The following is a 70,627-nucleotide window of genomic DNA, read 5'->3' as shown; positions in this document are numbered from 1 at the left end:
AGCTCCAATCATCAGTAATGTCTTGCACGTCATCTGTTGAAGGACTGGCTCCTGTACTTGCAGGCAGCTGGTGTCCAACATAAGAGTTCTCCAGCTTTAATCTTCATGGTCCTAATCTGTCATGGCCGCTTCTCGTGGGCACAAGCTCGTGAAGCTGTGCTAGCCTAGCACAATGTATCTGGTGTCAAAAGGGAAATGAACAACAATGGACAAAACCCACCAGTCCATATTGTTGGGACTATGCAGACCAGGGGCATGCTGGCTGGATTCCACTGAACTCAGAGGAGCTGCTTCAACATGCACCAGCTCTGTGTATGGACAGATGAGGTTAAGCTCCTCAGTGTAATCCCACCTCCATGTCTTTCTGCATTCTGCTCTCTCTCTCTGCCCCTTGCGAAGACCCTCTTGGTTCTTGTGTGATGAAACCATTCAATCATGATAAGGGCCATCAATGGAGCTTTGCCATTATCTTCAAAGGAGCCAGAATTTCACCCAGTAGCTACCGGATGAAAGATTGATTCTCCAAGTAGCCTAACCTCAGATTCATCCCAAAGCAGCATTCACACCTCTGAGACAAACATCCATCAAAGAGAATTCAACATATTCCTCAGATAACTGTGAAGACGTGCCACCAGCCTTGGCTTGATGAGAGGGAGAGAATGTGGAGGGGCCGCTTCACACAGCACATGGCGGGTTTGGAAAGAGAAATCTTTGTTTTTCACAAGCACTCGGGAGGCTCTGAAAAGCTTCCCACTCCGCATGCGTTCCATGTGAGCCGGAGCAGCGCGCTCTGGGTTTGCCCTGGCTCCTGTGTTCTCCACTGAGCCGCCACATGCTGGATCCCGGTGAAAACACCCTGCTGAGCATGCACCTCCCAAAAGAGTCTTCCCATCAGGGACATGCCATCACTGCATCCCCCAGGCCGTAGCTAATGACGGTGGTCGGCTGGCGTCACTGGCCAGGGGAGAAGGATGCCTCCCCTGGCGTAGTTCCCATTGCGTGCTGCGCAGTAGCTTCAGAGAGACATTGGCCTCGTGCCCACAGTTCCTCTGTTTATAGAGGCAAGGGGTGGGAGTATAGGGAACATTTCCTCGGAGCAGGGCCTCTGTTCCTCCCACAGGGCCAGACTGTCCCCACTGGCCCCCAGTCTCCTCCTCCTCCCCGCTCACCCAGTCACAGGGGCCGCTCCAGGCACCAGCGCAGCAAGCGCGTGCCTGGGGCAGCAAGCTGCAGGGGGTGCCTGCCGGTTGCTGTGAGGGCGGCAGTCAGGCAGCCTGCGGTGGCGTTTCTGCGGGAGGTCTGCCAGTCCCGCGGCTTCGGCGGCGAGTACGTCGAAGGCGCGGGACCAGCAGACCTCCCGCAGAACCACCGCCGAATCCGCGGGACCGGTGGACCTCCCGCAGAAACGCCGCTGAAGGCTGCCTGACGGCCGTGCTTGGGGCAGCAAAAAACATAGAGCTGCCCCTGCACAGTCAGGTTCCCCCCCCTCACTCCAGTGTATCGTCCTCTTCCCCCCCGGAATCCTCTTCCCACCCAACTCGCCCCATTCAGGCGTCTCCCCCAGTCCTCCTTCCCCAACTCCCTTTCCTCCAGTCGGGTTCCCTCCTTGGCGTTTCTCTGCCTGGCTCCTCCCACCCTGCCAGTACTGTGCCCTGCCCCTGCCCAGGCTGCCTCCCCACCCCACCCCACCCAGCCCCACATCCTCACCCATAGCCAAAGGGGAGACGATGGAAAATCCCCTCCCCGCTGGACACGAGCGTCTCCCCGTTTCACACACATTCCCCCCTGTGGGCACGGTGTCCCCCGCCCTGTGGAAGGGAGCGATTCTCTGTGTGAGGGAATGAAAGGACCGTGCCTGCAGAACACCCCTCCGCATACACACGCTCTCTCCTGGGAGCGTCCCTCAGTGGGGCAGGAGCTGTAGTTATTAGAAAATGAGACTTTCTGTTCCCCAGGGGCCTGTTAAAACCAGTCAATATTTATGAAGCTTTTAGTCTGAACTGATGCAATTTGTTCCTTCGCTACGTGCCTGTTGCTCAGCCCATAATGATTATAAAATTAGACACTCCGGGTTAACTGTCTCCTGGCAAGCTCTGCTAAGAGACGTGGAGGGGAGGGGTCCAGGCTGCCCCATGCTGTGGGTCTTGTTCTCCCCTCATTGCACCGAGGTAACTAACACCAAGTTGGAGCACTGAGGGAAGCTCCCCACAGGGGTGGGGCATACTGCAGAGGTGGGAATGAAAGGAGCTGGGTTCTCATCCTGGCTTTCTCCCTGACTCACTGTGCGTTCTTGGGCAAGCTACTTAACCTCTGCCTCTGCCTATAACGGGTATAGTGATGCACACGTATGCCCCGGAGGGTAATTACCATTGATTAAGTGCTTTGAGATCCTCAGCTGCAGGAGACCAGGCAGGTGCTGAGATATGAATACAATGACACAAATGCACTGGAATTTCAAGAAGGCCGCCCTGGTTAATGGCACAGCAGCTGTGCCAGCTACCCCATCAATGCCCTGACCTGGAGGCATCTCCTCTAGGGGGCAGAAGGGGCACGGGCATCTCTACTGAGACTGACAACAGGGAAACGACGGGTGTACCGCTCCCTCCCACTATGACATGGGTGGTGACACCCCCATCCCAGCCCATTTCACAGGGCACTGAACACAGCGGTCCCCAGTCAGGATGCAGAATGACCAACGTGGGGTCTAGGTAGCACTTCCATGAACCCCATCACTGTGCACTGGGCCCTGAGAAGGGGCCCTCTTCTGCTCTCATTTACACCAGTGTAAATCTGGAGTGACGCTGCTAAAGTCAGTGAAGCTATTTCCTACTGCCAGGCTGGTACCCACTTAGATCAATCTCCATTGTGACAAGATCCTATCTGCCTTGGGCCCAACCCCAGTCCATGGAGCAGCTGCCGTATCTGGCCTCTGAACACAGCCAATTATACCAGCAGGAAGCCATGGAAATCACGGGAGTGACACTAGATGTAACAAACGTACGTGCTGCTGGCACCAGAGACAGCATCGCTGGAAATCAGACCCCAGGAACATCCCCGCCACAGACGTAGGCACCAGCTGCGTGAGCCATGGGCGATCTCCCCTGAGCGATGGTAGATGTACGTCTCATCATCCTCTCTGAGGGCCGGGCACTTGCTCTGTCATGCATACGAAGCCTGTATGTCACATGGTGCTGTACCCAGTTTCCCATAGGGCAAGCTAACGGGGAGGCCAAGGGAAATAAAGGTATTTTAGGATCCTCATGGGCTTTCCAGCCCTCAGGATGTTGCTGGTTTCAGAGCAGTGTCCTCCTAAAAGCACCCTGTAGTTTTAAATCCTTTCCATCTAAACATGCATGCCCCCCACACCCTCTCCCTCTGCCCCTCCTGTTCCTCTCCCCACCCATCGCTCTGACCCTCGGGATTCTTGAGAGTTCTTAGCTGATTGGCTGAACATTATAGCATCAGCATCTGCGCCGAATGGACACTGAATAAACCAATTCTGGAGGCAAATCTGGGCCGCTCCCCTGTGTAAACGCTGCACGCTGCTTTCCCACTGTGTCCTCTGCAGCAAGGGAAGCTGGTTCGGGTTGCACTTCAGCTCCCTCAGCCCTTGGTGCTTTGTGGTTTCTGACAACGCTCTCCCCTTCTCTTCTGTTTGGGCTTTATGCCGCGTCTGTCGGGCAGCCAAGCCCCTGCACCGCTCCCTTTGGCCCACTGGCCCTTGGGAAGCTGTGTCTGTATCCCACGGCAGGGATGAGGTTTCCAGACTGCCCGATGTGATTCTTACTCCCCAGGTGTCGGGGCCAGCCCAGGGCATGGAGGGAAGCAGAGGGGTTCAGGACCTCAGGGCCTTCACAGACCCTGCAGCCTGTCGATGGTAAGATATATTTGTGTCCCTTGAAAGTGCGCCTGGCCCACATTACCTCCAAGTCCGTCCTGGAGCTGAGAGGATCATCAGTCTCAGCCTTCAAACCTCGAGGCCACATACAGCGTCACAAACCCTGCTGCATGTGCCCCCCTCCCCACGTCCCCGGCTCTGAACAGATACCGCAGCAGGGGCTCCCCGTCAGCCCTCCACACTGCAAGGGGAGGTTTCTCTCCCCAGTCAGCCTCACGCTGGAATCCCCCACACACAGGGGCACAGGATTTGGGCCTCCCATGGGACCTTGGAAATACACCCCAGCATTCAGCTTCTCAGCCCAACCTGCTCTCCGGCCTGAATATCTTTGCTGAGCTGTGGAGACAGGCCAGGCTGGAAGAGCAGAAAAGAAGTGGCTGCAGGTGAAATGCAAACCTGAGTGAAGTCTCACGCTGTATGACTGGGTTCCACTTGATTATTAATGCTGAGAGCAATGAACAGAGAGAGGCTCAGACCAAAACCCAGATCTGCGCACACTGAACTTTGGAAATGTGGATCTGGATCCAATGCCGAATGTGACGAAGGGCCACTGCTTCCATAATGGGATCAACCAGTCTCCTAGCTGGAGCTGGGTCTGTACTCGGAAATAACCCGCCTGCTGAAATAGCACTTCTCAAGCCGAGCTCACAGCACGTTACAAACCAGGATAGGTGGTGGTGGTGTCAGGGATGGGCCTTTTCCTGTTCCCGTGAAAAAAACACCACATTTGAGCAAGCTGTCAGAAAAGCCTCCAAAAAATCTCAGAGTGCACATGCTCAGTCGAGACTTACTAGAAGGGGGCGACTGAATTCTCCCCGGATTTTGTGCGCTGAACATGGGCTGCAGGAGCTGAGCAGAAGCTGCAATTGTTCCCTCCATGTGCTGTGGGTCATTCTGGTGCCAGGCACCAGGACTGAGAGCCGGGAGTCTCTCTCCTGTGCCCTCAAGGCTCCCTTTGAGAGGGAAGCCTGACTGGACTGCAATGGGAACAAGAGCTAGGGGGCGGAAGGAGTAGATTGACTCTAAGAGCCTGCGGAGGAGACTGGGAGTCAGGGTGGGGAGAATACTGGCACTCTCGTGGGGATCCTGGAGGGAGAGACTGGGCCTGGCGGAGCAAGCAGCCTGGTCCGGGGGGAGGAGGAGCTGTGATTGGGGGAAGGGAGAGGTCTGGGACAGGAACAAACTGGAGGGGCCAGGGCCAGGAGCCAGGGGTAGGAAGATGTGTTCCTCATTTTCTGGGTGCCTGACTTTAGATCCTGGGTTCTGATTTGCAGAAGTGCTGAGCACTCACAGCTGCAACTGACGTCAATGGGAGCTGGGAGCTGTGCTCTGAACATAGGAAGTGCTAGATCAAGGTAAGGACTCTGAAAAATCAGCTCCTAGGCATCTCACATTAGTGAGATTAGCGGACATGCTTAACCTTTCTCTCTTTGAGCCTCAGTTCTGCCCCTGTAAAGTGGGGATAATAGCACCCATTTATCTCAGGGTGTTGTGAGATAATGAATTAATGTTTGTGAAGCACTCAGCTCCTATAGCAGTGAGCAACATAGAAAAGCCAAATTAGTCGTCCTATATGCAGAGCAGGGTTTGATGCGCTAACATCCATCTGTGACACAGAGGCCCATTGGTGCTGATGGGCAAACTGGGTTGATTGTTCTTTACAAGCAAGTTTTGTTTGAGACCGGGCAAACTCAATACACCTAAAATACCACTTTCATGGTATTTATCTGTGAAGGGTAGCATGTGATCTCCTGAGGTCCCTTCCAACCCTAATAATCTATGATTCTATGATTCTATGTGAGGCCTCTACTGGAAGCTTGTAACTTACCAGTACTCATAATCATTGTGAGATATGTGTGTGGGTAACATTTTCAGTACAGTCACAAATTATGCCTTATGGCCTTGGAGTAAGTCACCAGGGAAGCATGTGTCTCGTGATGAACCATCCAAGTGGAAAGGAGTTGTCACCCCGCCCTGGTCAGCCGGTGATGTAATGCAAGGTTCAGTTGCCTTTCCCCATCCCAGAACAGACAATGGAAAACTGTCAAAAACAGTTGCAAACAATCAAAACCACTTGGAGGTAAAACGGAGCATTACAGGAGACAGGGATCCCCCCATGAGTGGATAAAGACGAAAGACGGGTTCAGTATGTCACAGGGTGGAGAAAGACTCTCTGCACCCATTCACTGAGAAGACATCTTATTCTGCGGGGATGTTTCGTGAAAGACTGATCCTGATTCCTGGGAAGCCAGCCAGCTCTGTAACAGACTGAACTCGGAGGGCGTGTGTATGGGGGGAAGATCTGCTTTATGAGATAGGAAAGGTCACTACTGATAAGTGTGGGCCCTAGTTCGCATTTTATGGTTCCATTTTGTATTGTAACCATTTGCTTCCATCCCTCTGGGGAGTAACTGCAGCACTTCACCCAGACGCAACTAAGGCCAGGTCTACACTACAGACTATGAGTAGAACCACATCGCTCGGGTCTGGATTTCCCACACGCCTGAGTAGGGTGACCAGACGTCCCAATTTTTAGGTGTTTGTCCCGCGTCCTGATTGATGTTTGGTCGGGATGCAATTTGTCCTGATATTTCGCACCCCTGTTTTTTGTTTTGTTTTGTTTTGTTTTGTTTTGTTCTGCTGGAGGGACTCTATTTTTTTCCCCTCTTTCTGCCAGCAGGACTCTGGTTTTTTTTTATTTCATTTTTTTTTCCTCTGCTGGTGGGACTCCGGGATTCTGTGGTTTTTTTTGTTTTTTTTTTTTAAATTTTGCTGTGCTGGCAGAACTCCGTTTTTTTGCTCCACTGGCGGGACTCCGTCCCCCCCACCATGTGTCCCGATATTTTCTTCATCCCATCTGGTCACCCTACTCCTGAGTGATGTAGTTATACCAACCTAACCCCCCGTGTAGACAGTGCTGTGTTGGCGGGAGGGCTACTGCCATCGACACAGCTACCACCGCTCGGGGAGGTGGATTAACTACGCCGACGGGAGAAGTACTCCTGTCAGCATAGGAGTGTCTTTGCTAAAGCATGACAGTAGCGCTGTCCATGAGGACAAACCCTAAGATTGAACAGGGGACCAGTGGTTCCAATATTTCGCTTGTAAGGTGCTTTGGGATCCTGCAGGATGAAAAGCACTACAGAGCCGTAAGTTGTTCTTACAATGCTGCTGGCAGTCTGTAGCAAACTCTGAACAGCGACCTGTTTCCTTGGTACTATTTAATTCATCCCCACCTGCAGGTCCTCTGGGGTCATGTTCTCTTCATTATCTCTTAGATTTCCTGTGCATTCCAGATGATTAGTTCCCTTTTCCTTTCTCAAAAGGTCTTATCTAAATATAAATTTCAGCATCCAGCACACATGGCTGCCCACAGGTCAGAAAGAGGCAGGACACTGATGGAGCAGCTGCAAAGGAAATGCTTTATTTTGCCTGCCGGATGTAGCCTAAGAGCGTATTATTTCCTGCTGTCCTTTGCGGTGCCTTGTGTCACCACAGCAGGTCTCTGGGGGTCTCTGCAGATGTTCTATCCTTGCTACAGCAAGACTTGTGGGATCAAAGCTGTTGAGAGTGGATGTAAAGAGCTGCCCCAAGGAAGCTAGGCCTAGTGCATAGATTATATGGGTTCTGCCCACCCCAGAACTATGCTACATAGCTTCATCTGCTGGCACTTTATCTATTACTTAGTTACATATATACAGGCACAGAGCACTCTTGTAACAGGCCTAAATCACTTCAGGGCCCAGTGGCACCAATATGGCAGCTGTTGACAACAGGTAAATTAGCTTTTGATTCTTTTATGTTTGATTCTTTTATGTTGGAATTTTGGGCCCTAATCCAGCAACTGGCTGGCCCCTTGGCCTCATGTGGCCCTAGGAAATCAGAGCAGACCACAGCAGGAGAGTGTCTCCATGGAACACGTGTCAGAATTGTGGACTTAAAACAGTGCTGTCAAAGTTCAGGGGCTGCGGGTGTTCCAGATGGCTGCAGGAGCTGATGGAGTCTGGCATGCTCTTTGATGCAATCTTGCTATTGACAAGGTATGTACTGAATTCTGCTTCTCTGAACACAGAAGGAACCAAGAACCACCAGAGCAGTTTCTTAGCTTACAACCCACAAGCTTCTTTATCTACCATCACACCCCAAAGCGCGCTCTCTAGCTTCTTCGAGGGTCACACTGTGCTTACAGCAGGGCCACCCAGAGTGGGGGGCATGTGGGGCAATTTGCCCCAGATCCCGGGCCCCGCAGGGGCCCTGCGACCCCTGGCCCGGCAGCAGTCAGGTCTTTGGTGGCATTTCAGCGGCGGGGGACCCTTCAGTGCTGCCGAAGACGCAGAGCGACTAAAGGGCCCCCTGCCGCCGAAGACCCCGGACTGCCGCTGGGTGAGTACAAGCGCCACAGCTCCCCTGCTAGGCCCCAGGCCCCCTGAATCCTCTGGGCGGCCCTGGCTTACAGGCTCCTGCTTGGTTGTCTTGCCTCTCCCTGTCCCTCTGTTCTTGTCTGGTCTGATCTTAGGCTTGGTCTGCGCTAGCAACTTATTTCAGTATAACTCTGTCATTCAGGCATGTGGAAAATCCAGGCCCCTGAGCGACACAGTTACACCGACCTAACTCCCAGTGTAGACAGCACTATGACTAATGCAGTATGTCGGCACTCTTGCCGGACATTGCTACTGCCTCTCAGGGCAGTGGATTACCGACGCCGACAGAAGCTCTCCCGTCAGCGTAGGTAGCGCAGCTGCACCGTTGCCACCTTTTGAGTGTAGACAAGCTCTTGGTTCTTGTGGGATCTCTCCTCCCACATACACCTACCCAAACCAATGCGTAGGCAAAAGCTCCTGGATGGGCTCACACAGAGGCTGCTCTAGCTATATGCAAGCTAGGAAGCTGCCTAGGGCTGCAGATTTCAGGGCAGCTGGTTAAGGCCACAGATTTGAGTGGCATTGTGATGACACCCGTGCGCCAGGTGACAACTCCACTCACTCAACTTTGGCCTGGTTCCCTGTCTGTCATGGCGAGTGGGCAGTTGAGCCAAACCTGAGTGGCGTGACAACCCACTGAAGTATTGCTTAGCACGGCAGATTGTCTTGAGTGGCCTCTGGGTTCACACGCCCATTGTCTTAGGTGAGAGTTTATGCGCAGTTATGTTAACTGAAGGGTGAGTTCACACCTTTCAGTCTCAATGGGGTTTTAACTCACCCCATAACAAGCTCATAACAATAGCAACAACCTAAGCACCATGTTTGCAGGTGTCATTAAATATAAATAGCCTTGGTAGAACTTGATTGTATTGATCATTTTGATGGATGCTATCAATGTTTATTTGTAGCAGTTTTTCTGATCTTTTCAATTTAAATTTTCAGTTGTGGAAAATTATGCAAGGGGGTCAGACAGTTATTTAATGTCAAAAGATGCTGAGATTTGAAAAGTTAAAAGCTTTATAAACTGCTCAAAACAAATTGGCAGCATCACAATGTCAAAATACACAAGGTAACTATCTTTAACCCAACAAATCACACCTGTTTTCACCATTGGTTCACTAGTCCATTTGTAACGAGCATTATTTCAGAAGTCTAAGTCACTAGATTTTGATTCTAATAAGTTCTCAAGCAGCATTTTGCTTCCTTTGCTTATCTGTACATTTTGATTCTTATCAGAATGGAAATGTTTTGTCATCACTTTGTGTGTGCATGTGTGTGTATGGTGAAACTGATGATTACCGACGTTTACCGATAAAAATCTAATCCTTCCAAGTTTAAATATAAACTTCAGGTTCTTTGCGTGAAAGCTGCTGTACAAATGCTAAAACCTTCAACTTCGTAGTTGTGCTGTGGTTCTGAATTAACTACATTATATTTAGACAGGTTGGGAACGAAAACACACTCAAACTTTGGGAGAGTTTGGATCAGATCTTTGTTGCCTCTTGTGTTCCTTATGGTTCTGATTTATCTTTCTGGTTGCTTGCCCCTCCTGTCTTTCCTCCTAGCCCTGTTCAAAAAAACCAAAAACAAACAAACACCTAATCTAAAGCCGCAAACCCAGAAAACCAGCCCATTCTAATGACTGCAAACCAGAAATAATGGTGCTGTCATTACCAGCCACCTCTGTACCCAAATGCTTATTTATAGGATCAAAAATCCAGGTCATTCACAGATAGGGTGACCAGACTGAGACAGTAAATGTGAAAAATCGGGACAGGGTGTGTGTGTGTGTGGGGGGGGGGTAATAGGAGCCTATATAAGCAAAAGACCCCCAAATCGGGGCTGCCCCGATGGTCACCCTATTCACAGCCCCATCTCCTGATCGCTTTCGCTTGTGCACCACTGGGCAGCGGGGTGGGGAGGGAACCACGTGCTGCGCTCCTGGGGCATTTAACTCGGAAGGGAAAAGGCGCCAGGCGCTTGGCTGCCAGCGGGTGAGCTCCATGCAGCTGCGGTTAGGAACCTGCCGCTCCCCCCGCGCTGCTTTCTGTCCCGTCTCTCGCTCCGTACAGAACGCACAGTGTCCGTTTCCTGGCTCCAGTTACATTGTAGCGATTCCAGGAGGAGGTGTTAATAGCGGTGGCGCGAAGGAGGCGGCGGCGGCGGCAGCGGCAGCTGGGCACTTTTCGGGGCGGGGGGGGGACAGATCAGTGGCTGTGAGTGTCTCCCCTGCCTCCCCCCCGGCTCCAGTCGCTGCAGCCAACGCTCAGCCCTAGCGAGAGCCCCCGGATCGACCCCCCCCCCCCGTGTGCAGATCGCTTCGCAGGGGCGGAGCCCCCCCGGCCCGCCGCCCGCCGCAGCTGGAGCAGGAGGAAGCGCAAGATCCCAACATGGCTGAAATCAGCATCGATCAGTCCAAGCTACCTGGCGTGAAGGAAGGTGAGGCGCTGCCCCCCCTCCCGAGCCCAGCTGGCGGGCGGGGTGGGGGTTCTCCCCGCCTAGGGGTCAGCGGGAGGTTTGAGTCCCCCACCCCCTGTGCCTGGAGTCGGACGTCCCTGGGAAGCGGTGGAGTTTCTCTCTCTCTGTGTACACACACAGAGGATTGCGGGGGGGTGTTAATATTTCTGCACGCTAAAAGAGGAGGAGTGGTCAGGGCGAGAGAGTGTGTGTGTGGGTCAGTGTGTGTCTTGTGCTGTCTGTGTTGTGAAATGTGACTCTGTCCCTCCTGGGGTTTGGCTGGCAGGCCTGGGAGCTGCCTGCTGGTCAGGAGGAAAACCCCAGCGCCGCCCCATCCAGGGCAGGCGTCCAGCACTGAGACCTGGTAGGCGCTGGGCAGAGGGGACGAGTCCCGGCCCTTGGGCCCCACGGAGTGGGGGGGATCTGATGGCTGAGCTCCTGCAGGGGGGCTGGGACATTCCCCACAGCGCGGGATGCTGAGAGCCAGTGAACCACACCTGTGATGGGAATCACTTCCCCCCCCCCCCGAGCTTGTGGCGCCGATCCTGCTGGGCACTGGCCACGAGCGCCTCTCCCCTAAGCTCCGAGCAGAAACCCAGCCCCAGCTCTGGCCGTGGGGCAGAAGGTGCTTTGCGGAAGGAACCACCTTGACCTGACAGTAAGATGGGGGGTTGCAGGCTGGGGAAGGTCAGATGGTCCGGAGATTGAGGGAGCCCGTGTGGAGATCCGGCTTTTTGTTCAGCCTGTATTGGCTTAAACTTATGCCGGGTGTTTTTTTACCGGCCCTACAACCGGGGAGGAAGGGGCCTGGGATTCAGCAAAGGCAAATCAGGCGACGCTTTCAGCTTCCCGGAGATCCGCCTGTCACTTGCAATTTCACCGTCCTGGATGTGCCCCCAGGGCCAGTGTCTGGCTGGAGACAAAAGCGGCCGCACTTCTCCTTTTGTAAACTCCGCAGAGCTGGGCAGGGAGGGCTGGAGCCTTTGTATCGATCCGGTGGAGTGGCTCAGGATTTATTGTCCCGGGGGTGGGGGGTATGGAGAGATGGGGGGGACGACACTCCAGCACATCTGTAAGCAGGGCAGACAATGAGCCTTGCTATGCCGTAGCTAGGAGCCTATTCATGCCATTGATATGCAAATCCGCTCCTCACAGCCCTTGCCCCTAGCAGGTTAGGGGCTGAGCCTTGGGAACAGAGGGGAAGGGCAGAACTGTGGAGGGGGAAGAGGTTAATTCATCTCTTGGGCCAATGTCTGTTGTCAGATGAATGGTGCCCAGGATCGGGTTAAACCACACTGTGGTCGCATGCATGCTGTAAGATTTAACTATGCTTTAATGGTGCCCCATGTGTCACGGTTCAAAGAGGTGGGTGAAACGTGGGTCAGTCCTGTAAATGTGTTTTTGACTGTGTCTGGACTAGCCATGTGGTAACCCAGTCCCCCAGCATCACAGAACTTATCTGTGCTCAGATGCAGTGGTTATGAGTGCAGGATAAATATCTAATTAGACTGCAGTGTAGCTGGGATTTTACCTCTCCTGGCTTTCTTGGGTTTGCATTGTTCTAGAAGGAAAACAACCATGTTTTTTGTTCTTTTTGTTGAGAATTACAGTTTAACCCCTACTCGGAGCGGGTGTGATCTAGTAACTGTAGCAAAGGCCTGGGAACTGGGAGTTCTGGGTTCGGTCCCCAGCTCAACCTGTCAGTGTCTCAATTTCTCCATCTGGAAAGCAGGGATAAGGATACCTGCCTACTTCAGAAGGGTGCTGTTGGGTATTAAAAGTGCTCTGAGGTCTTCAGATGAAAAGTATTATTTACGGGACAGCTTCCATTCTTGCTTACAACAGAGTAAATCTTTAGTAACTTCACCAGCCAAAGGAGTTACTCTGGATTTACACCAGTGTTACTGAGAGTGGTGGATGTTAGAATTACTTTGGACATCCATTCAAAACATCTTAGACGTGTTTCCAAGTCTGTAGCCAATAGTATTTTGTTCAAAGTTAATACAAAGTAGCAAGCATACACTTGAAGATCCAGTTTAGTCTTAAAAACTTGAGTAGATGGAGGGGAAACAGGCCAAACACTAAGAATTTTGTGTTAATGCTCCTGTTTGTTGCCAATGGAGAATGGTAGCATTCAGGTGCGGAAGATTTAGGGTGAAATCTTCGCCCACTTAAGTTAATGGCAAAACTCCCATTGATTTCAATGGAGCCAAGATTTCACCCTTAGTGCCAAATAACAATTTGACTAGGGGAGTGTTACAACGTGGCTAAAAGGTGCAGGGTGAGTGGAGCCTTTGTGTTCTGTAAAGTCTCAGTCCAGTACCTTTAATCTACTGGGAACATAATTCATCAGGTTTTATTCTGATGGAAAGTGTTGAACCCCGATTGTGCTTTGTTTAGAATAGATCGCTTCATTACTGACCTCCCTGTTTCTAGCATCTGCTTGTGACACCACACAAAGGGAAGAAACAGAGCAGCTCCCATAACCAGGGAAATATTTATTCCAGATGCAGAAAATCACTGTCCGTCCTTTCGGAGAAATGTCCACTCTGTTTATTTGGGACAAAGGTCAGTTTGGTGATTCATTAACGGGTTGGAAGATCATTTTACTACTCTCTTTGCTTCCGTTTCTTTATTTCTCATTAACTCTCCCTCAGATGAGAACTATCGCTGAGGGTCTAGTTATTGTGACAATAAGATGCCATGGTACTTCTTGGAAGAATAAGGGTCTCGTTGCTGTTTTAGTGCTGAGGTCATATAAAAGCTCATCTCAACTAAGAAATGTTAAGCTGATTCTGTCCTTGGATGGATAATCTAAGAAGTGTAGCTAGATGCTGCAGGAAGTGGTGCTGGTTATTCAGATCCACAGATGACTTCTTATTAAAGACAGAGCTACACTTAATCTTTTGCCAGTATTTTGCCAGTATTTTGCTGACACTTAAAGAGTAAATGAGATGATCTGGGTAATTAGAGACTTGTCTGTCTGACCTCGATCCTGAGCAAGATAAGGGAGTGGCTTAGATAGGGCAGAATAAAGGAGGCTAATATAATTAATACCAGTCAACATGGGTTTATGGAAAATAAGAAGCTAGTCTGACAGAACCCCCTACCCCATTTTTTTTTTAATGAGGCTACAGATTTGGTTGATAAAGGTAACAGTCTTGGTGCAATATACTTGGACTTCTGCAAGGCATTTTGACTTGGTACGCCACAACATTTTGATTTATAAAACCTATTTGGCACACATTTAAATGAATTAAAACTCTCTCAAAATGCAATTGTAAATGGGGAATTATCATTGAGGGGGTGTGTTTCTAGTGGGGTCCCGCAAGGATCTGTTCATGGCACTTATCCGTGACCTGAAAGAAAACAAAATCATCACTGATAATGTTTGCAAATGACACACGAATTGGATGAGTGGCAAATAACAAAGAGGACAAGTTGCTGATACAGAGTGATCTGGATTGCGCCTTAAGCTGGGAGCAAGTAAGCAATGTGCATTTTAACACAGCTAAAAGGAAATGTGTACATCTGGGAACAAAGGATGTAGGCCATGCGTACAGGATAGGTGGTGCTCTCCTGGGAAGCAGAGACTCTGAAAAAGATTTGGGAGTTCTGGATAATCAGCTGAACATGAGCTCCCAGTGTGATGTTGTGGCCAAAAGGGCTAATGTGCACCTGGGATACGTAAACTGGGGAATCTGGAGTAGGAGTAGATGGCACTGGTGAGCCTGTCCCTGGAATCCTGTGTCCCGTTCTGGTGCCCACAGTTCAAGAAGGATGCTCTAAATCAGAGCGGGTTCAGAGAAAAGCTGTGAGAATGATTAAAAAATTAGAAAACCTGCCTTATAGCGACAGACTGCGATCAAGTCACCCGTAACCTTCTCTTTGTAAAGCTAAATAGATTGAGCTCCTCGTGTCTAGCAGTACCTAGATGGGGAACAAGTATTTAGTAACATGCCCTTTGGTCTAGCAGACAGAGGTAGAACAAGATCCAGTGGCTGGAAGTTGAAGGTAGGATATGAGGAGTATGTTCTGAACAGTGATGGTAACTAACCACTGGAACAGTTCAAGGGTCATGGTGGATTCTCCATCACTGGCAATTTTAAAATCAAGATTGAATGTTTTTTCTACAAGACCCTGCTCTGGGAATAACGTTGCCGGTTCTCTCTGGCCTGTGCTCTGCAGGAGGTCAGACTAGATCGGAGTGGGCAAACTTTTTGGCCTAAGGGCCACATCGGGGTTCCGAAACTGTATGGAGGGCCAGGTAGGGAAGGCTGTGCCCCCCAAACAGCCTGGCCCCCGCCCCCATCTGACCCCTCCCACTTCCCACCCTCTGACTGCCCCCCTCTGAACCCCTGACCCATTCAACCCCCCTGCTCCTTGTCCGCTGACCACCACCTCCCGAGACCTCCCGCCCCTAACTGCCCCCCCAGGACCCTACCCCCTATCCAACTCTCCCTGCTCCCTGTCCCCTGACTGCCCCTTATCCAACCCCCCCGCTCCCTGCCCCCTTACCATGCCACTCAGAGCACCAGAACTGGCAGCCACGCCACCCAGCTGGAGCCAGCCATGCCACCGCGCTGCCCGTCAGGAGCGCACTGCCCCACCGCCCAGAGCGCTGGCGGCACAGTGAGCTGAGGCTGTGGGGCAGGGGCTAGCCTCCCCGTCCGGGAGCTCAAGAGCTGGGCAGGATGGTCCCGCAGGCCGTAGTTTGCCCATTTCTGGGCTAGATGATGACTATGGTCCCTTCTGGTCTTAGAATCTGTGAATCCGGGAAAGCATTATCTAAATTGTATCTGTTCTTATCAGTTAAGTTTTTTTTTAATTGATATTTTTATATCCGTAAAAGCCCTAAATGCAGCTATACCAGCAAAAGCACTTTTGTGGCAGTATAACTTACTTCTTTTGGGGAGCTGGTATAGGCTCCACCAGAACTCTTTGGCGGTAGAAGCTGCTTCTACCTACCTATCCTGGCAAACCTTTTCCAGTGTAGCCTAGGCCGCAGTGCTTCAGCCCAGTATTAGAAGCCACTTTGCTGTTGGAGTTGCCATCTTTGAGACAAGATGTAAAGAGAAGTTTCTGACCATTGTGGTCAATAAGGAAACCATACTAATATTTATCAGAAGTAGTCATGTTAGATGCGGTGCCTGGCCAAGTTTCGTCTTGAGCTATTTCCTGACTGGGTTCATATTTGCAGTTTTAAGAGGAAACAATCTTTTTCCTTCCCAGCCCTGAGCTTTTGGGCAGTGTTACTGTGTGCTGTTTGACCGCTGTCGTGTTCCATCCCAGAGGTGGCTGCACGGGGACAGTGAAAAGATCCATATGCCTATTTCATGAGGCCTTTTTGAGAGCCTTTGGGACAAAAGCATGCTGGCGATAGACAATTATTCCTAATCAGTTACTTATGAAACTGACTTGTGATGCAAGTAGTTGCACGCCAGACTGATCCCCATCCCCTGGCATAACACCGGAGGTTAAAGCAAGGGAATTGTGTGGAGGGAAAAACACAGCTCTCCCTCTTCTCCCTGGCTTAAGTAACCAGCCCTTCTCCACAGCACCCCACCCTGCTCCAATCTGCTTTAACCACTGCATATCACCTCATGGATGCAATACACACGTGTGTATCCTAGGGGGGGGCAGGTGGGCTGGAGTCAGGGTGGCACTGGGGGGTCCAAACTATTCTCTTAGGGTACATCTACATTGTAGCGTAAGCCCTGGGTTTGAGCTCAGGCTCAAACCTAACCCTCCTTCTGTCTACACACAAATCCACTTAGGTCAGGGATTGGACCAAGGGCTCCAGGACCCTATGGGAATGGAGACTCTGACCCTGAGTCAGTCTGGGATCCACAGTTCAAGCAGTGTAGACGCAGCCCTGTTGGATTTGTGCTCTAGGGGTCTGCCAAAAGTATCCCACGGACTGACTTTCTTTGTCCTCTCGACAGCCAAGCATGGTGGTTGCACCACGAACACAGGGCTAGAATGACCACATTTGGGGCGGGCGCTAGGAAGTCTGGGGTGGTTGGACTTAGGCCTGCATAGTGCAATGCAGATGCTGGAGCGCCGGGTTGGGACCCAGGGTTCAGCAATTCCTAACCTGGGGTTACAGATGAGTATAGACACTCAAGCCCTAGGCTAACAAACCCAGGGTCTGCTAACTCGAGTTCTAGTAACCTTGGGCTTATCTTGCAGTGTAGACAGACCCACAGGGATCCCCCAGACCTGCACAGATCCCACCTCTCTTTCCAGGATAGTTGAGTCCCCGTGGTCCATTTGGTTGCTGCTGCCTCTGCCAGGCTGAGAGTTATACCTCTGGCTTTGTGACGCAGACACCTGCCGTCTGGGACAGAGACACAACGAGAACATAGCATAGATCCGAAGGCACCACTGTGATCCTCTGGTCTGGCCCCCTGTACAACACAGGCCACAGAACTATCCTGGAATAATGCCTAGAGCAGATCTTTTAGAAGAACCTCCCAGCTTGGTTTAAAATGTTCATTCACTATCTGTGATGCCAAGTGGATCTGAACTGGTGAACAGCTCTGTAGCTGCGTATTTCCAGTCCCCTGTGCCAGTTCTGCTCATTTGTTTCCCCCTCCTGTTTCCAACAGGTACCTGCCCTCTGACACAAACCAACCTCTCTGGACCCTGGGCTTGCCGCCAGCTGTGTCCCCCAATTTGGAGCTGGGTTAAGCTGCACTGGGTCACATGACACTTCACACCCATGTAGCACATCTGTGCTCTGTCGCTAAGCCCCCAGTGTAGACAAGGCCTGACTGTTTCAGTGCGGCCCTGTGGGCGGGTGGCCGTGACAATGGCTGCATTAGGAATTCCGCTCTCATTGAAGCTCTAATTTGACTTTTTTTTACAAACACTGAGCTGTAGCTTCAAAAGCCACTCTTTGTGCCGATGCCAGCTTGACTGGCTTCTCTGCACGTGCCCGTGGCAGGCACAGCTGCTGCCTTGGGGGAACAGGAAAGGCTTATATGGATATGTTCTGTCTTGGCGAGGGCTTTCTCAGGGCAGGCAGGCTGCCTGGCTCCCAGTGTACAGCTCTCTTATATGATTGAATACAACTTTGTTCTAAGCATCAGCCTCTCTCTTCCCCTTTCTCCTCCCCCACCACCTGCCCTCTGACCGCTGCAGCTTCCCCTGACCTTCACTGAGACCCTCGCTAGTAGAGCCACGTGGCTGCTGACTCTGAAGCGGGCAGATGGCCGGGTCAGTGTTCTGTGTCTCTCAATCTCTCTTGGAATCTGCCCAGATTTACTGATGCTATTGGCTTATGTCAGGCTTTCCAGTGACTGCCTCTGGCCTGTGTTGTGTGTGTGCAAGTGAGGGTAGAGAGAAAACAACTTGGTGTCTTTCAGGATTGGAAATAGGTTCAGAATTGTAGATTATTGGTATGGGGAGCAGGGAATTGCCTTAGAATTTCTCAGAGGTGCCGTATGGAAGCCCAGGCAGGGCTCACCTTGCTCATTAAGGTGTCAGTCAGAGCAATCAGGCTTTGGCCTGTCAGTTTTAGTGTCATCAGGGCAGCAGTTGTTCAAGTGGTTGAAGATCGGCGAGGTGGTTGCTAAAGCACCGGCACTGTGCCGCTCTGGCCTGGGTGACTGACTTCTTGCCTTGTGCTGTGCAGGGTCGTGGTTTTCTGCTTCGTGGCTTCTTCTTGGAAATCACTCTAGGCTGGCGCATGGGAACTGGGTGGCTCGGGGGGATATGTCCTGGGTTATATAGGGTCTGGGTCACTGTTTCACAATCGGCCCTGGTGAACAGTAAGCGGTTTTCTGAAGTGCACAAATTCAGTAGGAGCTTGGCTGGGACTCATCATGCTTGTGACTAGAGCTGTGGGTAAGTTGCCATGTGAAGCTGTTCATCTGAGCATTGCTGGCCTGGTGTGAGATTCACATGAGCCTTTTAAAGAGTGTGGTCTGGGCTAGAAACACCTGGTTCCTTGCTCCAAAAACTTTCCCCTGAACAAACAGGCTTGAGTGCCTTCTCCCATCCCCCGTTTCACAAAGGACACTGCTGGGGATTGTGTCTGTAGCTAGCCGGGACATTGCCCTAGGAAGAACAGTGTTGGGCTGAGGGCTGTCTGTATGCTCCCCCCTGGCCCCAATGCTTTCTGCAGGCAGCCAGTTGATTCCTTTGCTTCTGCATGGTAGAGTTGGGGTAGGCCCCATCGTTTTCCGTTTAAACCGATTTCTACCCAAAAAATCCTGGGTTTTACACAAAATATTTGTTTTTGTTTTTCTAATTTTCACCCTACGTTTGTATTATTCAAATGTATAAAAATAACTTGTTTTATTATGAAAATACAATAAACTGCATGAGAGCTGTATTACGAAAACACACGAGTCTGTGTGTATATGCAGAGCTGCCATGTATTAGTCTAGACTCAGGATACGCACAATAAACAAACAGGGACGCGCACAAGCTCTGAAGTGTGTGAGCATCTGAAGCTACTGATGAATCTCACACCCACCACATACACATTTCAAGCTGTTAGCAGATAACGATTTAAAGATCTGACATATTACAATGAGAAGAAAATTAAAAATAACAAAAACGGGAGAAAAGGACGAAGATGAGTGTATGCGCTGCAAATGGTATGGCCCAATTATCAAATGTTAATATTTATAGCCTAATAGTTCTAAGTCTACAACAGTAAACTATTTATTTATTTTTTCAAATAAAACTTTTCATTTGGGGATTAGGGATATATTGTTTTCTTAAACTTTAGAGGTGGCATTGTGGTTTTCAGTTCTGTTTTAGTTCTGCAGCAAGCCACATTGAATTCCATTCATCAAAGCATTAATCTAATCAATACTCCCTCCCCCATCCTTCCCGCCACCAAAATAACCCAGATATTTACCTAGACAAATTCTCAATAGTTTTTTCCCACCGATTTTCATCTATTTTTGTTGTTGCAGGAATGAACACTGGTAAATTCCTGGGAAAAATAAAATAATAACCAAAACCGAAGGGCCCTAAGTATGAGGTACATGGGGCCTCGGCTTCAAGGAAGCAGTCTCTCTCCTGCCCTGATCCTGAAAGGAGAGCAGGGAAAACTCAGGTGCCCCCCCCCACCTCCTGGACTGTAATAGGCTGCTTGAGGAGAAGCAGGGCCCTGCCCATGGGGCCTGCGTGGAGGCGGGCGATGGTGATGCTTTTCAGTTTTGGAGGAAATGACCCTGTTTTGCAAGGCTTTGCCTCCTGTTTTCTCAGAGACTTCCAAGTTGAGCCTGTTTGTTCAGAGAAAAGTATCTGGAGTAAGGAACCAGGTGTTTCTAGCCCAGGTCAAATCCTCTGCAAGGCTCATGGGACTCTTTCACTGAGGCTGGCAATGCTCAGATGAACAGCTTCACACGGCATCTTCCCCACAGCGCTAGTCCCGAGCCCATGAACTTGACAATCTGTGTGCCAGGCAGCTGGCTAGTTTCACACCAGCCTACTGGCTTCCTCATCTACATTTAGCTCAAGCTCAAAATGTGAGAGTCTCTGGGGGAAGGGAGGCGGCTCTTATGCTTAAAACACTGAACTAGGATCTAGGAGATGTGGGTTCAGAGGCTCCCTGTGTGCCCTTGGATCGATTGCTCATCTCTTTGTGTCAGCTCCATGTCTGTCATCCCTTTTCTCTGGTGTGTCTGTTTAGATCACAGTAGAAAGTCGCAGTGGGTCCCCAGTACTGCTATCATGGTTGTAATAACTTACATTCTGATCTCAGCATCTGTGTCTCCCCCCCGACCCCGTGCGTGCGCGCACACACACTGTCTGACCTCACAGATTTCTCTGTGAATCAGTTACTCTGACTTTTAAATGCACCATGCCTCAGGCGGTATTATGGGATTAACTAGTTAGTGTTTATAATGAGCTTTGAGATCCTCCGAAGGCAGGTATCAAAGGAGCCTGATCCAAAGACCCACAGCGGTGTCCCACTGACCTCAGTGGACTTTGCATTGGGCCCTGACAATTATTTTATTTGTGCGCTAACCCACAGTGCAACCAATTAACCCAACAACTCTTTGCCGGCCAAATAAAATAGTCGAACTTGAACTTTTTTGGCTTGAGCTGGTGATGGTGGTGGATTTAGTCTGTGCACTGCTGACAACTTTCCCTGTGGTTGCCGCTGTGTGGGACAAAGCCGACGTGTGGTAGGAGTGAGTCACTTTCCATTAACTTCCGTTTTAAAGTCTGTTTTGAAAACCATGTGTGGTAAAGTGTGGAGCCCACGTGTACGTGGGTGAGTGTTTATCTCCTTCTTCCCCCCACTAACCAACCTCTTTGAACCAGGACTAACGCTGTCGGGGGAGGGATTGGCTTATGAGAAACTGTTGTGAGATAATTTGTGGAGTTCAGCTGAGCGATGACTCAGGGGGAAAGGGACATAAGTCTGCAGATATTTGAAGCATATTCACACCAATGAGAGATGGGAATTACTCAGTGTGCTACAAGGGGCTAGAACAAGAGTTAACGAGATACAATTGAGAAACAGCATTGGGACTGAATATTAAGAAGTTTCTTGATGGTGAGATGTGGTCTCCTGCAGAATCTACTCCTAAAGGATGCAGCGGATGTTGCTTTCACAGCTAGACTGGACAAGACACCAGAGCGTGTCCCTGATGGAAACGCTCCTAGAGAGATGGGCTGGGATGGCGACGTGTGACTTCTGTGAAGCACTCCATGGTTCTGCGGCAGCCTCTCCCACTGCTCTGAATGGAAACCTCTTCTACACTCCTCCGTTTTCCCCTTAACCCAGGGGTGGCCAACCTGAGCCTGAGGAGGAGCCAGAATTTACCAATGTACATTGCCAAAGAGCCACAGTAATATGTCAGCAGCGCCCCCCCCCCCACCTCCCACTCCCAGCGCCTCCCGCCCACCGGCAGCCCTGCCGATCAGCACCTCCCCCTCCCTCCCCGCACCTCCCAATCAGCTGTTTTGTGGCGTGCAGGAGGCTCTGGGTGGGAGGGGGAGGAGCGAGGGCACGGCAGGCTCAAGGGAGGGGGCGGGAAGGGGTGGAGTGGGGGCAGGGCCTGTGGCAGAGCCAGGGGTTGAGCAGTGAGGCCCCCCCACCCCGCCGCACACATTGGAAAGTTGGCGCCTGTAGCTCCTGCCCCGGAGTCGGTGCCTATACAAGGAGCCGCATATTAACTTCTGAGGAGCCGCATGTGGCTCCGGAGCACAGGTTGGCCACCCCTGCCTTAACCTCTCACTAGACGGTGGCTCTTTCCCCTCACAATACAAGAATGTCGTAGCCTCTCCCATCATAGAAAGCCCACGCACCCTCCCACGCACCCTTGACCCCGCTTGCTCTCCGCCTATTGTCCCATCTCCCTCCTATCTCTGAGCTGATTGGACGTGCTGGTTAGTCAGGGTCTGGCGTTTCTCTCCTCCAGTCCCATCCTAGACCCTCTGCGGTCTGACTGCTGCCCCTTGCACTCAGCTGAAACCGCTCTTGCCAAAGTCTCAAATGACCTCTTCCCGGCCAGATCTCAGGGCCAGCACTCCATCCTCGTCCTCTTGGGCCTGTCGGCTGCCTTCGATGCCATCAGCTGAGCTCTTCTTCCTGTAACCGCGTCTGGGCTTCTGTGACACTTTCCTCTCCTGTTTCTCTTCCTACCTCTCTCTTTGCTCCTGTGGCATGTCCTCTGGGGATCTCACCTATCCCCTCTCCAGATTTCTGTGCGGGCTCCTTACAGCTCTGTCCTTGGTCCTCTTCTCCTCTCTCGCTACATCTTATCTCTGGGTCATCTCATCTGCAAACACACATTCAGCTACCATCTCTCCCTCTCTGCTCCAGACCCGTCTCCTTCTGTCCAAAGTAAAATCTTTGCCTGTATCCCTGCCACCTCTTCCTTGTGACTGTCTAGCTGTCAGCTCAACCTCGGCGTGGCTAAACCCGAGCACCTAATTCTCCCTCTGCCCCAAGTCCTGCCTCCTACGTCCTTTCTCCAACTCTGTAGCCCAGGGGTGGGCAAACTTTTTGGCCTGAGGGCCACATTGGGGTTCCAAAACCACTATCCACATCCCCACACCCTGAAAGGCCCCCCAGGACTCCCACACCTATCCAACCGCCCCCGTTTCCCTTCCCCTGACTGCCCCCCCCAACCTCCGCCCCATCCAACCGCCCCCTGTCCCCTGACTGCCCCTTGGGACCTCCTGCCTTTTATCCAACACCTCTGGGCCCCCTGCTCCCTGTCCCCTTACCATGCCTCTCAGAGCACCAAGACTGGCAGCCGCACTGCCTGGCCAGAGCCAGCCACAATGTTGCACTGCCCAGCCGGAGCCAGCCATGCTGCCGCACTGCCCGGCAGGAGCTCACTGCCCTGCCACCCAGAGCGCTGGCAGCATGGCGAGCTGAGGCTGCAGGGGAAGGGGGACAGCCGGGGCCTAGCCTACCCAGCCGTGAGCTCAAGGGCCGGGCAGGATGGTCTCGTGGGCCATAGTTTGCCCACCTCCGCTGTAGACAATCGCACCGTTCTGCCTGTCACTCTGTCCCAGAACCTGGGTTTCATCTTCGACTCTGGCCTCGCGCTAGGCCCTCACTCCAGGGTATGTCTAAATCTTGCCAATTCTGGCTGCATAATGTCTCTAACATATGGGCTTTCGTATCCATCCACACAGCTAAAACTCTCGTCCGTACTCACAAGAGCGGGGTCTGTATAATCTGTAATGACGTTACTGAAGTCAGTGAAGAAGCGCTCAGCATGGAGTCTGTAAGCTTTCCCAGAGGAGCGTAGAGAGCTCTCTCTCATTCATTTAGTCTTGTCCTCCTTATATTTTTTTCTAAGTTTTATCTCTAAGGATTGAGCCAGTGGTGATGTGTTGGGAGAGCTGACACTTCACGTTATCCAGCGAACTCTTTACCAGCCCCCTTTACATCTGTCCATGCATCTCTCTCCTGAGTGGCCATATGAGCCCCTTCACCGTGCTGAACGGTCGAGGGCTTAAAAATGCCAGCGAAGCATCCAAGATGCACGGCCCTGTCTCTTCAGAGCACTGCCGAGCGTTGCACTGGAGCCACTGCGGGAAACTGGCAGATTTGAAGAGAGGAATTTATTTTTGGATTTAGCAGAAATGAGAAGCGCAGCCTGTCAGGGAAATCCAGTGTGTCCCTTGCGTGGCGCAACATCACTTGAAATGCTGAAGAGAAAGTGAGTTAATGTAGGAAAGCAAATGCACCAGAATACAACAGGAAATAAATGCCCCCAAAGAGTGCAAATATTTAGTGAGATATTCGCTCTGTGGCTGTCAAATCTTCAGGGCGTGCAGCTGTTCCTAGTGCTGTGTGTAATATAGCCTGGGGTGCATACAGAAGTGCCCGGATTCTCTTTGTGAAGGGCCTGATTCTGCACTCACTCGGTTTAAACGAAAGTCGAAAGGTAGGCAGCAGGCACCAAGTCCTGCAGAGCTAATCCACGGAAGGATAAAAGGCTGCTTAATCCTGTCCACGGGACGGTTTTGAAGGACCGTTTTGTACGTGTAATGAGCCACAGGCTATTTGGTGTTCAGCATCTTCTGCTCCTGTAGCTCTCCGTAGGAACTGCGTGGCTCTTGGGTTTCCTAGGGCTGGGGTCTGCCCAATTCACTCCTCCCTGCTCCTCGCGCAGTGCAGAGGGGATGTAAAATGTTACCAATTCTGATGTGCCCTGGAGCGCGGGGCAACGGTAACCTGGTCTCCTCGGCGAACGTCTCTGTGCTCTGCTGTATCACGGATGGGTTTAGTATAATGCATTGGGGGCCTGATCCTGAGTCGCTGACGTGAATGGGAGTGTGGGCATTGAGTTCTGTGTGGGCTGGATCAGGCCCTAGTGAGAATGTAATACCAAAAAATCCAACCTTGCAAAAGGCCTGCCGCAGTTAGTGATGGGGGCAGCTTTCTTCCGGTATAATCCAAAATGATGACGACTCAAAAACTGTCTCCTGGGTGGCTGCCTGGGGTCTCCCACCTCATCATGCAGGAGGTATCAGCGTTTCCTGAGTAATTATAATCTTGTTCCTGTATCCTCCTCCCCCACCCATCTGTGTTCTTGTACCCCCCCCATTGCATCTTGGGTGAAGTTAAGTTGTAAGCTCTTGGGGGTTGGAACCATTTCCCACTTCAGCGCTAAGAGACGCTATTCAGGATTTTCAAGAGGGTCTGGTGACTTTGGCAGCCCAATTGGACTGTCCTTAGGGAGGACTGATTTTCGGCAAGCCCTGAGCCCTGGAGTTCTGTCTCCTTTTAAGGTGCCTCCGATTGGGCATCCCAGAACAGAAGTACCCCACATCACTAGTCACTTTTGAAAACCTGAGCAGCTAGGGTCTTTAAATTCCATGGCCCTGGGCCGGAAGGGAAAGAAGGAAAAGTATTAAGGTCTCATGCACAACCCTGCTTTCCACACTGTACCTGGCTCCTCCCAAAGCCGAATTCCTCTCTGCAGCAGTTTCCTGATTTCATGCCCCTGCATGGACTGCGAGAAACAAAAAAGGTCTTAACGTCATCAGTAGAACCCAAGTTCAAGCTGTCTAGGGTTGTTATGGGCAACGGAAAGCGGTGCTTGTTCGGACCATGCATTAGCGTGCCAGCCCTAGGACCTTAGCTGTGCAACGGGGAGGGAGGGAGGATGTGAGATCAGTGCAAGTGCCTTGCAGAGCAGTTTCACTCATTGTTTGGGGGTGAATGTCAGTGAGTCGCATGTTTCCTCTGGAAACTGCCATCTGGCTCTTTCTCGGTTATCTCTGATCAGTGTCATCTGAGTCACATTTAGCTCCGTGATTCAAGGAAGCAATTTGCAGCCTTCAGAGAAGTTACCCAAATTGGAAAAGAGACTTTCAGGAGAGTTTTTGAATAACTCAGCATCCTTCCAAACCCGTTGGGCTGGAGCTGAGTGCACCTGCCGCTCTCAGCCTAACTTGTCCACGATCTGACAGTTCTGTGGGGTTTTTTAGCGGACTAAACTGCTTTACCTTGTCCCTTCTCTACCCCTGCTCAGGCTTTGAGAGTGTAGAAATGCAGAGGTTCCACACCAAGCGGGACTCTGACTTACTAGCAGCTCCCGTGTTTCGTAAACAGAGTTGGTTTTGTGAATGGAACAGCTGAGGGAAAATGGTAGGAAAAATCTAGATTTTGGTACATGCAAAAAGAAACGTCTGGGGGGAGGCTGACCAACCCCTTGGCTGTAGAAATGGGCAATAACTCGGAACACAGCAGAAAGGCCACGTCAGCTACTGGACTCTGTCAGATGGACGTAGCTGTAGGGTTTGAGACTTCAGGGCACGTGTGTGGCATGTGAAGCTGTGTGTAACACGGGGGGCTGCTCTTGTTGTCAGTGTATTAAGGCAGCTGCCGTTTGGTGCAGCATGGTACAGCGGGGACACACACACAGTGTGCTCTCCCCCGCACTTTACTTCTGCTCTTTCTTTGTTGTGTTGATATAAATAAATAAATAATCGGTAGACCTCAATTTGCCGGTGCCTCCTGCTGACTCTGTAGTTCTCACTTTCTCTGCTGCGAACTGGCGTTGGAAGTGCTGACTTCAGAAGATGAGGTAATAGAGAAAAGCTACAAATGCTGAAGTGTCCTGTACGTTGGGACGTGTTTCGTGCCTTTGGTTTGTCTCTGCCCTTTGGCAGGTTGGGATCTCAGCGGTGACTCCAGGGCCGGGGTAGTAAACCGCAGGTGCCATGCAATGTGTCCAGTTTCAGGAGGGTCTCAGCGTTGAGGGTTTCATTCACCCCGCTACTTGTGGCCTAGGTGGCGATCAGTCCATTGTGTGACCCTTGCAGCAGGGCGGATTCATCCTGAACACCTTTGCTTTGTCCTTTGTGGAGGTGGCATCCTGCTGCCTGTTCCAGCAGCGTCTCTGGAGGTCTCTCCCGTGAAGACACTTCCTGCCACTGTGGGAGCTAAAGGGAGCATCTGAGAGTCCTACGCTGGCCTCTCTGTCTCTCCCAGCTGGGTGGGACGTGTTTAGCATGGCCTGGCCCCCTGCTGTGGCAAAGCCAGCTTATTTGCAGGAGAGTAAACCTGTTGTCCGACAAAGCATAACACCAACTTGCCAGTTAGAGCATCTCTGCTTGTGTCCCTGCTGCTTCTACGACTGTCTGATAGCCCCCAGTGTGGGCCTCAAGAGGTGAAGTCCACTTAATTCATGATATGGAATATGCATTAATCTGTTTTCTTTCTTAATGCATGTAACGTAAGGACATGGAATTTCTTTGATTTCGGTTTGTTTGCGGAGATGGAGGAGTGAGCTTCTCCATTCCCCTTTGGGTCACGCCATCTCAGCTAGAACTCTGTGCCCCGTTGCAGCACACCTCGAATGTAGCCATGAGGGTATTGCATATAGATTTAGTTGCACAGGCTGAGGCTGAGGAGCTTAATTTCAAAGGGCCGGGCATGGACTGAGACCAGTACAGGGAACTAGTCACTTGTATTTGCCCCAAAACATGACGCGTGCCCATAGCGAGGGCTGTGCGGGTTTTCTTGAGCCTATTGACTGTTGCTGTCATACGGACGTCTTTCCTGTAATACAGGGCCAAATCCTGATGGGTGCTGTGCACCTGCAGTTCTTCCTAGCTTCAGTGGGAGTCGCAGCTGTTCAGTGTCTGGCCCGTCAGTAGTACTCGTCCTTCCGTCTTACTTTCCACGTCGTTCTCAGAACAACGGGACCTTGGCAATAAAGTTACAGCAGCCTCCAACCCCGGCTGGTGTCTGATGATGCCAAAAGGCTTCCTCGGGTGCAGCCAGCAGCTTTGGCCGCCCAGAGGTACAGAGGGCTGCAGTGCTTCTCCCCAGCAACACAAGCTACTGTGAGCACATCACACCTGCCTTCTGCTCTTCACACTGGCCTCTCCAAGAATACTGAGTCAAGTTCAGGGTCTCTGTCTTTACCTTCAAAGTACTCCATGGTCTAGGTCAGGGGGCCATGGCCCTCTGTCTTGTGAAAGGGGATGGGGCTGGCCCTCTTCCCCTCCTCATCCCCCCCCTCGGCCCTGCCCCCCAGCCAGGCTGGAAGCTGGAGCTGGGCCAGGGAGCCCAGGCAGCTGTGGGGAGCTGCAAACCCCACACCTGCAAACCACACACGAGGTGGGGGGGTCTGAGAACAGTCCCTGGCCTGTGTCCCTGCCCAGGGCAGGTGAAGGGTCCATGTCTCCCCATAGCTGCCTTGGGTGGCTCTTACCTCGACCCAACTCTGGCTCATTGGCTCCTGAGGCTTCACTGCCAGGCCGGAACCAGAACCCAGTTGGGGTAAGAGCAGCGTGGGGAGCTGTGGACTGTGCCTGCAATGGGTGGGAGGGTCTGGGGACATGGGCCAGGGCTGCTTTCAGGCCCCTCCTCTCCAGGCCGGGCTACAGCTTCAGTCTTGGCTGGGGTCAGGGCTTGTGAGGGGAAGAGAAGGGGTGGGACAGGGCCATGGAGGGGACGGGGCCTTGTGGTCCCCCCACTTTTAAGAAGAATCTGTCGCCCCTGGCCTAGGCCCAGGGTGTACAAAAGATCAACTAAAGCTGTGGTCAACAATTTCATTCCTCTGGCACAATGGAACTTTCTACAGCAGGGGTAGGCAACCTATGGCAGATGTGCCGAAGGCGGCACGCGAGCTGATTTTCAGTGGCACTCACACTGCCCAGGTCCTCGCCACCGGTCTGGGGGGCTCTGCATTTTAATTTAATTTTAAATGAAGCTTCTTAAACGTTTTAAAAACCTTATTTACTTTACATACAACAATAGTTCAGTTATATATTATAGACTTACAGAAAAAGACCTTCTAAAAACGTTAAAATGTATTACTGGCACGCGAGACCTTAAATTAGAGTAACTAAATGAAGACTCGGCACATCACTTCTGAAAGGTTGCCGACCTCTGTTCCACAGTAAGGATAAAAGTCATCCATGCAGGGGAGAGAGTTTTCTCAGGAGCCACTCCCAGCCTGTGGACCAACTCCAACCCCCCAAAATAAGGCCATCCTGCAAATCTCACCACCCTCGGCTCCCAGTGCAAGGTGCATTTCTTCGACTTACCTTCTCTAACAGAAACACATAGTGGTGTGAGTGAGAGATTGATTTAAAATAAAATCCAAAACAAAATTCTCCCCTGGGGAGAGGTTGAGAGTTGCATTGCTCACTGTGCTATGGGAAAACTCTCCGATACTACGGCAGGGTTGCCAGCCCCAAATGTTCAAAAGTCAGGAGTCAGGCTCACCTAAAATTGTGAGATTATGTAATAATAATAATAGATTTGGTGTTCTTGTTATTTGCCTTCTGCTTTTTGATCCTGTAGTGTGCACTGGGGTCACATTTTGAAGCTTTCTCCACAACCACGAGGGCTAGAAACTTAAAAAGTAAGAAACTGTGCTGAAATCATCACATATCTACTTGACTCCAGGAGCTGGGGCTTTAAGGAAACACTAATTATCATGAGAGTTGGCAGCACTGCTTACGGTGAGGAGTGTGGTATAAGGATCTATAGAGCATAGGACTAAAGACTTGGGCCTGTTTATTTGTTCTGTCTCTTGATTTCGTAGAATCATAGAATATCAGGGTTGGAAGGGACCTCAGGAGGTATCTAGTCCCACCCCCTGCTCAAAGCAGGACCAATCCCCAACTAAATCATCCCAGCCAGGGCTTTGTCAAGCCTGACCTTAAAAACCTCTAAGGACGGAGATACCACCACCTCCCTAGGTAACCCGTTCCAGTGCTTCACCACCCTCCTAGTGAGAGAGTTTTTCCTAATATCCAACCTAAACCTCCCCCCACTGCAACTTGAGACCATTGCTCCTTGTTCTGTCATCTGGTACCACTGAGAACAGTCTAGATCCATCCTCTTTGGAACCCCCTTTCAGGTACAGCTATCAAATCCCCCCTCACTCTTCTCTTCTGCAGGCTAAATAATTTACCCAATTGTGTAATGAGTAGACTAGAGCGATGTGGCTCATTTCTCTAGTGTTTGTGAAGTGCTTGGAAATCCTCTGATAGATGGTTCTGTGCTGCAGTAAGTGCAGGGCAGGATCGCTGCTTTGCAGATGTTTGTGAATTTAATGTATATTTAGTGCATATGAAAATGAGGGACTGGGCTGACAGATTTCTGCTGGGTTCGCTTCCTCCTACACACACAGCCCCTGCTATTCCAGTCCTGGGCCTCCCCTGCGCATCTGTTGCCAGTCGAGATTGTACTGTGCTTTTTGCAATCAGCTGGCCAACTGGGAAGCTAGAGAAAGATTTTGTTTGTTTATACATGACCTTGTTTCCTGTGGGCAGTTAACATTAGTCAGTGTTTTGTATCATCTTCCTTTAAAATAAAATCCATAATTGAATCATCCAGAGTGGAATGCATTTAAAGTGAGTCACAGTGGGATCTTACTGCAGTAACCCTTGTCCTCGCCTCCTGACTCTCACTCTTATTCAAGGCCTGATCCAAAGGCCACTCTGTATTTGATGTTTGTTGTTACTACTTCACGTCAGGGGTGCAGAAGCACCCGTTGTTCTAGCACCACTGACTGGATTTGTCTTACAGATGAAACAACCAGCCAAGCTATTCCTGTCCCCTTGTGGTATTAGGTGTGTACCACTTCCTCTTCAAAACTATTCTGAACTGTTGCTCTCCTCTGTAAAACAGTGGCCACTTCCACCCGGGAAGTGACAGCATTTCAGCGTCGGGCGAAGCGGTTCAGACTTACAAGTTCAGAAAGTTTGCTGTGATTATTGCTGTGTGAATATTTGACTTTTTTCAGTTCAGAGGATGAAATGAAAAATAATTTGGTTAAAACCAAAACTGATTTTTCTGGGGGGGCTAGCTCACCCTTTTGATCTAACAAAATGTTTTTGTTCAATCCCAAATGACACGCTGCTTTTCAGTTTTACATTTTGTGTTCGGGTATTTTGCATCCTTTAAATTGAGCTAAGTTTCAAAACGAAAATCAAAATTTTTCCTACTTAAATGTTATGTTTCAGCCATTTAGATATTTTTGTTCTTTTTTCATCTGAAACTTTCTCATACATTTGGATAGAATTCTGTATAGTTTCGGTGCCCTGAAAAATGTCTTCTGGAAAATTTACTATTCACTGAAAATGTTTTACCCAGCTAAAGTTATGATTCCTTGGAATGGTAGCACTATATAAATATAAGAGATTCCTCTTCTGCGTCTTACTATCCATCGCGTTGGCCTGTCAGAAAAATCAAAGTACTAGAATTATCTAATTCTTGATTTTTGCAAGATGTCCTGCATGTAACTCCCACTAAGCTGGATAGAAACCCAGTGCATGGAAGACCTGCAGGATTGGGCCCATGTTTTGCATGGTTGGGGCACAAGTCACAGTTTATTTTCAGTTCATACAGATGTTGGCACATACATACTATGGAGAGGCTGAAGTGTGTGTGTGTATGAGAGAAAGAGAGTGTGTTACTACTCTGCTGGCTAGCATAACAAGTTAAAAATAAACCCTACTGTTTTCCCATGGTGTGGAAATAGCATCCCTTTGAAATTCGAAGTGTGAAAGTGTCAGGCATTTCCAAAGCTGTGACATGCAAAACATGTTCCTCCCAGACTGGAGCCGGAGGGAGGCGGCGCGAACCTCTTCCTGTTTAGTTTGTCTCCAGGCCATTCTCAGTTCCTTTTTTAAGAATTTATACTGAGAGCTCCCTTATTCTTGTGCTAAGGACCTGATCCTGCACTTACTGAAAGTTTTGCTGCTGTTTTCCATGGGAGCCCGCGCCCCCAGGCCTGATCCTTCAGGTGCTGAGTACAGCTGGTTGGAAAATGGGTTGCGTTTTTTCCTGCTGAAATCTTATAACGCCCACCCCCACCCCTTCACTCTTCCCCTGTTTTCTGTCACTTTTTTCCACAGAAAATGTTGAGTTTTGTAAACAAACCAACAAACCTTGTCTCAGGGTTGGAGAGTTGGAGCCAGACAGGGCCGGCCTTAGGGAAAATGATGCTCTGGGTGAACTTGTATTTTAGCGCTCCTAGCCCCTGTGGGCTCCCCTGGTTCCCCGCGTCCTCAACCCTTCATCCCTAACCCCTGGGAGACATGGAGAAACTCGAGGGGGGGAGGGGGGGTTGAGCAGTATCAGTGCATCAGTGCTCCCCCTCCCCATGTTCCTCGTCTGGGAGGGAGCAGGGAGAAATCTGACCCCTCCCCACGGCGCACTGCTGCCAGCCGGGAGCAGTTTCTGATTCTGCACTGGCAGTGTGCACCTCTGCACTGGCAGTGCGCACCTTACCCGCGCCCCAGGCAGTCACCCAGGTGACCCACCCCTAATGCCGGCCCTGCCTGGCTCCAACCCTTTCAGTATAAATCCGCCCTACCACGTAGGTGCAGGTGTGGTCTGAGATGTCTGTGCAAAGGGGATTTTAGATACTCCAATTATGGAGATTCTTGCTCACAGGCAGAAGGATCAACGGCATGCTACAATAGGAAAGATCTGTTGACACTGAGTGTGTAGGAAGAGCATATTCTCACTGGCTTTGAGAGGGCTGTTTGTTTACTGCCCTCCGCTGGGGCACTGAGCGAAAATAAATCGAATAATGCCACATGGTTGGACCCCACCTCATCAGTTCCAAGGAGTCACCGCCGGTGGACAGTAGCCTGACCTAACTCCTTGTACATTTCCAAGTAAATCAGGCACATGCCGCACACACGAGTGCTGAAATCGGCCTGTCCGAGAGAGACGTAAACAAAAAGTAAAATGTACTTGTAATTTCATTTAGTTTTCAGATCAAATCATTTGAAGCTACCCTCCCACCCACCCAAAAAAAAAGTCCCAAGAACTTGGGTTGGGTGGGAATTGGGAAAAAATTCAAACCCTACATCAAGTCCCACCCTACTCGGCTTGGTCTGACTCCGCAGTTCAGGGTGCCCAGGGTGGCAAAGCAGGAAGTGGGGCCTGAGACAGTAGTGCCAACCCCAAATGTTCAAAAACCATAAGTGAGGCTCACAAAAATCATGGGATTGGCTTTAAAAATCACAAGATCCTGTGAAAATAATAGATTTGGTGTTTATTTGCCTTCTGCTTCTCGAGCCTTTAGGGTGCCCGGGGGTCACAGTCTGAAGCTTTTTTTTTTCTAGCCTTTATGGCTGTGGCGCTTGCTTTTTATTTAAGAAACCAGGCTGAAATCACCGCCTATCCCAGGGGTGGGCAAACTTTTTGGCCCGAGGGCCACATTGGGGTTCCAAAACTGTATGGAGGGCCAGGTAGGGAAGGCTGTGCCTCCCCAAACAGCCTGGCCCCTGCCCCCTATCTGCCCCCTCCCACTTCCTGCCCCCTGACTGCCCCCCTCAGAACCTCCGACCCATCCAGTCCCCCTGTCCCCTGACCGCCCCTTCCCGGGAACCCCTGCCGCTAACCGCCCCCTGGGACACCACTCCCTATCCACCCTCCCTGTCCCCTGACCGCCCCCTGGGACTCCCTACCCCTTATCCAGCCCCCCCCCACCCTCTTACCATGCTGCTCAGAGCAGCAAGACTGGCAGCTGTGCCACCTAGCAGGAGCTTTCAGCCCCGCCGCCCAGAGCGCTGGGCACGGCAAGCTGAGGCTGCGGGGGGAGTGGGGACAGCAGGGGAGGGGCCGGGGTCTAGCCTCCCTGCCCGGGAGCTCAGGGTCCGGGCAGGATGATCCTGGGCCATAGTTTGCCCACATCTGACCTATCCACTTGACTCCAGGAGCTGGGGCTTTAAAGAAAACATTAATTATCATGAGTCATGACAAAATCCTGAGCGCTGGCAACACTGCACAGTGTTGACAGCTCTCGTGATTTTATGGTGAGTCTCGCGTGTTCGTTGTTTGTCTTAAACCTTTGGAAGTTAAGTGAATGCAACAGAATCTCAATTTTTAGCACATGGTTGCAAAGAACAAGTTTGCACACGTGACACCCCCCCCCCCCCCAAAGACCAGTACAAAGAGCATGATGAATCTCCCCCCTTTTTTTTTTTTTTTGCATCTGTCTCATGGTTCTCGAATGCTTGGAGCTGGCTGTGTTGAATGCATGGGCAGGGCAGGATGTCCTAAGAAACGTGAGCAGAGATGCAGGCAGTGCAATGGATAGAGGCTGAAGGTGAGAACAGGAGAAGGAAGTACATGCTAAAGCTACTCACTGAGTGGGAAAGGAAAGCTCACCCCAGAGCCCAGCAGAAGGCGGGGGGGGGGTAGATTCTGTCCGACTGATCCGCAACTGTTTGTCTTCCCCATGCTCCTGGACCCTTTGTGTTCCTGGCATTGACCCGCTGCCGCTCTCCTTCCCCCATGCAGTGTGCCGAGACTTCGCCGTGCTGGAGGATCACACCCTCGCTCACAGCCTGCAGGAGCAGGAGAGTAAGTGTCTGTCGTCTGCGCTCGGTTTGCACTGACTCTTGTCCCGGTAGGGTCCAAAGTGCAGAGACAGGGAAGCAAAGAGGGCAGAAAAGTCACTGGAGCAACGGTGGGTTTTCTATAAGGGATGTAAATTTTTTGCTGTTGGGTGTTCTGTCCCCTTACGATAGCGGTGTTGCTAACAACAACTCTCCTTTGAATTGGAATCAGATTATTTTCCTACCTTTAACAGTTGCTGTGCACTGTTAAACAGTTGGCCTGCTAAACCCCAGCGATGGCTGCATTTGAGTGGTGGGTGAAGTGATCTCTTTGGGCCTCAATCTCTTTAAGGTGGTTCTGGTAAAACTTTACGCCAGTGGTGTGTTTTCGTTTTTAAAATATTGGCCCAGATTTTCAAAAGTGCCTAAAGATTTCAGAAGCCTCAAGTTGTAGGTGCCCAGCCTGAGGCACCTTAAAGGAGTCTGATTTTCAGAAGTGTTGAGCACCTGTCCTTTGAAAATCAGGCCTCTAAGATGTCTCAGGTTAGGGCCTGAAAACCTTGGTCATTATCTTTACTTTGACACTGTCCAGTTGCTTTATCTGTTACTTAGTCGCTCACTGTGGCTCTGACTTTGGGGCAGGAATGACTTTAGCGAGCCAATCACTTGATGGCTATTTACAATTTCTTCTGTAGTGAAAATGAAGAAGTTAATCTAATCAGGATTGTGTTGAGCTTCAATATGGTAAAAAGTCACTGTAACTAATTGAGACTGTCCCAGTTCAAAACCTGCTTCCCTTTACTTAGGCCGGGTCTATGCTAATAAGTTACATCAACCCACACGCCTGGGCGACATAGTTAAGCCAACTGAACCCTCGGTATAGACGGATGGGATTCTTCCGTTGACCTAGCCACAACCTCTCGAGGAGGTGAATTGCCTACGCCCACGGGAGAACGTCTCCCGTCATTTCAGGTGCTGCCTGGCATTTCCCTGATGCAAAGCGCACCCTCTTTGAAGCTCGCTGGCCCATTTATGGGCCGATGTTGATACTGACGTTCCTCTTCCATTTCTTTCCAGTTGAACATCACTTGGCAACAAACGTTCAGCGCAACCGCCTGGTGCAACATGACCTGCTGGTGGCCAAGCAGCTGCAGGAGGAGGAGGATCTGAGAGCGCGAGCCCAAATCCAGAAGCGCTACAAAGACATGTGAGTGCGGGGTGGAGTCGCGCAAGCGCTGGTTTCACTGGGTCGCTGCCCTCCGAGCTGCTGCTCTGCTTTCAGCTGATCGTTAGCAAACAGAGTCCATGCCAGGAGCTCTTCTTGTGCTCCTGTTTCTCTCTCCCCTGTACGGAATACACATCAATGTCTGTAAACGCTAACTGGATCCATAGCTTATGGCGGGCAACATGGTAAGTCGACTCGGATCTGCTTTTTATGGTCGAAAAACGTTTTCCGGCTGAAAAATGTCACCCAGCTCTGGTTGTGGGTTCTAATATTGGCTCTGCCAACTGATTCACCTCCTGGTCTCGGGCAGGTCATTTTCCTTTGTCTCATGTGGCCTGTCTGTGAAGTGGGGAAAACTTAGCCACCCCCGTCACCGCTGGCGAATGTTTGGCATAGCTTTGAGCATATAAAGTGCTACAAAAATGCCACGTATTGTGATGAATCCCCCGTTATAAGATTTGCAGCTATCGGCTTGTTCCCATCGTGAGTGTTTGTGCTACTGAGTAGTGTAGGTAGCTGTGTATCTTCTGACTTTGCTCCCTCTGTACTATGCCTTCAGGCTTTTAGGAGTTTGTGGAGGCAGACGCCGTTTGTGATGCAGCATGTTTCAGAGGAGACTCGCCCTCTCCCATAGAGACTTGATTTTTTTTTTCCCCCTCTTATTTTCCTTAATCTTAGATAAAAATCTCTCAGAGGAAAGTAAAGGTTTCACTTTGTGCCTGGACAAACATAAATCACTCTGACCTAATCATTTAACTCCCTGTTCACCCTGTCGGTTTTGATGTCCCTAAATCACTTTGGCTGAATAGACGAGAAGGAAGAGTGAACGTATGTATATAAAAGACATGCTTCTCTTTCTAGCAGCTATCTACTCTGACCATGTAAACTGCATGAGTGTGTGTGCGCACAAGGTTCATATTACAGTCTACAGCGAACATCATCATTTGCCGACTAGCCCCACTTCTCAGCAGGTTTTGATGCTGTTGGGACCCTGAACAATGGGAATTGCTAACCCAGCAAGCTGCTCTGCTGGCAGAACGGCTGCAGCTTCCTGCTAAAGGTTGGAAAAGCATCATGTTAGCAGCAGTTCTGCTCCTGTGTACTCTAGCCTCTCTGCAAGAGGAGGTGTGCAAGGCTGGGGATGTTATGGATGTGCAACTGGATCTCGCGTTCTTAATCCTCTGTCAGCTCCTGCGGCCTCTTTCCTGCCTGGGAGCACGAAGCCTTGTCGAGAGAATGACTTCACCACCCCAGCTAAACCAGGAGGATTTCCCATTGGAGGAGGATTGGAGAGTAAGGAAGCAGGAGCGGACAGTCTCCTAAGAAATCAATATCTTAATACCCTAGCTTTCGGAGGCTTTTTTAAATCCTAGATTTCCAAAGTTAAGAAGAACTTGGGAAGATAAATGCAAGGACAGAAACACTTGGAAATGGATTTTTTTGTTTGTTTCGAGTTTTTAATGAGGAATCAGGTCTTTTTACATTAGTTCTAAGAGCTCTTCCTAAATGTGGTTGAGTAACCTGCACATCCTGCCTGTCCTGATAGCACCAAAGCTTGTGTGTGTGTGTGTGTGTGTGTACACACACGTGTGCACAACCTGAGCTGGCATGTAATTTTGCTTTTCACGGGATTGCTCCCAATCCCACAAAGCATCTGTTAAAGGGACCATTTTAAATGTAATTTATCTCTTCCTACCCTTTCTCTTTGTGCCACACTACCCTGCTCCAGTTATTTGCCAGAGCTAATATGAACAGAAGTATTTTCATTAAACAGATTTTTAAAAGTAATGCAGTGACAGTGGAGCATAGACCCATGAAGCATTTTTGAGAACAAAGCCCAGTGGGTCTGGCTATTTGGGGATGAAGGACAGTGATGTCTGGAGGTGCTGGCACCTGCTGCTTCCATTTGACTTGTAGGGGGCTGAAGTTCACTTAAATTTAAAATAGAAACTTCTTCACTACATTAAAAGTTTTAAGACATGCCTCCGTCAAGCAATTAAACCAAGTTCCCAGTTATTACCAGCCAAACAGTGAAAGAGAAAGTATACCCCATCGGTGCAATTCAGTGGTTAAAAAACAGCTTAGTCTATTGCATTCCAAGAGACTCAACAGGAGCATGAAAACGCTTTGGCTTCTGTGTAATTTTTTTTTCATTCCCACACAGCCAAGCACGCTAGACAGTGCTGTGAGTAGAGAGGCAGTGACTTTGCCTCCCATGCTCGGGGAAAAGATTAGCTGGGCTGCAGTCTCTTAGAGTGTTTTTCACATTTAGCTGATTGCCTGGCATTGGTGAATGGAGCCCCTCAGCTCTGCTCACAGATGTCAAGGGGGATTGCAGGTGCTCGGTACCTCTCAGGATCTGACCCTTTAGGTTTACTCTTCCTGGATCTGTGCCATGTTCTCTGAGGTTTCACTGAGTTTCTGGTCCTAAAGGACCCAGAATGTTAGTGAGTGAGAGAGAGACACACACACTCCCCTCTCTCTCCCCCCACCCAGCCCCCAACTACAGTTGTAGTCTGGGCAGCGGATTTGCATGGGATTCACTTACCCTGCAAATCCCTGCTTAGAGCAGGTTTGCCCAAGACCAAACCATGGTCCATGCTTGGAGCAGGGTGAGTTCACCTGCATTTGAGGGCTCCGGAAGGAAAGTTTCACACCCACTCAGTTGTGAATTCAAATGTTGCTAGTGCAGGAGAACTGGAAAGTGAAGGTGACCAGACACACAAGTGCATTGTATCAGGCTAGTCTCACTCATAGACTTTAAGGCCAGAAGGGACCATCATGATCAGGGGCGGCTCCAGGCACCAGCACGCCAAGCGTGTGCTTGGGGCGGCAAGCCGTGGGGAGGGCACTCTGCCGGTCGCCGCAAGGGCAGCAGGCAGGGTGCCTTCGGCGGCATGCCTGCAGAGGGTCCGCTGGTCCCGCGGCTTCGGCGGACCTCCCACAGGCACGCCGCCGAATCCGCGGGACCAGGGACCTCCTGCAGGCTGCCACCGAATCCGCGGGACCGGCGACCTCCCGCAGGCAAGCCGCTGAATCTGCAGGACCGGCGACCTCCCGCAGGCAAGCCGCCAAAGGCAGCCTGCCTGCCGTGCTTGGGGCGGCAAAATACCTAGAGCCGCTCCTGATCATGATCATCTAGTCTGACCTCCTGCCCAGTGCAGGTCACAGAATCAGACCCACCCACTCCTACAATAGACCTATAACCTCTGGCACAGGTACTGAAGTCCTCGAATCATGATTTAAAGACTTCACATTGTGTAGGAAGCACACAGCACTGAAGTGACAGGAAAAAGGGAAGCAGCACCTCCAGTTAGAAAGTGGAATTGTTGGGACCTGGAGATAGTCCTGCCCAATCGTTTTAGCTAGAAAGATCTTGGCTTCAACCACGAGAGGCAGGGAAGGGGAGGGAAGCTAGCTAAAAATAGGTGCACGTTCAAAATTCCAATAAAGATGCTGAATTCCCTCCGATTTCCTCAGAAGGGGGAACATTTTAAAGTATGTTCTTGCATGGACATCTCAAAATCACTGCCTGAGCTGAGTTAAATGCAGAGAGATGCAAACCTCAGTAACAATGGAAAATCGACAAGAGGTTTAAAATTCTTTCTTAGTGATTTAGGTTCTGTCTTTCATCTCCTTCTCTTCTCCCTCTACGCCAGATCTCTGGATAACCTCATCTGCAAACACAAACTCAACTACCATCTCTGAGCGGATAACTTGCACATCTGCCTGCCTGCTGCACACTTGTCTCGTTCAGTCCAAACTGAAATCTCAGCCTGTTTCTCTCTGACTTCCTGTTGGGGATGTCTAGCTGCCAGCTCAAGTTGAACATGGCTAAAACCAAGCCCCAATCTCTGTGCCCGTCTGCCAAACCCTTTCTGCTGCCTCCTTTCTCCATCACTGTGGCCAGCACCACCACCCCACAATGTCCTCTTCGACTTGGATCTCTCTCTAGGTCCTCGCGTCCACGCTCTGTCCAAATCACACAGAAAGAATCGGCACGAACGTCTCTAAGATGTGACCTTTTCTAGCCATCCGTTCAGCTAAAACTCTTGTCCAGGCGCTCGTCATCTTGCACCTCCGCTGCTGCAACATCCTTCTCTCTGGCCTTGTCAGATGCACTCTAGTCTCGCTCGCATCCATTCAGAATGCTGCTGCTGCAAAGATCATTTTCCTAACCTGCAACTCTCACCCTGTCACCCCTCCGCTGGCTCCCCATTCTTTACAGCAGCAAACAAGCCACTTGTTGCTTTCAAGGCCCTGCCCTGGCTATCCTCTCTCTTTTGCAGTCGATGCTCTCCTATGAGCACCCTGTGCTGCCTGACTCTACTGACCAGCCGTTATGCCTTCATGCTTTCTTCCGTGCAGCCCCCCCAAAACATCCACAAAGCAGCTTCATCCTCCTCCCATAAAACTCTCCTTCGCCATGATGCCTGCAAAAAAACTTGACGACGGTTGGTGTGCTGGGGACCACTGCCTCTCCTGCCGACCAATGCTGTCCCTTGTTCCCTGGCACTCCCCCGGCTGGCTGTCTTGTGTCTTGCACTTAGTTCCCAGCCCAAAAATCCGACATCCTATATCTTTGTTCCGTGTTTCCTGGCACAATAGAAGCCCCAGTACAAAGAATAAATAATAATGCTGGTCCTAGAGTCCGTTGCACCCTTCTCCTCCTCTGGCTCTGCGGTCTGGCTGATGTCCATGGTGTGTGTTGCGTGTAACCTCTTCCTCCTTCTGCCTTCCAGAGAACGGCAGGACTGCGAGATAGCTCAGGAAATTCAGGTGAAATTGGTGATTGAAGCAGAGCAGCGGCGCAGACAGGAGGAGAAAGACGAGGTAACCGTTCAAGATGCGGGGGAGGCGGGGCTGTTTTTATTAAAGCCGTGCAGGCATAGTCCAGCCATTGGCCAAACCAATGCGTGTTTGCCCGGTGGGGGTTGGATTATGCCCAGCTCCTTGTGGATGTGCAGGAGGGGAGATGCCGTGCAAGGGGAATTCATGCAGCTCCTTATGCCCCTGTGCAAGAATGGGGCATAATCAGTTCTTGTGCTCAAGGCGTGCGAGAGCCGTGTCAGTCGCCTTGCACTCTAGGAGGTGCTGTGCCTGCCTGATACATAATCCCGTCAGTAGCACCTGCTGGGGTGGTGCCCATGCACCGCTTCCAGTGCAGCCAACAGTCTGGCCATAAGGGTCTGTGTTCTCCAAAGCGTTTGGACTGAAACTGTTTGGCTGAGCCCAACTTCCAGGCCATATATCCGGGGAAGCCAGAGAGCGAAGGAAAACCTGCCATGCCAGCCGGGGAGCAGCACTCTTATTTATTAAAAGGATTCTCTGAGGCACAGCTTCTCCTCTGCAGAGTAACGTGTGTGGTCTCTCCTCTAACTCTGGGAAATAGACATAGGAATTAAGACTCTAAGGAAAAGCTGAGTGATAGCTAGCGGCTTTTGCTCTTTGGGGGGTTGTTACATAGCACAGGGCATTGACCACTGCATGGTTTCTAGGAGAACTTCAGAGATCAGAATTTCTCCCTTTATGTAGACTGTCAGCTTGCTGGGAATCTGATTTTGTTGCCTCATTGGACTCCAAAGCATCATCTCCGCTCAGGACACTAAACAGGTGACCAACAGTTGACCAGACACGCACTTAAAAGCTAAGAGGGTGTGAACGTGCCCTCAGGAAATAAGCAAGTGTTATTAACGAACTAAAGGGTTTGTGCAGTAAACTTGCCTAGCTGGACAATGGGTGGAGCACTGCAGAGCCTTCGCTTTGCTTTGCCAGGGCAGTGTATTCTGCTCTCTCTGAGGCCACATCCTTCCTAGCGGCTTTACAAATAGAACTGAGCTAAAAGCAGCAGGTGCTTCCTGGGCCATAGTCGGGGCAGCAGTTGACAATCTGATGAAATGATCGTAAGTGGGATAATAATATTGGCCTCCTTTGTACAGCATAGTGAAGTCTTATGGATGAAAAGTGCTTGATGGTGGTAGTATTATTGTGTTATTCTACCTGAACGTCAGTGAAATTAACTAAACACTGGATTAACCTGTACGTATGGCTGTCGATCGCTCCTATCGTTGATCCTGGGTTTCTTGCCTCTTTTCCGGGTAAAGGGACTGAGAGAGACCCAAGCCCTATTTTAGATGCTCTGGATAAGCAGTGCCCTTGCTTGTATTTCTATTGGTGTATTTATGGTACACGTCCCCGTGGCATGGATTGGGCGGAGTTCAGAATTCCACACTCTGGATTTTGGCTCCGCTGGAATCCCACCAGGGTCATGGGGGCTCCTTGTGGAGAAAAGTGCTTCTCAGCAGGAGTCAGGGTGGCAGAGTTGGGTCCTCTGTGATTGGACTGCATAACCCCGTGTGCAGAGGAAGAACAGACACACACCACATAATGGGGTTCTTTAGCCTGTGCAGATTTGGGTCCTGATCCTGAAAGCTGACCTACGTGGGTAGAACCCCAGTGACATTTAGGAACAGGATTATATGATGGTGCTGCCCGTATTAGCAAGAGACTGGACTCAGTTACCCAGGAGATCCCTTAAAATCCTGTGTCCCTAAGTAAAAGGGATCAATTCCTGGAAATCAGCTTGCAGGGTGGGGTCTTAGTTAGTAGTTCTATTGCAGCCTGTACTATGACTTTGTGGATAAAGTCACTGGAGCCGGGCCAGACTATTTATGCTTGTACGTACACAAGGGTGTATTGTTGACTGAGTATATCTGGTAACTCCTGTCACGCTGATAGCATGCTATGACTGTGCAGATGGCAGTGGCTCTGTGCTATGGGCATTGCCGCTGTCTGTCGCACAGGGTTTTGCAATGAAGCACTTGGCCTGCCTGGTCAAAAATCCACTTTCTAAGAACCAGCTTATATGGATTTACAAGGCCAGGACTGTCCCAGCCCGATGGGTAGTATGCTTAAATTGATCTGTTTATAGACTTGCTGTACTCAGTAGAGGAGAGGTGATGGTTAACTCAACCAGGCAAAAGGCTGTTTTTGTAAATGCCACTTGGTACCCCCACCTTCCCTACAGTGCAGATTACCGTAAAGGGCTGATTTTAAACCCTGAAATAATGGAAATCCCAAGTGTGAATTTAAATCCCAGCAGTAAGTCCTTCAATGCCACAGCAGAAATAGAAGTGTTTCCGGCATGTTTACCATAACAGTGTTTATAACCACCATACTTAGGGCCGGCTCCAGACCCCAGCGTGCCAAGCAGGCGCATGGGGCGGCATTGTCCTGGCAGGGCGGCATTTGGCTCCGGCGGACCTTCTGCAGTCATGCCTGCGGGAGGTCCACCGGAGCCCTGGGACGAGCGGACCTGCCGCAGACATGACTGCGGAGGGTCCCCTCTTCCCGCTGCTCTGCTTGAGCTCCCGCAGGCATGACTGTGGCGGGTGCGCTGGTCCCGTGGCTCCAACGGAGCTCCATCAGGCATGACTGCGGATGCTCCACCGGAGCTGCGGGACGACGGCACCGTCCGCAGGCACTTCTGCCCCAGCCGCGGGACCGGGGAAGGGCGGCGCGAGTGGTGCGGCGCGCCGCCCTGCTTGGAGCAGCGGAATTTCTAGAGCTGCCCCTGACCATACTCCTGCATTTTTATAGCGCCTTTCCTGCTAGCACTTCAAAATCCTCACAGCACCTTTGGGAAGAAGTTGTTGTCCTCAGTTTCTTCATCTGCAAAATGGGGACAGAGAGGAGAAGGGATTTGCCATGGTGTCTCAGTGAGTCAGTAGCAGCCAGGTCCTCTGACTCACCATGTCTGCTTCAGCCACCAATCCATATTGCCTCTCCCTGACTGGCATTTCTGAAATCCTTCAGCTGCTTCATGGCTTCAGTCTAGGGCATGGAGAAAACCTAGGGAGTTTAGATTAACATAGTACTAATGTAGCTCCTGTGCTCACTTGCACGAGGGAACTTTTATTGCACACCAGCAGGGTCCACAGGCCAGTTGGCGCATGATACGCTGGTGTGGACTGAAATTTCCATCCCTCTGGTGCGGACGGACGCACCGTGCAGAGAAGCCCGTAGACTGGCATTCTCTCCTCAGCTCTCCCATTGGGTTCACTCCAGGTGTGGGAGTGTCTCCTAACGAGGGCAGGGTATTTAGAGAAGAGGCAAGGGAGACCGTGGTCTGTGGTGCTTTATCAATGTCTTTGCCCGCTGACGTGGACGTGGAATGGAGAGAGAGTAGGACCTTGGTGCGTTTCTCCTGAGAAACCCTTCTTGTCTGCGCTGGCTCTAAATCATGGTGTGTCCCGGGTGCCATTGGGCGCCTGTGTTCAAAGCAGACTCACCTGAAGCTGTCTTCAAAGCACGTTAAACATGGCTTCAAACCCTGGGGATACGGAGCTAAAATGGCCGCTCACTGTGCCAGGGATGTTGGGACGTCTCTGTGCAGTTCCAAAATGGGGGATCCCGTTGGATCCCACCATAAGGACTGCCTGCCTGGCCATGTTCACTCTCAGCCTTTCTGGATTCCAGGGGGACCTTGTGACTTATTCCTTATGTTATTTTTCTTTAGCTTTCTCTGGGTACGTCTTCACTACCCGCCGTATCGGCGGGTAGCAATCGATTTCTCGGGGATCGATATATCGCATCTCATCTAGATGCAATATGTCGATCCCCGAACGCGCTCCTGTCGACTCCGTAACTCCACCAACCCGAATGGCGGTAGCGGAGTCGACATGGGGAGCCGCGGACATCGATCCCGCGTCGTGAGGACGGTATGGTTTAGCTGGCGACAGCTGAGTTCGTTCCCTCTGTTTTTGTATCAGCCTTGGCGCACCATGTCCTGGCCTTCAATTTACAGTGCCCCAAGACAGCATCTTCTCCCACCAGTCCTGCTGCCAGAATCTAGTGTTGAGTTCCTCTTTCCTCTTCCTCTCCCAGCCCTGATCCCTCTGCCACAAATCAGGCTGCCCTGGGAATTGCAGAACATGAGGGTCCCCCAAAGAACAGGCCCCCAAGCAGCCGGTTGCTTCGCAGCACTACAGGCTCGCCCTCCCAATAATCATCATGAAGGAAAACCGATGAGGCAAGTGGCAAACCCTGCTGAGCTCCATTGACAGCGCTGGCTGCAACACCTCTGCACCAGGCACTGTTCCTTTCTTATGAAGATCCCTTTCCCGTTTCTTTCCCGCCAGCCCTTGGCCGTTCTATTGATGCATTTCTGTGCTTGACGTACCGCAGTCCCTGTATTTAACACCCAGTTTGAAGCAAGTTCGTACCTAACTCTGGAAACCCCGATGCTAATAAACAATTCACATTTGGCAGTGATGCAACCCAGAACTATGCTAGTGGGAGGAAAAGCAGTGAGGTAAAGAGGAAGGTGCTTGGCACTGACGTGTGGGTGGGTATGAGAAAGGGTTTTATTTTTAATAGCCTCGCTGTGGATCCAGAAAGCCTGAAGCTTGAAAATTCAGTCTCGCCTTCCTTGCTTTGGAGATTCTGGCTTTCAGGGCTGGACGATGCATGTGATCGCCTTCAAACGTCAGAACGGGCACCTCCCACCTTCCGCATACAATCATAGAAACGTGGGACTGGAAGAGACCTCAGTAGCTCGTCTAGTCTAGTCCAGTCCCCTGCACTGAGGCAGGACTAAGTATTATCTAAACCATCCCTGACAGGAGTTTGTCTAACCTGTTCTTAAAAACCTCCAGTGAGGGAGGTGCCATGGTCATAACCAAAGTGATGGGGGCACGACAAATGGCTATAAAATGAGGAAGGCTGTAGGGATGGGAATATTCCCTACCCCGCCTCCCAAAAACAAAACAAAACCAAAAAAAAAAAAAAGAAAAGAGAAAGTGGGGGGGGGGGGAACTCAACTAGCTACCCAAGCAGAGCTTTGACCCTGAAAAGGGAGAAGGGTCAGATAGGGATTTTGGTATTGCTCTTGATATTTGTTTGTTTGGTGGAAGGCACTCAGATACTATGGCGATGGGTGGAAGTATATACAACCCAAAGTAGATGGAGAAAGTGAATCGGGTGCTCCTAATGAGCCATTCTTATAATATAAAATAAAGGGGATTCAATGAAATGGAAAGGCACCAAATTTAAACCCAATATAAGAAATAGTAGTTTACACGATTCGTAATTTACCTGTGGAACTCACTGCCACAAGAAGATACTGAGCCAAGAGCTTAGTGTAGGATTCAAAAAAGGATTGTTCATTCAGATAGCTATTGAGAAGATCTCCAGACATAATTGATATGAGGATTTAAAAACAAGTGTTTTGACTGGATGTGTAAACCCTCCTGCTTCAAGGCATAAGGCATCCACTAACTAACAGGTTAGGAAGAAACTTCATCTCTGGGCTGGTTACTCCATGATGACTATTTCAGAGTTTCTTGCACCTGCCCCTGAAGCATCAGGCAGTGGCCACTGTTGAAGCAGCATAATGGAATTGCTGGACCGCAGCTCAGGTCCAGTGTGGCAGTTCCAATCCTCCTATAGACATTTCAAGCTCTGCTTCCATTGGGTATTTGAGGAGCAGTTGCAAGATGTGTATGTGGCTTACGGCTGGAGACCTGCTGATTTGAATGTGAGGGAGGTGGGGCTACCTTTTACGGATGGGAAAAGTGAGAATCGAGTGACTTGTCTGACTCTACCAAGGGAGTTTGCATCAGAGCTGGGAATAGGACTCGAACTCCTGCTCAGACTTACAACAGTCAAAGCTCCCTGGGCCAATGGCTTATCAGGCTGACCGGTTAAGGCACATCACTTTCACAGCTGACTATCCACAAGGGAGCGACATGGCCAGTGTCACGTCCAGCCGCCTTTGGCTGCCCTAATCCCATGGAGCCGGTGCCCATTTTGTAATGGGAGGTGGCCTTTCAGTGTCGGAACGCGCGAGACTCGAGCCCACGGCCTCCAGGATTGTAGCTGAACGCCTTCACCACTCCGCCAGCGCACCTACAACTGCCCTCAATACTTACTGCCGGCAGTCGCTAAAATTAACCCATTCAGATAGTCACACTACAGCGGGGAGTAGAACACCATCGCACGGTCAATGCTGATTCGCTCCTTGCGTGCGTATTTGTGTACTGCGGGGGATGATGGGGAAGAGGGTGTCCTGCAGGATCCCTTGTCCCCAAAGCAAAGGACAGGAAGACAGAGCCGTGTAGTCCCCTCATTCATTCCCTTTGGTAAGAGAGAGCTGTGGGGTGTACCAGCCAGCGTGTGGGTCAGGTTGTCGCTAGATCTCCCCGTGCCTTCATCTTCCCTTGTGTAAACTGAGGGTAATGAACTAATCCCTGGGATGTTGGGAGGGTGAATTCAGTCTGTGATGTTCATTGGGATCTTTAGATGGGGGCCTTCAGAAACGCGAAGGATTGTGACTTACAGCATTCTGTTCATCCTAATAGCAGGAGAAGTGTCCACAGCTGGTACAGGTACAACTTAGCGTCTCCTTGGTGATGATAAGTGAAGGAGAGAGAGAATTTCCAGTGCTCTCAGGAAATATCCTAACTGTGTCTCTCCTCCACCTCTAGGACATTGCCCGCATCCTACAGCAGAAGGAGCTGCAGGAAGAAAAGAAGAGTAAAAAGCACTACCCTGAACCCCAGGGACACGCCGCTCATGAGGACAGTTACTACCCAGAGAACGGAGGTAACCTTTCCTCTCTAGCGCAAGGATCACACGCTCTGTAGCACCGGTGATCCTGAGCTAGACAGTTTGACCTCCTGCTGGGAGAGCTGGGATTTTGGGTTAAGTTCATTTCTTCTGCTCTGCTTAATGACCCAGTGACCTCTGCTGGGGTTTCGTCATTGACTTATTGGGCCCTAGGCTAGAACCAGGCGATTAGGTAAAGCTCTTGTCCCCATTTTTATTTTAATGCTCCATTTAAAATGGGTTGTAGGGTGGGGACGGTCTGTGTGTAAAACCCGCTTGTGGTTATGTGTCTAATTTATTAACATGGAGTGCACTAACAAGAAAGCTTAAGGTAATTTAGACACTACGATTTTAAGGACAGTGTTTCCATTTTTTATTTGTGTGGTCATCTGAAATACCCACAGCGGTATAAGTGTGTAATGAATATCTGTTCTATGGAGTGGCCTTTCAAACATTCCTATCAGGTATGTATCCAGCATTAGAACCAGTATATTCAACTGGTATGACTTACTGAAAAACAGGAGGGTCTCCAAAGAACATCTTCACCAGGATTATCACTCTGGTCTGTTAATCATGGAAAGGATGTAATCTGCAGGGCTGTTTTTTCCTTGGACCTGCTTTTATGATCAAACACAACCTCCCTCCAGGTCAGGAGAGAATCGGGGTGTTTAATAATTGAACAGCGTGAAAATTGCTCTATTTGCTGGTGGTGGTTCTTTCTGACGTTCTTCCTCCTGAAAATGTGTGTTGGGAAAGGATTTGCCATTTTTTGATTCAGGAATTGCACAGTTGAAGAGCAGACCTCTGATTTATGACCTTAAGATCTGTGTCCGATTATTAAATATTTCATCTGCCCTCACAAGTAAAATTTTTAACTAAAGTTCAGTCAGAAATAAACTTTAGAATGGCCAGAAAGTTCATACCACAAACTGTGTAGCAGCAACTAGATGTAAACGTCAGAATGATGAGATCTACCGTACACAGAATGTTCTCCCGATGAAAGTGGTGACGGATCTCCTGCTGGAATCTTTTAGAATTCGACTTCGCAAGTCAGTGGGTGACATGCTGTAGGAGAATAATCTTGCTCTTGCTGGGGTAGGAGGATTGGCTAGATTTCACAGCAGAAGTTAGAGATGGAAAAGATCTATGATTCTCTGAACCTGTATGCTAAGAAGATATGCAGCACCATGTGTGATGCACCTGGAGAGCAGGAGATCATAAGGGAGGCTGCAAAATGGCATGGTGACGTTTCCCTCCCACCAGTTTCTTCCACCTGTCATGATCTACAGTCTAGAAACAGGATCCAACCATGGGAGGGGCAGAGTAGAAGGTCCTTAATCAGCCAGTAGTAGTGGCCTTTTTTCTCCTTGCATTTAGCAACTAGATAGTTAACCATAGTGGATTCTCTAGAAGCACTGAGAGCATCTAGCATGTTGCTCTAGCACCTGTGAAGTACCTGAGTGCAAGGTGATAAGGACCCAGCCTTACTGGTTTGTATTATCCTCACTTGATGTGGGTCCTATCTGCGAAGTGTTGTGATCTGGATCCCAGCTTCCCCCGTATTCAGAGTGGGTGTGGATCTGAGATTCTAGTTCAGAACCATCCCTATTTTTAAAAGGAAAAATTAAATACAAAAGAGATTCTGGGCCTTGGAAAATATTGTCCTATTCACTCTGTCTCTTATTGTTTAATAAAGAGGCACCAACCCCAAGAGTGCTTATGTTGCATCTACGGCAGGGCACCACAGTAACTGCAGTTTGGGTGGAAGCTAACTGTCCTGAGATTCACGGACACCAAATCTCCTGCTCAGGTTGTCTGGCATGGTGGAGTTACCCACACAGGAACAATCCTTTCCCAACCGAGCTTCAGCATTTCATGCCGTCCTTCCCTTCTCCCTGTCAGAGGTGGCTGGTTGGCTTGTTTTTGCTCTTTTTTTTTTCCTGAGCTGTGCAGACAAGATTAAACTAATCATAGGTGATGCTGGATTGTAGGCATTTGTCAGTGTTGTGCAGAAACTGACTCCTGGCTTTCCGACTTTCCTTTCGTTTCTAATCACTGTTCAGTAAATCATCCAGATCATTTTATTTTAAACCGCTATCCATCATCTGCAGATAGCACTTGCCATTTGAAATTGTCCAGGAAAGCCCACCATTTAACAGACACTGCCATATTCTTCCTTTCAGCTCTTGTTTTTTTGTTTTATATATATATAAAAATGAGAGAGAAAAAATTGATTGATTGCAAGAGTGGTGTGCAGTAGGCTGCATTTCTTATAGCTTTTAAGAGATTTTTCTAAGCAGCATGATTTAAAGAGACCCGGTTGCTTTGATCCCCAGGACTGGCTCCCCATTTCAAAGGATAATAACAGTTTTAAATTGTGTTTTCCTTAAAACAGAACACAAAAAATGTGCAAGAGAATCACCTTAAAATGAGCTTCGCTATCCTATGCAATGCTGTAGCCATATTTGGCTGCAGGATATTGGAGACAAGGTGGGTGAAGTGGTATTTTTGTATTGGACCAACTGCTGTTGATGAGAGAACGAGCTTTTGAGCTTACACCGAGATCTGCTCCAGGTTTGGGAAAGGTACTCAGGCTATGTCTACGCTACAGATTACTTTGGTATAATTTACGACACCCGGGGGTGTGAATAATCCACACCCCTGAGCGACATGAGTTACACAGACCCAAGCACCAGCATGGACAGCGCTATGTAGACCATAGAGCTTCTCCTGCCGACAGAGGCACTACCTGTCGCGGAGGTGGAGTTATTAAGCCAACAGAGCTCTCTCCTGTTGGCTTAGAGCAGGGGGTTCTCAGGAAAAAAAATTTGGCGGCCTCAGAGTGCGGCCACCAACTCTTGCTGGTGGCCCCTCTCACGCTTTTTCCTGAAATACTTAATTTAAGCTTTAGGAAAACCAAATAAATATGCACATATACACGTCCAAATCATTGTAGTTTGTTTAGTGCTCATTAGTACGTCTGTTGTGAAAAGTGATATTACCAAACATGCAGCTGTCACTTTTCACAGCAGACCTAATCAGCCCTGGCAAGCCTGGGCTTTGTATTGACCTGTGAGACACTGGTTACGTCTACGCTGAAATAAAAAACCCAGGGCATGGCCGTGGCTGGCCCAGGTGTGGTTTGGGCTATGGGGCTAGAAATTGCTTTGTAGATATTCAGCATAGGTGGCCGGAGCCCAGGCTTCGGATCCCAGAGCCAAGCCCGAACATCTACATAGCCCTTTTACCGCCCCACAGCCCAAGCCCTGGAAGCCCAAGTCAGCTGACCCGGGCCAGCCACAGATGTTTCATTGCAGTGTAGACACACCCTCTGAGTACGTTTCCCAGACCTGAAGAAGAGCTCTGCATAGCTTGAAAGCTTGTCTCTCTCTCACCAACAGAAGTTGGCCCATCAAAAGAGATCACCTCACCCACCTTGTCTCTCTTAGCTATTATGAAACTGTGTCTACAATGGAGAAGGAAAGTCCCTCGCTGTTTCATTGGGCTGCAATCCTGCTTACAGTCATCTCAGCTTAGTGTGAATTCTTTTTCATGGATGTACGCTGAGTGCTTCACTGTACTGCTGCATGGAGCACTTCACTCTGCCCCGTGACTTTTCTTAGAAATTAAATCGAACAAGAGATTGTGGGCAGCACACGTCTAACTCCCCCATCGTTAAACATTTGTATCTAGTTATCACTGTGAAAGCAAAACCAAAGAGGATTTCCACCCGCTTCGTGGAAAGCTCAGATGAAGGAAATCTGCTAAACGGCCAAGGGGAATGTGGGTGGTGTTTTTTCTTTTTTGCTTTTTTTTTTAAACTACACTGCTGAGGTCAGGAACCATTTTCTGAACTCAGTGTGTAAGTTTTGTCAAGCACCATCTGGCCCTTAAATTTCCACAGTGATACTTAGTCTAGACTTGAGTTCTCTAATGAGGGAACTAAGGCCCTCAGAGCTCCTTCTTTCTGATTCACCGAAGGGAGGGTTGTTAGCCTCAGTTTACTTTTCGAGCAAGGTGCTCAGATACCATGGTAATGGGTGAGCTTATAAAAAGGTAGAATTGGCCTGTCTCCAAGCTGCCTTAATTTCACAGAATGAAGCTTTATTCCTCCCCCAGGAAAACACATGGTGGGGGTCTTCCTCCCTCCCCCACTCCCCACCCTTTACGGAAATCTTATGGCTAAAACTAGGGCTGGGCAAACAGGTTTTGAAAGACCTGAGACCCGATCTGAGCCTCTCGTCAGAACTGACACCAAAACATTGCTGGAGGCCTGAGTAAGTTTCTCCTCTCCCGCACCCTTCCACCCCTCTCCATTAAGCTGCCCTTTGCGAACCTGGTTCTGGTTGGGTCCAGGAGCAATCAGAAGTGAGGAAACACGGTGAAATGGGCTGGCCCCATGCTCTTTGTGAGCCCAGGTGGCAGCGAGAGCCCCTGCCCCCCATCTCTCGAGTTGTCCAGCCTTGTTTTTTCAGGCACTCGGGCTTTAGATGAGGCTCCAGATGGCTGGGTGCTTAGCAAACCAAACCTGCAACACGTCCGTCCCTCGTCCACCACTTACGCCTCCGAGTTTAGCTGCTTATTTAGGTCCCCACTGTGTTGTGTAACTCTCAGCTGCCCACCTGTACCTTAGGCTCCTGTTCTGACCCTGCATGTCTGTGCTGCCCAGCTTACCTGTTTCCATGTGGAGCTGCCTTTTTTGCTAATCCCGTGTCATGCTTGTACCATCGCATGCTGCGTGAGCTCGCCCCTATTCGCTGGCATTAACTTGTGTGTCACTAACCTGCTTCGTTGTTTGTCCCATCCCTCATCGCTCAGACCACCTGAGGGGTAGCTCCAGGGAGCAGGTTTCTGAGTACTCGAGGCCCCGCAGAGCCCGGAGTGGTGACAGGCACGTGCGTGAGCAGAGAGAACCCCAAAGAGCCTCCCTGGCTCTGTCTGATAATGCCACTGAACGCGAGCACCCCGCCGCCGAGGAGTCTCGGCGCTCTCCTCCGCTGAGCAAGACCAGAGACGGCCACCAACGCAGCAGGGAGCGGCGGAAACCAGCCAGCCGGGAGCGGCGGAAACCAGCCAGCCGGGAGCGGCCTCGGAGACCTCCCAGCCTTGACCTGGACAGGACAGCTGACTATGAACCCTGGGAGCGCAGCAGCAGCTTGGAAAGGAAGCCACTGAGCCGTGAGAAATCCAGGCCTCCCAGCCTTGACCTGGACAGACCAGTTGAATACAAGGCCTGGGACCACAGCAGCAGCTGGGAGCAGCGGGAAAGGAAACCAACTAGCCGGGAGAGGCCTCTGAGGCCTCCCAGCCTTGATCTGGGCACAGAGGTAGGACGTGCCACCTGGGAGCAAAAAGAAAGAAGGCCATTGAGCCAGGAAAGGCCTCGGAGGCCTCCTGCTCTTAAACTGGACCTGGAGACTGACCAGGCAGCCTGGGGCAACAGCAAAAGCCAGCAGCAGAGAGACAGGAAGCCACTGAGCAAGGAGGGAGCGAGGCGACCTCCCAGTCTTGATCTGGAGGCAGCTCGGGACCACAGCAGCAGCTGGTTATCAAACCCGGAAAACCACAAGTCCCACCGCCAAGACCGCCTGTCCCCCAGGGGGGCTTGTGAAGTGAGGCTCCGTGACGCAGAGGAATTGCACAGGCAGGATGATAGGAGGGGTGAGGAGAGCGATTATAAAAGAGCAGGACACGGGCCAAGAACGTCTCCCTCCCCCCTCGCTGAGAACTGGGAAAAGGACAGAGACCGCCATCGAGACCCAGGTAACCGAGAAAGGGGGTTGGGCAAAGGATGCGGGGTGTGAGCCTGATTTAGCGGGTCATCCTGGTTCTTCTCCAGGTCCCTGTCTAGAATATGAGTCTGGGCCCATCTCTCTAGACGGCCAGTTTGTTTCCTAGGCTTGTGTTAGAAATGCCAATGGAAAGTTCCCAGGTCTCCACTGCTCCAGTGTGATAAAGATAGTTCTGCGTCGACTCTTTGGACACAACGGTGCTCGGAGCTGCCCAAGTACCTAGAGAGACAGAAAATGGTCTTGGCTCTTGTTCTCTGTACCAGGACGGCCCCCTTCCTTAAGACCCTCCTTATTCATATCGGACTCTTTCTAGTGGGCGGGTGAAACGGAATTGCTATGAACTCGACTCCCGCTGTCTGGTGGAAACAGTCTTTTACTAATAATGGTGATTACCAGCTCCGCGGTCTCCTGGCACCAGAACAAAAACAGTGGAGGCCGGGGGCACAAACTCTAAGCTGAATGAGCCAGATTCTGCCCTCAGCCACACTTGCCACCCTATTCCGTTCACTGGGGTTGTAAATGAGGGAAGAATCTGCCCCCCCTCAAGTGAGGGGTGCACTCTCTTTGGAGACAGCTTTTCAAAAGCGTTCAACACCTAGCAGTTCCCACTGTCCTCCGTGGCTACTGGCCACCTCCGTTAGGAGCTCTTGTTTTTGGAATGGCAGCCACGGGGTACGACGTTATTGTGCAAGCTCTGAGCTTTTTGACAAAGAGAGAGAATTTCTGTTTGTTTTTTCTAGAGAAGTGTTTCCTGGTTCATTTTGTGGTGTGCTGCTGTACATGCATGTAGAGCACAGAAATTAAGTGCACTTTAAAAATCCAAATGTGCCATTAGAATTTAAACACCTACTCTAACGCCTCTGATACCAGCGACGATGGTCTCGTTGCTGAAGAAAAAAGCCAGGAGTTTGGAGACTTGGGGTCTAGCTTCAGACTTAGTAGGCACTTGCACTAGTCACCTAACTGATCTGCACCACAGCTTCCCTCTCCGTAAGGTGGAGATGATCCACCGTGCAGGGGGTTGTGAGTCTTGTGAGAAGCTCCTGCAGAAGTTTGTTTTTGGAAATGCAATAAGGTGTGTGTATCAATAAGGGTCACAGTCATTCCTCTGGGAGACCATGGCAAAGCATCCCACTGGATGTCTAGTGACTGCACAATGATTAAAATAGCCAAGCAATACAAGTAGCAGCTCATCTCCTCTTCCTGTGGGCCCGAATTATAGCTGGCGCTTTGTGCCAGAGGTTCCTACTTCATGTGGGCAGGAGTAATATGGAAATTACGACTGTCTGGTTATATTCGGTCTGTTTAGCTTAACAAAGAGAAGGTTAAGGGGCAACTTGGTAAGTCTGTAAGTACCTACATGGGGAACAAATATTTGATGATAGGCTCGTCAGTCCAGCAGAGACAGGGGTAACATCATCCAATGGCTAGAAGTTAAAGCTAGACAAATTCAGACTGAAAATAAGGTGTAAATTTTTAACAGTCAAAGTAATTAACAGCTGAATTACTTAACAAGGGTCGTGGTGGATTCTCCATCATTGACCATTTTAAACTCAAGATTGGGTGTTTTTCCTAAAAGCTCTGCTCTACGAATTATTGTGGGGCAGGTCTCTGACCGGTGTTATCGAGGAGGTCAGACTAGGTGATCACAGTGATCCCTTCTGGCCTTGGAAACTATGAAATAAAGGTTTCTCTTTGTATTCTGAGGGGGGGAAAGGCTGGCTAAGCCCTGGTCTGCTCTTAACATTTAGATTGATTGGTCACCATTGCTCAGGGGTTTGTACAATTCACACCCTGAGTGCTGTAACTACACTGACCTAACGCCGGGGGGAGATGTGGCTGGGTTAATGGAAGAATCCTTCCATTGACCTAGCTACTGTCACCTGGAGAGGTGGATTACCTACGTGGAAGGAAAATCCCTTCCATCCATGTAGGAAGAGCCTGCACTATGGTGGTAGGTAGAGATGCTTAATTTTGGAGCAGATCGTAATTGCTGAATTGAGGGTAGAGAGAGATGATCTCCGATGCAGAGAGAGGCACTCGCTGGATGATCCTGAGATCAGAGTATTGTAGCCGAGTGTCTGAAGATGCAGGCTAGATAGGGCTCTCATTGATTAAGTGCAGCATCCTTGTATCCGGTCCGAAAGGAATGAGGAGAGCCCCTGAGCTTCCTCCAACTCTCTCTCTCCAACTCCTGGTGCAAAGGGAATCTGGACTGGCTCTAAAAATGTCCCATTGTGGAAACCATCTAAAAGAGGGGTGGTTTGACCCCACTTTCTGCGCAGAACAAGAACTGAACCTTGTGTGAGCTTCAGAAGTCTTTGTTTAATTATTCTCTCTCCCAAAGAAGGGCTGTCCTTGCTGCATTTGTGAACCAATCAGGGGCAGTAATGGCCAGAAATCTCACGAGAGCCTGTCCCAGGCTGGTTTTGCAGAGCCCAGCATTTCAGAGAGGCTTTTCCTACATCGCTGTCTCCAGTAGTGGATCTCTGGACCTTCTGAGCAGAGCCCGTTTGGGCTGCTGGGAAAGTAGCCTGTTGCAGTGGGGTGGGGGTGGGGGTGGTCCCATTCAGAGCTGCATGGGAGCTGAGGGATTTGATTTCCCTCCTGGTTTTGCAGGATTGAAGTCGAGGGGGACAAAAGAAGCTGTTCATGCCAAACCCCGAGTGGCCCGTAGGGACCTGGAGCTGTATGATGCAGAGATCGCTAGGAAACTGCAAGAGGAAGAGCTTCTGGTGAGCAGAGATGGCAACAATTAACTAACGAGTGACTGGGGAATTAACCCCTTGGCCAGTGTCAGCTGCTGTTGAGAGCTAATGTGCAGCTGTCGTGTAAGGGGCCAGACTTTTAAAGGTATTTAGGCGCGATGGGAGTTAGGTGTTTAATACCTTTAAAAACCTGTCCCTAAATGCTTTGGGTCCTATTCCATGCATTGGAACAGTGACCTCGCACAGTTTTCAGTAAATGCAACTTGACTTTGTATCGTTTCTTTCACATACCCTCAGTCTTTCACAGACTCTGCCCAGTGCTCTGGGGATGACCAGGGCAGACCCACCCTCGGTGGCACAGGCGGGGCGGAGAGCCCAGGGGTGATCAGCAACAGGGCTGAGGAGGTAGACAGATAAAAGCAAGAAGGGCAGCATGGGAAGATGGAGGGTGCAGAGGAGGAGTCTCTCTCGCTGATGCTGGGAAAAGCTGTGCAGGAGACTGGGATTGGACGGGGCGGGGAGCAGGACTGCGGGGGGTGGGGGGGTGGGAGAGGACTAGAGCAAAACCTCTGGAGGACTTTAAAAACCAAGCTGGTCACTTGAACCTGGCTCGCGAGACAAACGCGGAGAGGGCTGAGCTGCTCAGGGAGCAGAGCACAGTGTCATTCTAGGCAGCCCCGAGCAGCATGGTTTTGCTATTGTTGGATTGGCTCAATGTCTCTCAGGTCCTGCTTTTCTTTTTCTAGGCCAACCAGGTTGATAAGAGGGCAGCGCAAGTAGCCCAGGATGAGGTGAGCCCCTGTCCCGCTAAGAGTTTAATCATTTGAACCAAACGGCTGCGAATCGTGGTCCATGAGAAATGTCTGTCTGCCTCAGGTCTCCCCTCTGGCACTTCCCCCCGTCCTCCATCCTTGCAGGGCTCTGTCGGCCTGTCACCTCTTTTCACTTTCTTGAGACTTCCGGGCAGTAAATTGCATTTCCTGATTGCAGCCCAGCCTTTTCCTCCATTGCCAGCTCCTGATGGTGGCCACATACGAGTGACTCTAGTAACCCTGAGGGGGCGGTCAGAGAAGCCCCACCTTTGGGGAGGGGGAGGGAAGAAAGGGGGTGTCCCGATCCAGACTGGCCTGCCCCCAAATCAGAAACAAACAGCGATGGGTGATGCAGGCAGTGTATAATCTGCCCCATCACCGCAGTGTCACCTCTTCTCTGGGCAAGGGCTTCGGGTGAAGTCCCAGCTCCCCTCGAAGTCCATGGAACCTTTGCCATTGACATCAGTGGGGTCGGGAGTCCACCCTTCACTTGTTGTTAACTTTGCCGACGCTTTGCACCTTGGCTTGCCCATAAAGCCAATGGAATCGAAGAGCAGGTTTGGCCGTTTGGTCCAGCTTCCCGCTCAATCTGGCCATGGTGAGGACAGCTAGTAAGATGTACAGTGAATTGCAAACCCAGGGGCTTTGCAGCTATCTCATTCTGCAGCCAGCCAGATGGGAGCTCAAAGCGCCTGTGATGGCAAGTGGGGGAAAAAGCACCATCCCTAGCTCCTCTGATAGCAGCGGTAATTGTAAAACGCAGTGGGAAAGCATTCGATTCGCTTGAAATCAAAATAAAGCCAGAGCTGTCTTACATGGGGCTTGTATTTGTTCTGTTAGGAGATAGCTCGCCTGTTGATGGCGGAGGAAAAGAAGGCTTATAAGAAAACGAAGGACCGAGAGAAGTCCTCTCTGGAAAAGAAAAGGCAGGACCAGGACTGGAAGGTACGCTTGGCCTCAGAACACCCCTACAGAGCCAGTGGTTTTGTTCCCATTTTCCAGGTGGGGTAGCTGAGGCATAGGTGAAGTGGGGTAGATAGAGGTGGTGTCAATCCAGAGTGCAAGAGGGGCTGTAGATGCCAGCACTTGGAGGGTTAAAACAGGAGAGTAACTAGAGTGGAAAATGTTAAAGGGCTTGATCCTGAAAGGTGCTGAGCACCATGACCCGCTGCACCTGTTTAAGCCCTCTCACGTTGTGGGTTTTCGGCATCTCATCTTGGCCCCAAGCCCCTGAAGAAATTCTGCAGATCGTGTCTGAAACCTGCAGATTTCCACTAGCACGTACAGCGGCAACAAAGCACTGCTGTCCGTGAATTAGTCCGTCCTCTCCTGCGGTGAACCTCCGGGAAGCTGGCAGTAGAGTGGAGTTATGTGGCCTTGTGCTCTGCCGATTGCATGCCCAACGTGGAGTTCAGCTGGGTCAGATTTGTGACTCGGTTTTGGGTGGGGAGATGCGGTAGCAGTGCCAGGCATGCAGCATGCGCAGCCCTTTAAGAACAAACAGCTTAGGGTAGGTCTGTGCTTCAGCGCCTGAGCTGTAACGTCTACACTGCTGCTTTTAGCGCAAGCCCGAGTCCAGACCTGGGCTCTGAGACTTGCAGCTGCGGGTCTGAAAGTGCAGCGTAGATGTTCCCTGCGTGCGTTTCAGAAGAGGCCATTTCAATGAACAGGAGGGGGGGTTGCAGTTAGACTAGGCAGGAGAGGAATTATAACTGGTGAATTTCCGAGCTGTCTGGCAGAAACTGATCTTCTGCTGAAGTCCAAGGGATGCTCCCCCTTTGGTGCAAGTATTGGACAAGGTGTGTGTTGTGGCCGAGGTTCCCCCACTGGCCTGTGAACCACCAGCAGTTCGTGGAGAGGTAACTAGTCGCATGGTGCTGGCTCCTCCTTTATTTCCAGCTGCCAAATTGCTTTAAAGACAGTGGAAAAGTCATTAAGCACTTTTCCTAGCGTTGTTTCTCCACCTACGCATTTGCTGTAGTTGCCACGGGGATGGGTAATATGACTCTCACGTGGGGGGGAGGTGGCCGTGAAACTGTTGCTGTATGAAAATGTGGCCTGCACTTTGAAAAGTCACAGGCATTTGACATCTCCTTCTGCAACAGTCAGTCCTGGCCACTGCCAGATACAGGAGATAGATTAGACACAACATAGACCTGTTCCATTTTTGGCCATTCTGAGGGAAGAACAACTAAAGAAACAGTCGCATAACCAGGGGACTGACGCCTCTTTTGAAGTACCTCTGCAAAGGGCGGGCTGGGAGGTGATAGGAAGTAGTGTAGCTCCAGGTTCGGTAGAGACTAAAAACGGCGTAGCGTGAGTCTTGGGTGCGTTTACCTCTGCCCATGTCTGCCACTGAGCTAGGTCAGCCTGTCAGCTGTCTGGCCAGATTTTCAGAGTTGGGCTTGCGCTGTTGCAGACACTCCTTTGCATATGCCTGACCCAATGTGCCTGTGCAAATGACATGTATTTACACATGCAAACTGTCAGCTAGATCTCTGGCCCACTGTGCACAATGGATCAGTGTGCGTCATACTCTGGCTTAATGCATATAGTTGTGTGCACTGCTAGTAACGGGCCCCAACAACGTAACAACCTGCCTTGTATTGACAGCAAAAGGAGCTTGGCTCAAGATGCCGGTGGTTCTGGTTTGGGAGTTCCCAGGTTTGCTCCCTGCTGAATGGGTGTATGTGGTCACGGCTTCTTTTGTGCAGTCGCAAGTGGCTACTTTGGACAATCTGGCCCATGTTTTGTAAGGAAAGTCTATGGCTCCCCAGTGACCTGCCTTCTTCTCTTCTCCCCTTCAGCGTGACGCAAGTGAAGCCGCGCGTCCAAGGTCAAGAGAGAGGCTTGAACCTCAGAGACTCAAGAGTGACAAACCTGCCCGGTGAGCTGCACGCCCGCTCTGTAAAACTGGGCAAATCGGCCAAGGAAACAATCAAAGGGTTGAATCTCCGTGAGCAAATCCTGGGAGATGACTGGAGGCGGGGATGTGCAGGGGCTTGAACGCTGAACAGGGATGGAAGGTGCAGGGGCCGGTGAGGTGCTCCGGGAGGTTTGGTGTTTGCTTTTATGGGTCCATGGCATTTTGCCACTGAAGGGTCCCCATCCTACAATGGCAAAGATAGCTGAGCTTGGGCAGCGGCACTTGATAAGTGGCCAGGCGGCTCTGAGTGGGTTAAATATCTCCAGGAGTTTGAGCAGCAGCTTTTCAATGTCTGAAATCAAGTGGACACCACGGTTGTCTCTATGCAGCGTTAATAAACGGAGACACATGCACTGCCCCCCTCTCTCTCACTCACTCAGACACACTGAAGTCAGACAGCTGCCTGAGTACGGGAATCCATTGCAACTGGGTGAATCTTACTGATTCGCCACATTGCGCTTGAGTGGTTGGGGGCATATTACAACCTTCCCACGCCCTGATACAGCGCCTGCAAGGCGGGGCCAAACGTTGGTGTCGAATTTGGTGGGTTTAAGCCCTGTTACTGGGACGAGACTAATACATCTTCATTTTTTTTTTTTGTAATGAATAAAAGATAGAGCTGGTTGGGGGGGAGGAATCAATACAAATATTAGAATTTCAGAACTGTTCTCACTTTGCAAGGTTCAGAATGTACCTATTTTCACTACAGAATTTATCACTGTATGTTTTTATCAGATTTCCCAATTGAAATGTTTCGCTTACTGAAAACACATTGAAACCATTATCCAATGAAAATTTTCAGTTAAATAAATGCAACATATTTGGAGAACACTGAGAAATGTTTGTGAGAAAAGGCCTATTTTTAAGATGGCACAATTTTTCATTCAATAAATTCTGACCACATCTGTTAAAAGGAGACTATTTAAAAGCCTTAAAGGCTGGAAATAATGCATAACTTAACAACTGCAGTAATTAACCATTGGAAACAACTTACCAAGGGTTGTGGTGGATTCTCCATCACTAGCAATTTTTAAATCAGGACTGGATGCTTTTCTAAAAGCCCTGGGGCAGGTCTCTGGCTTGGACTATGCAGAAGCTCAGATGGATGATCACAATGGTCCTTTCTGGCCTTGGAATCTGTGAATAGAAGTTCAGCCCAGAAGAGCAAACGGCACAGACGCCTTTGCTGCCAACATGCAGGATGTGCTCCAGGGGATTATTTTGGGTGCTTCACTGTTGTAATTTTTTTCCTGACTTTGTTTCCCTTCTGTTCTTGGCAGGCCACCGCCGCCTCCAGTCACAGAACTGGACGACTTTGATCACAGTCGTGGTTATACAAGCCAGCCTAGCACCGTGCGTCAGTTTTCTAAACCTGAGTCTTCTCCAAAAGGTAAGAGGAGCGGCGCATAACGGCTTCAGCACGTCGTTCACATCGGTGACTCAGTTCAAATAATCAGCCTGAAAAACAGTACTTTCTGGTGGCTGCTGTGTGTGGATAGAGAGAATATCACATCACACCCTACAGACACATGATCCTGCTCCATAAACCGTCTGTTCTCAAGTCCCTGCCCCAAAGAGCTTACATCTAAGAGCTAAATTATGCCTCTTGAGAACACACAATAAAGAACAAGAATCGGAGGGTTTGACAGTTTCATTTTCACGCGTGACTAGCTCAAGGCGCAGGATGAGTGGGAATGGTGTGAAGGCAGCAAAGCAATGAGCTTCAGCTGACTCATCCTGCTACACAGAACAGTCCTACACGCTAGGAAACCTTCAAAGAGCTGTCTGGCTGGTGGATGACAAGGCTGAGGCTTTCCTGCAGAGTGCTAGACTTGCCACATGCATCGACCTGTCTGTGGTTTTTCCATAGCCCTCCTCACTAGCGCATCTAAGCACGGTGCTTTCTGCAGTCGCTTCAGGCTGGGGTCCCTTCATTCTCCAGCTTCCATAGCTGGAGAGGAAGGGGTGGGGCTAGCTTACGTGGAAGGGAGGGGAGATGTTGGGAGCACTTTGTATAGGTTATTAGATGCTGAATCAGCACCTAGTGCCAGTCTCACTGGTGGGCCATAGGGGGCCATTCACAGAATGAGAGCAATTGAAGGGTTTGTCTTTTCCGTGGACCTATCCAGGTGTTTCCTGAACCTTTTACTGGCCCTAATAGTACACCTTCCCCACGTCCGAATTTTTGAATGCACCAACACTCAGACAGTTAAACCAGCCTCAGGGCTGCTAAGAACTAGAAGAAAGCTTTAGATCCAGTCATCCTCACTGTGCTATATGCCAGTGGTTTTCAAATGTTTCTATTGCTGACCCCTTTCACACAGCAAGCCTCTGAGTGTGAACCCCCCCTTACAAATTAAAAACCAATTTTTTTTTCATATTTAACACTATTATAAATGCTGGAGGTGAAGCGGGGCTTGGGGTGGAGGCTGACAGCTCTCAAACCTCACGTTATAACCTTGTGACCCCCTGAGCGGTCATGCCCCCCCCCCCAGTTTGAGAACTGCTCTGTGCTAACTGATTTTTCCCTTTTTGTTTTATAGGTTTCCATTACAAGCAGTAAAAAGCTGGACTTTGCATTGATACTGACTCTCTTCTGTAGCAAACGTTACTGGAATTCCCAGGAGAGCTTCTCATTTCTTTTACCCAACTCGAGTTCCATCCTCAGGACTTCTTCCTCTTTAAATGTCATGTCAATAAGTAGTGTCTGTCCATCCTGGTTTCCCGGTTGGTTGTGATCACTTTAGTAGTACAGTAAAATCTAGCCACGGTGTAGCTGGCCAGCTGTACCCAGCTAGCTGATCTGGCAACACTTTTACAGCCCTCGGAATCCCTTTTAGCTACAGCTGCATCTTTGACAATTAGTGGCTTGATCTTTTTTCAGAGAGAGAGAGCAAGAGAGAGGGAGTAATTGGGGGGGGGGGGTGGGGGGGAGTCCAAGATGTGAGGTGGATTATGGCAATGCAGAAATCAAGCAATAGGATGGAGATTAACATGACTAAGATGACACGCAGCTTTCTGTTGTAACCAGGAATGCATATCTTCCTGAGTGAGGAAACGGAGCTAAATCAACACAGAGCAACTGAGATTTTCCATGGTAGTTGGCATGAAGGTGAACCCGTCTTCGTACATCTACCAGCAGGCTGCTCGGACTTCACGCCCTTTGGAGACAAAACTGTTCTGTCTACAAAGTCTCTGTTGTGCTGTCACTTCTTAGGAAACACCCTTTGGGTGATGCACATAACATGCTTCTATGTCCGAGTCATAGCCCCTTATTCAGAGGCCTAAAACGTCAGCTCTTGCTATCCATCTTGTATGCATTGTTTTAAAGAAGTTTTCAATTTCTTGATGCAGCTGTCAGTGGTGGAGCTGGAGGGGAATATAAATTCATGGACCATAGGACCAAAAGGGACCATTCTGATTATCTGGGGTGACTTTGTGCACGGCACGGGTCAGAGAACCTCACCCAGTAAAAATGAGGGACATTAGTATTCTTTCACCATTGAGCCCAATAACTTGTGGCTGAACCAGGGTGTATTTTCTAGAAGAGCACCCAGTCTCTGTGTAAGATGCCATGTGAGGATGACTTAATCACTTCCCAGAGTGCAGGAATCCTCTCTCAGTCGAAGATACCCACCTAGGTTCTCTCCTGTACTGATCCTTGTGTCCCTGCCCCCACCACGTGGGAGACGAGTACCTCCCGAACTGCCTCCCAGTTCTTTCAACGTCAGCGTTTTTGTCAGTCTCTGTGCAAATACATTTGAATTGCAAAGGTGACCATAGATGTATAGTAAGTTCTTTAGCCTATCCAGCCAATAAGGGCTAGGTGGCCAGTCCACAGGTCAGTGGCAGTGCATTGATAAGCAGCCTGGGCGGGAAACCCCCTGAATGGCTGCTACCCCAGAGAGGCAGTAAACTGCACCGAGTCTGCCCTGGGTGCATCGCCTGGTTCCCTGACCTCCCAGGGTCACGATGCTGCTGGGTGCACGGAAAGGTAGGGAACACAATGGCTCTCCAGACCCTGCTTGCATGAAGCGATGGTGCACTGTGCTGGCACAAGGGAGTAAGGAATGCTTCTGCCCTCTCTGCTCCTTTGTAGCTGTCTGCAGGATGGGCCCCAATCCGGCCCCAAGGCCACGTCTTTGCTAGGGGGAAAAAAGGTGTGTTCTTAACTCCGGCTAAGGTAAGTCCTAGCGAAGACAGGGCAGTTGGGAGCTGTCCACGAGCTAGCAGGTCGAGTTAAAGGCTATGGAGCAGCCTACTTTAGCCTGACCTTCTAACTCATATGTCAACTACAAATTGCCTGGTCTTCACGAGGATTTTACCTCCGATTAGTTACCCTGTGTTATAACAACAATGGCCCCCATGCAGCGCCTTTCATCAGTAGATCTCAAAGCAGTTTACAAATCATTTTACAGATGGGGAAACTGAGGCAAAGAGAGGCGAGGTGACTTGCCTAAGGTCACCCAATCGGCCTGTGGCTGAGCGGGAACTAGAACCCAGTCTCCTGAGTCCCAGTCCAGTGCTCTGTGTATCAGGCCACACTCCTTGTGTTCTGAATGAAAAGAAGGCTTAGGTGAGTTAGAAATAACTTGAGGGTTTTCTGCATTGCTGGTATCCCCTGCTGTTGAATGGACTCAGTCTGCACAGGAGTGTGCCTGCTTTCCCCTTTGCCTCTCGCCAGGGGACTCGGAAGCTCTCCCTTCCTCTTCTCAGGAAACTGCCCAGCCTGTGGCTAGATTTGACTGCCCTTGTCGCCTGCCCTTTCAGTTGCCCCACATCCGTCTCGTCAGAAGTGTTAACGGAGTTTTAGAGGAAACAATCCAAGATGCACAATGAATTTTTTTATTTGACAATTTTGGCAAATGTGCTGGTGCCATTTGCAAGGTTTTTATGTTAGAAATGTTTATTTTTATATTTCATGGAACAGTCAACGTTTCTGCTGCCGAGAATGCCACTTCTTTTCTCTTTCCCTGCATTCCCCCAGCCTGTCTGTGTTGTGAAATGGAACGGGGGCTGGAGGTGGTTTCTGTGCTGACAATTCTCGAATGGTCCAAGACCATGTCCTGCCCCTCGGGTCATCCAGGAGGTATAAAAAGTTGCCAGATCAGAATATGGCTGCATTTTACAGTGGCTTTGTGCAAGTATAAGTGATGTCACAAGGCGGGGAGAATCCGACCCCTGGAGCTCAGCTGCTATTGGGGTTTGGCAGCTAATTATGATTTTCCCCTCCCGGGCCCCGACTAGAGGCTGCCGTTTCCATCTTATCCCCATTAGTAAAGTCTTTAAGGGCCTGATCCGGCCCCTGTTTCTGGGCCCGATTCTGGAAAGCATCCCTATTCAAGAAGGGTGCTCAGGTCCCATTGAATTCAATGGGATGTAACATGCTTAGATGGCAAAGCTCCCGTTGACTTGAATGAGAACTGGACCAGGCCCTAAGGACCCAGCCCTGCTCCTGTTGAAGTCCATAGGTATCTGTTGAGCAAGGATCAGGTCGTCAATAGGTGGAAGATCAAGGACCTGATTCAGCACAGGCCTAAGCAGCCATGAATGACTTTGCTGCTGTCAGTTGAGTGGCCGCTGCTTTTGCCAGACATAACATTGGCCCTTAGAGCAAAAGCTCCGGCTGGCTGGTTGGTGTCAGTGATGATTCTAATACGACCCAACCAGGGCTACGTGCTCTTTCCCTGCTGGAAAGCCAGGGAACCAACCTTTCTGTTGCCTCCGTTTAAGTAGCTTGGCCTATTACCTTGCTCTAAATTAAAACGTAGACAGCAAAAGGCCGGAATAAAACCTGCCGTGTCATTCCCGCCTCTGCTGCATTTCTGCCTGTGTGCTTTATGACCAGCAACGGAAAGTCCATGGCAGTTGCTTCCCGAGTCTCCTTAGCTGGCAGGCACACATCACTAATGCCTCCTGAAGCTTTGATGTGTGCAGCTCACTTCGTGCAACAAGAGCGGGAAGCAAACGGATTTTCCATACCTGGTCTTGGTTGAGTTCTCGCCACCACTTGGTCTTCCGTCCAAAGCACAAGAGTTGTAGCGATCTTTGAGGAGCAAGAGTAGGCCAACTGAGTGATCGTGCCTTAATCCCAGGGTAGTCGACGCCGTAGCCATTCTGATCAGAGTCAGCGTGCTATAAAATAAATCCAGCCTGCCATTTTAAGACATGTACTGTACAATGAGGAGAATGGAGGATGCCAATGGGAGACAGAGGCAGCAAGTTAACCTCATGGCTTTTAAAGGACTTTCTGGTTACTGTTGTGGAAAAAAAACACGTTTTTTAACTGGTAGGTTATTTTTTATCATTTGACTTCCCTCATGGGGAGGGAGGGTAGAATCTACAACAGCTGAAATGTGCTTAGCTCTACAAAGGGATCTTGTATGTACAGTATTTTTATATTGCAGCAAGGCAGGCCTTTTAAGATGGGAATTGAGACAATTCATCTTTAATACAGGAAGAAAATGGATTGTTTTATAGTCAACTTTTGTGATTTTTATTTTGTGCCAAATCAGACCAGCTGTTCCAGCATAGGGTATTCATTCAACTTAACCACACTGGATTGATGTATGTACGTATGTGGTTTTTTTTATTCGGGATTTAATTTTTGATTAATATTAGCCTGTGTGCAAGCTAACTGTGGATTGCAGATTGATTTCCGCGAGTGGGAACGTTTTGGAGGCAGTGCAGATACAATGCTTTTATTTTAAGGCTGCAGAATCCCCAGCCTCCCTTGTGCTCTTGTAACCCAGCATGGCCAATCAGTAAAATAATCAAAAGTGGCCTTCTTGTGCAGCATATCCTCTCGGGCATCTGCCGCCCTAAGCAGATTGTCAGTGCTGGGAGCCTCGCAGAGCCAGAGTGGCTGTGCTGAGATAGGCACAATACTGATGCCTAGGTGGAAGTGGGATCTGGGTTGTCCCACGGGCCTTGCCCCCCTGGGAAGCTTGATCCAAGCGGAGTTGTTATGGAAGGGATCCTGCAGCACCAGGGAACAACATCTGAATTTGCATTTGCCCCATCATTTTCCAGATTCTGCAGTTGAATTTGGCCCATCTGTCAGTGCAGGGGACAGTTCTTGGCCCTTCGTCTCCCGAGTTCCAAAGCTCTCTTGACTTCCCTTCCTTTTGTTGGTTTGGGAGACATTTATGGGGCAGCACTGATTATGATGGGAGGTTCGGCAGTGCAGCTTGGAGCTGTATATGTCCCTCAATAGCTGGTTGCTTCTGTTGAGAAGATATTTTTAATCACTATCAGTAGCAGTTGCACAGTTTATTTTTTAAGATGATGCTGTAACAAACTTTGTGGTTCTAATAATTCCACTATGCTGCATACAATGGCTACAGCAAGCCTAGAACTCAGCACCTCCTGCGCTGAAAGCACAGGGTCCTGCCTCTTGAGCTAGACATGTCTCTCCATTGCCAATTAGCAGCACGGGGCCTATAATGAGACACAGTTCAGACTCTATCCAGCAAAGGGCAGTGGTGGAGACAAACACTGCCCCCTTAACTACAGTACTGTCTTTGTCCCAATAAACAGTTTCACTGTATCAGTGTTCTCTTGAAGTAGATTCTGCTGTGTCTCCACCTGTGTTTATGCACTGCAATACAGCTAACCACCTCAGAGAAGTAACTAATGTAGCTCTTCAGGGTAAACGTTCAGCCTGGGGCAAGGAGATTAGCCAGAGAGTCAAATTAATTAGTCGAGTGGCTAACTCCCTCAGAGCTGCAGATGCACCCTGTGTTCCAACAGCTAACCCAGAAATGTAAATTGTACACTGACAATAATCCATCTATGCAACCCTGTTATTTTTTGACTGTTCGTCCTATGGTTTTATCAGGTTTAACATAGAACTTCTGAATGATATTTAACCAAAGTATCACCTTTGTGTGTCTAGCATGTTTTGCTTCTTTTTCCTGAACTCATTGAATGTAAAGAGAATATCACCTTGTCCTTCTTGTTCAATAAACCATAGTCTTTTGTTATCCACCTGCATCCATCTGTGTTCTTCTCCACGGATTCATAAGGCTATTGAACTTAATTAGTTTTCTTGATGTGAGTCAAAAGGCTTGCGAAGTACATTTTCCTTGTCTAGTGTCCCCTTTTTTGTTGCTTCTGTAAGAGCTGGAAGGTGTGAGATTTCACATTCCAGTTCATTCCATCCTTGGCTTCTTTTGGTGCTTCACTTATAATATCAATGATTATGTTCTTCCAACTTAATAGAAGTAGCAAAATATTGGTTTATATTTTAATGCGATTATTGTGTCCAGAGAGATTGAGAAGGGGTGGGTAATGTCATGGAAGGAATCTGGTCTGTTTCGCTTATTGAAACTGTGATACTGGAAAAATAAAGCAGTGGATTTATTTGCAAGGGGTTTTTTTTAAGTGTGGTTTATAATTTGCAAATAGTCCATTTGAAACTTCCCGAGTCTACCTAATAAATAAGACTAAAATGGGATTAGGGAAGCAGAAAAGGGGAGGAAACCTGACAAATGCCATGTGATCAACCACCTTAGAGGCACCAAAGACCACATTCCAAATGCGTGCAACTGAAACACACAATCAGACACAAAGCTGTCCCCGAGTCACGACTTGATTTGTAGCTGAACAAGCTAAAATAATGTGAGGTTCCTAAAGATAGCATCAAGATTTGGAGTCCAAACTGCCCTAAGTTATAATTTGCCCACACACTGGTTTTAGACAAAACAAAACAAGTTTATTAACTACAAAAGATGGATTTTAAGGGATTATAAGGGATAGCAAACGGATCAAAGCAGACTACTCAGCAAATGAAACAAACACGCAATCTAAACTTAAAATACTAAAGAATCTGGTTACAAGTAGTAATTTCTCACCCTAAATGTTGTTTTAGGCAGATTGTAGAGATTCTTGAAGGCCAGCTGTACTTGCCTGCAGCTTAAAACTTCAGATACTTCATTCACAGGCTAGACAACCTTCCAGGCTGGGCTCTGTCCTTCTCCCCTCTTTCAGTCTTTGTTTCTTAGATGTTTAGAGCAGTTATCTTGGGTGGGGATTCAGTGAAGAACTAACCATGATTATGTCCCTCCTGTGCCTTAAACAGGGTTTACATATGGCAGGAAAACTTTTGTCTTCCCATGTGATTCCCACCCCCAGTCAGTGGAAAAAATACTAATATTATCATGGAGTCCAGTATCAGGTGACTTGATCACCTGACCCTGCAGCCATACCTCCAAGGCTGTTTGCAGTGTCCCTAGGAAGGATCCCTGATGAGAGATTAGCATCTTCTAAGACCTATTGTTCTTCCTAATGGCCCTTTTCAGCCAGCCATCTAGACTGATTGCATGCTGTCTAGTGAGTGTTCCCCAGGTGTAAACACATTTGTAATAGATGCATAGACAGTCTTCTGAACTTCAGATACAAAAACAATACATGCATACAAATATGATAATCATTCAGTAACTCATAACCTTTCCAGTGAGATCTGACATGCCTTCTCATGCACAAAATACATCATAATTATGCCATACTCACATCGTAATTTTACTAATATGAATATGGGGTGTAATGCCACAGGATTATACATGGAAACCAAGGGGGAGAGGCCAGTTGGGCCTCCACAATTGCTACCACTTTTCCGTGGAAGGTGCTCGGATATTGTGATGCTCGTTGGCAAGATAAAGCCCTAAAGATGTAAAAGTAGTGGGTGGAGGAGGTATAGGTGGGCTAGACTGGGTGGATGAGACATCTTAAAATTGGCTTGTCCCACCAGCTCCAATCAGGCATTCTGCCACATGCCTTGTCTTGAGATCAGGCATGGGAAGCAGGAAGCTCTTTTGGGACTTGATAAAAATAGAGTGGAAGGAAAATGGGAGAGAGATGGTAGCTGCCACTGGGGGATGCAGGGGCTACATTGGAAAGCAAATAAACAGCAGGAAATAACTCCCCAGTCCCCAGAACTATGTTTGTGTCGTATTAGCAACCTCGCAGGCCCATGTCTCCCATTGGCTTGGCACTGAGCCTCTAGCAGAAAATGTCCAGTTTTTCAAATTTCCATCTCACCAAACACATTCTGTGCTTTAAAAGTCCCTCTCAGTTAGAGCTGGGGCATGTCTCTCACTGTACACACGTGTGTACAGAATTCCCCAGCTGTATTTCCTACAGAATACGATTCCACATCGTACAGTCAGTGTGAGGCAGCTACAAGCATGGTTGAGAGCTTTTTCTGCGCAGAATATCAGTGGGTTGAGTCATCGCTGAGATTCACGGTCTGTTACCATCTAATTTTTAAATTCTCGGCCGTTTTGACTACACGAGTGCTGTGCCGTTTCATGGATGTATCTATGCTATGTCAAGAGTCCTAGATCTTTAGGATACCAGAAGTAACTCAACCAATCACCACCCTGGCTTTGCAGCTAATTTGGATGCAGTGATTTAATTGGTTGTATGAGGGAGACTGCACAGATGTTTGATTACTTGTCTTAATTGCTACAGTTCTTTAAAAATCCACACCACAACCAGTGCACACAATCACTGGAAATGCACAAAGCTCCTCCCTGCAGCACAAGCCTCTCAATTTGCTACCCACACAAATGTCCCAGGACAACCTATCTAGACACAAATCACCACAACTGTAATAATGCCAAACAAGCATAGGCCCCCACTGCAGCACACCCACCTCCTTTGCCACCTACACAAATCAACACACATCTTCCAGGACTGTTACGGTGTCATTCTGAAGCCTAGAATGTCTGCTGCATTGCAGTGAAGCGATGGAAACAGCTACAGGTGTGGCTGAGAGCTCCTTTGGTTCAGAATATCCCCAGGTTCAGACATCACCAGGCTTTGTGAGAACCAAATGGGATGATGGAGTCCAAAGGTGATGGGAATGTGACAGCTGCTCAGAGAAGGATGGAGTCACAGCTCTATGGAAACAAAGAGGTGTCTCTGTCTCCAGCCAGGGGTCAGCTTTGTGTACAAACTTTGGGGAACATGTTCAAACTGCATCATTGCTCGCTGCAGTGCGTGGAAACAAGCGCCCTGTTTTTGGCTTTTACACACACATGACTTTATGAACTATACCCGCGGACCAGCATGGGCTTTCAGCTCAATGCACTATGGATCAGGAGGAGAGAGATCCACATGAGAAAACACAACAGCTGTAATAAATAAATGAATCTCGCCCATTTGTGGGACTCGCTTAGTGGGTTGGAATGTTAGAATGATGTCAGAGAGCTGCTATTTACTTTTTTTTTTTAATCAACCTGTCTGAGAAATGTCTGCTCTTTCTTCTCCAAAGTGTGAAATTTCTTAAAAAAAAGAAACAAATACTATTAGCGAGGGCTGAAAAGATTTGATTTTAAAAAGGGATTTTTAAACTGTATCAGCATTTTGTGGGGAAAAAAATTCTTAGTGGTTGAAATTTTCCAGGGTTTTTTTTTTTTTGATGAAATGATTTGCAATAAAATTTTTGTGATGAAATTTTCATGTTTTTTATTGAATGGAGCCTAAATGAAAATATTTCAGTGTTTTGGGGT

At 49.6% G+C, this 70,627-nt stretch overlaps 1 protein-coding gene across 3 annotated transcripts; it reads left to right on the top strand.

The window, feature by feature from the left end:
* Positions 1–10,371: 10,371 nt before the first annotated feature.
* CCDC50 (coiled-coil domain containing 50) lies at positions 10,372–67,100 on the top strand. 3 transcript variants are annotated; one of them, XM_039488042.1, is made up of 13 exons: positions 11,968–12,141; positions 13,284–13,344; positions 34,004–34,066; positions 35,119–35,248; positions 40,009–40,099; positions 46,753–46,870; positions 51,692–52,636; positions 55,285–55,400; positions 56,120–56,164; positions 57,026–57,130; positions 58,993–59,072; positions 60,392–60,501; positions 61,655–67,100. In XM_039488042.1, exons 1-13 carry the CDS (start codon positions 12,040–12,042, stop codon positions 61,672–61,674), a joined length of 1,986 nt encoding a protein of 661 aa, XP_039343976.1. In that variant the 5' UTR covers positions 11,968–12,039; the 3' UTR covers positions 61,675–67,100. The 3 variants fall into 3 exon arrangements, with proteins under 3 accessions (XP_039343977.1, XP_039343976.1, XP_039343978.1); XM_039488043.1 differs by lacking the exons at positions 11,968–12,141; positions 13,284–13,344 and adding an exon at positions 10,372–10,758; XM_039488044.1 differs by lacking the exon at positions 51,692–52,636 and having other exon boundaries at positions 11,994–12,141.
* The last annotated feature ends 3,527 nt before the right edge of the window (positions 67,101–70,627 follow it).

The sequence above is a fragment of the Mauremys reevesii genome, linkage group 9 (genome assembly GCF_016161935.1).
Source record: "Mauremys reevesii isolate NIE-2019 linkage group 9, ASM1616193v1, whole genome shotgun sequence".
NCBI classification, from domain to species: domain Eukaryota; kingdom Metazoa; phylum Chordata; order Testudines; family Geoemydidae; genus Mauremys; species Mauremys reevesii.
Note: the sequence above shows the minus strand (reverse complement) of the source record. Positions and strands in the feature narration are given on the sequence as shown.

Excerpts from the sequence above, each read along its gene's own strand:
- CCDC50 (XM_039488042.1), top strand. The coding sequence starts at position 12,040 with ATGAATGGTGCCCAGGATCGGGTTAAACCACACTGTGGTCGCATGCAT. Across the intron at positions 55,401-56,119 it reads TGCAAGAGGAAGAGCTTCTG|GCCAACCAGGTTGATAAGAG; the intron begins GTGAGCAGAGAT and ends TTCTTTTTCTAG. Across the intron at positions 60,502-61,654 it reads ACCTGAGTCTTCTCCAAAAG|GTTTCCATTACAAGCAGTAA; the intron begins GTAAGAGGAGCG and ends TTTGTTTTATAG.